The 72,089-nt window shown below is 40.7% G+C and overlaps 2 long non-coding RNA genes across 2 annotated transcripts; one reads left to right on the top strand and one right to left on the bottom strand.

Annotated features, from left to right (window-relative positions):
* Positions 1-960: 960 nt before the first annotated feature.
* LOC111824949 lies at positions 961-18,530 on the bottom strand. Its single transcript, XR_002828031.1, has 3 exons — positions 18,458-18,530; positions 13,145-13,205; positions 961-1,003 (listed from the first exon to the last, which is right to left on the bottom strand). It is a non-coding gene; the product is annotated as an uncharacterized LOC111824949 (long non-coding RNA).
* A 2,013-nt stretch (positions 18,531-20,543) lies between these two features.
* Positions 20,544-64,306, top strand: LOC111824954. Its single transcript, XR_002828038.1, has 3 exons — positions 20,544-20,803; positions 38,934-38,987; positions 63,438-64,306. It is a non-coding gene; the product is annotated as an uncharacterized LOC111824954 (long non-coding RNA).
* Positions 64,307-72,089: the final 7,783 nt, after the last annotated feature.

The raw sequence follows: 72,089 nt of genomic DNA, 5'->3' as shown, positions 1-72,089 counted from the left end.
CAAGTAATGACAAAGCTACAAGGTAATTGTCATAATGGAGGTACATACACCGTGCAGCCTTGAGCTTGAATTTTTAAGGAATGGTGCTGCTGCATCATTCTCCTGATTGGCATGGTAAGGACAATTATGCAGAAACAAATCTTTTGTGAACGGTGATTACTTCCTATGGAAAAGCTTGAAGACATGTGAGCAAGATGATACTTACATTTCCTCAATGCATAAGCTCAAAACCTCTTCTATGACTAATTTAGACCTTCCGATTTACATTTCAGAAAAATGTTAACCTTAAAAGAGATTCATTGTGTAATTGCTAAGGATGTAAGTTTAAGGCTTATATATAAATTAGTCTCTAAGCATTTCAAAGAGTTAGGTTTATATCACAGTGCACTAATGTTTTCCACCAGGAAAGCCAAGATATCCTTTCATGTTATTAAGTACATCTGAGCAAGATTAGGCTGGATGATTAAAAATTCATAAACACTTTTAATGGCATTAATGTAACTAATAATACAAGTAAGAAAATACTATTCATAATTATTCTGCCTTGGTAAATTAAGCTCTTGTAATTGTTCCTTTAACTCATATGCAAAATGTTTTAACACTGTTAAAATCATAGTTTATGTTGTTTATGTTTAAGCAAGATATTTTCCATCAAACTATACATTTTTGTATTTATAATTTTAATACTTGAAATTTATTGATTTTTCAAAAAAAATATTTATTGAGAACCTATTATATGCCACGTTCTGTCCATACAGGAGATATGATAGTTAACAGAATATATAGGGTCCTTGATCTCATGGAGGCTACATCCTGATTGGCAAAGACAGACAATAAACATAGAGATAAATTCCAAAAATATGTAGTTAAGTGGGGAAATAGCTATAATAAAAATAAAACATAAAAATACAAGATAATGAGAAACTGTTGGAGGACGGTGGTAGGTAGTAATCCCTGAAGGTCTTTTTGAAGAGCATTGAGAAAGAGCCAGCCATGTGGAAACCTAGTAGGGAATAGTAATTAGCATTTAGAATTTATTTAAATTTCCCTTATGGTTGAGGAATTAAGTTGTTCACAAAATTTTATTATCAACAATATTGCAAAAAAAAATTCAGTTATATGTATTCGTCACCCTCTTTGTGCTTACCTATAATGGGAAAGATATCTTTTTATAAATCATCATTATGTCATGTGGAATAACTATATTTGCATGGAGTCAGTTTGGATTACTTGTAGATGCTTTACTATGAAGTCCTATGCCTGTTTCTTTAGAAGACTACACATGGTTTTGCTTCTTTTCTCCCAGGATGGAGCTTGAGACAGAGGGCTGCATGGCCTTGAATTCCTAGAGTGCCAACTGATTGGAGTAGGAACTGTGGGATGTATGTGGAGGGTTTGCAGGGTGGTTTAAGGGTGAAAAAAAGAAAGAAGGAGGCAGATTGGGAGGAATGGGGCTCCCACTCATTCATTAGAAGCTGACTATTGACTGAAGGACGATGCAATATAAAAAGTTGATATTAGAGGTTGCCCTGTACTCTCACTACAGGTAGGTTCATGATCAGCTAACAGAGAATGAGAATGTTCTCTTTCTGGCAATAGACTAAACGTGTATGGCTATCCAGATACTGCAGTGTGTAGTAGAGAGTTAAAAATTAAAATGCCTTTAAATGTTCTGTCTTAGAATAAATTAACAAAATTGGGATTTCTAGGTCAATCACTGTAATTCTATTTGTGGTTTATGATATATCACCACATTGTTCCCATGTTATTTAACCCTTCTGTGTTTTAGTTTTATAATCTTTAAAGTGGGAGAAATAGATTATTTGTACCAATTTACTTAATGCTCCATGAGCACCATCTAAGGCAGTGATGGTGAACCTATGACACACACGAACTCATTTTTTTTTGGTTGATTTTTCTTTGTTAAATGACATTTAAATATATAACATAAATATCAAAAATATACATCTTTGTTTTACTATGGTTGCAAATATCAAAAATTTTCTATATGTGACACAGCACCAGAGTTAAGTTAGGGTTTTTCAAAATGCTGACACGCCGAGCTCAAAAGGTTCGCCATCACTGATCTAAGGCATATTTTGCCAGACTGTTTGATATTTAAAATGCAATTTAAATTTTTGCCTATAAGCATTGAATGGGAGACTGATTATTTAACTGGCCATCTGTTAAGTCTGGATAAAAGCACAGGCTAAATACTCTAATGGATGATCCAATCTAAAACCCACAATAGAGCATGCAGCTTCCTTCCTTGGGGTGGCCTTTCCTTCCCACGAGGCTCGTCAACCAGCCTGTGGATTCTGTATCTACGATGTAGTCAGATCCTTGGCTTCTAGGTACCACTGGTGGCAACTCTCCGGACAGCTCCTCTCTACCATCACTCCCACTCATTAACCACGTTCTTTGATTATTTCTGTGATGACTACAGAAGGAAATAATGACTTAAGAGAGTATCAATTATCTATTGCTATGAATTATCCAAAATCTCAGTGGCTTACAACGGTAACCATTTACTTAACTCATGCATTTGTGGGCCAGTGATTTAATCTGAATGGTTGTCCTAGTCTCTGTTAAACTTGCTCGCATGTGGCAGTTGGTTGCCTGTTAGCTGGGGGTGATTGGGTAACTGGGCCACTTTCATTCTCTAGCAGGCTATTCTAGCTCTGCTTTCATTGTGTGAGAAATGTATAGAAAGTAAGTGGAACTTCACAAGAATTTTGATGGCTGGGATAGTTGTATCCAGACATTGAGGCCTTTGTGTGGTTGATAAACAATGTCTATTTTTTTTAAGAGGATATTTTAAGTGTAGTCAATAAAAACCAAGACCTTGGAGCTGGAGTCCCTGGGTTCAAATCACAGCTCTACCTCATTGCTATCTGAGTGTCCTGGGCCATGTTATTTAACCCTTCTGTGCTTTAGTTTTATAATCTTTAATGTGGGAGTAATAATAGACTCTACCAGGTTGGGTTGTTATGAAGACTAAATTAATGCATATATGTAACATGTTCAGAACAGTGGTTGACACACAAAATGCTAAGAAAAATGTTACCTATAAAATATTTTTCTTGTGGGTCACTTTTATTGGTTTCTTCAGGGAACTTATTGCTGGGAAAATCAATTCTGTTTCTGTTGATTTAGACACGGCCCTTCAGCTGGCTGCTTTTGACATCCCCTTAGGGCTGCAGCTTCCTGCAGGTCACCACCCTGCTGGGTGCTGCACTCACTAGGCATCCTTTAAGTGTGGGGTCTATTCAGGATGCTGGTGGCCATGTCCCCCTCACAGGGCCCACATTTGTGCCCTGCCCCAGTGCTTCTCTTGTTCTATCACCAAACAGGTCATTCTAGCCAACCTTTTCTTTAAAAAAATTTTCAGGAGAGGTTCCAAGCCACCTAAGACTGTGACTTTTTCTCTTAAATCTTTTTGCTAAGCCTGATCCTGGAGCAGGTCAAAGATATTAGGTAAAAAATAGTGGATGAGGGTGAGTGAGGAGAGAGAAGAACCTGATCAGGCCCCGGTCTCCTCTCAGGTTCCACAGCCTTTTTCAGGGCCACGCTGGGAAAAGGAAGCAAACATTTATTTTGAATAAAAGTTTGGATCTTTGGTATAACACTGGACTAGGCTTTAAAAATCCACTTCAGTTTCTACTATAAACAGGTGTCTAATATAAAAATATGCTTATTTAACAAAATATGCATCACCATATAATAGGAAAAGGACACACTCATGCTTACCAGAACTAATGCCATAGCACGAGAACAACTTTATAACTCCTCTCCAAATTCTCCCTCGCTGATCTCAACCTTTTCCATAGTAATGATGGGTGAACTGGTTTGGGACCACAACCTTTGGAAATCCTTTAGCACGTGTAGTTGTGGTGGTCACTGGAATTGCTCTAACTGAATTGCATTGTACTCTTAGTTAAAACTGAAATTACACAAAAAATTATATTGAAAATTTTTGTTTTCTATGTATGCTAGTGTTCTTTGTTTCATTGATTTGTATGCTGACTATTGTGTCAGTTATGCATAACTGCATTATTTTAATTGTTGTAACTGTATTTTTTCTAAAATCTCTAACTGTTCTGTGTATTTTTGTATATGTACTTTAACATAACTGTGTTTCACCCAGTGTCAAAGTATTATATGTTCATATCAAAAACTTTAAAAACTTACATATTAAAGAAAAAAAGAAACATATTAACTATTTGATTTAAAAAATCTTATGGCATCAGCTGGGCTGGTGTGGCTCAACAGTTGAGTATTAATCCATGAACGAGGAGTTCATGCTTCGATTTCCGGTCAGGCCACATGCCTGGGTTGTAGGCTCAATCCCCAGTGCAGGGCATGCAGGAGGTAGCTGATCAATGATTTTCTCTCACCACTGATGTTCTATATCTCTCTCCCTCATCCCTTCCTCTCTAAAGTCAATAAAAAAATATTTTTTAAAAATCTTATGGCATCTTCACTTCTGACTCCAAACAATTGGTGGGAGAAAAAAATGGCTTCTTATTAAAAGAAACAATAATCCCTGCTATACCCCACCATACATACATAGTTCAATCCTGGAGAGTTATTGTAAACTCTTAAACTAGCCTATTTTAATTGTTTAGGGGTTGGTAGAATATTAACAATTAAAATCATTACATGGCTAGCTTTTGGTTTACCAAATTTTGACATCAATTGCCCAATCTGCTAGGACACTTAAATCAATCTCACTTCTCCTTTCCTCATTCCAAGAGTTAAATTATTATTTTATTTTTTCCCCTTGTGACTTTTATAAATTTAAATAATGTATTTTAACATTTATACCTTATTCTATCAATTCATGATTTTCAAATTTGAAAAGATGAAGGTATTAGCATTTGTACTTTTGCTTTCATTTCACCTCACCCTTCAATGTCTACCTTCAGTCATGGGCAATTTTTATATTGTCAAGGTAACTGACAATATCGTTAAGAAATATTTATAATATTGTTATTATTTTGCAATCATAATAGAATCTTTAGTGCTATGTATATAGGAGGTGTTGAAACTTCAAAAACTATAGAGACCAGAGAGGCATGCATTAAAGAGACTGACACGTTCCTTTGGTAACCTGGCGATTGTATACTGAATGTTGCCTGCATTAATGTAGACCCAGTAATGCAACATATGCTAGTATTTTAAGAGAAGTCTGATAGTCTAGATTTTCATGTGAAATCTTTTGATTTAAAAAAGCTTGAAGCAGTACAGAGATTCCACAAAAGATTAGGATAGAATTATCATATGACCCAGCAATTCCTCTTTTGGGTACCTATCCAAAATTTTGAAAACATTTATTTGTAGAGATATATGTACCCCTATATTTATTGGATAAAGAGAATGTGGTACATATACACATTGGAATACTGCTCAGCCATAAGAAAATATTAAATATTTCCACTTGCAACAACATGGACAGATCTTGAGAACATTATGCTAAGTGAAATAAGTCAGGTGGAAAATGTCAAGAGCCAGATGATTACACTCATATGTGGGATATAGAACTGAAAGCTTCAATCCCGCCAAAGAGTAGTTTTTTTGCTGGGTAGTATTCAAATATAGAAGGGAAAGTTCTCTGGCTGAGTATGTGAATGGGAGAGGTGAATCTAGGCAAGGAGTGGGTCTAAATCTTTTGGCTTTTAATATAGAAGTGGTTTTCAAATATGTATCTATTTCAGTCATATCTTTACCTCTCTTTTATAAAATACTAGAGGCCCAGTACACGAACTTCATGCATGGCGCGGGGGGGGGGGGGCATGTCCCTCAGCCGGGCCTGCACCCTCTCCAATCTGGGACCCACAGGGATCGGACATCCCTCTCACAATCGGACTGCTCGTTCCTAACGGCTCGCCTGCCTGCCTGCCTGATTGCCCCCTAACCACTCCCCTGCTGGCCTAATTGATGCCTAACTGCTTTCTTGCCAGCCCGATAGCCCCCAACTGCCCTCCCCTCCCAGCCTGATCACCCCCAACTGCCCTACCCTGCAGGCCTGATTTCACCCCCAACTGCCCTACCCTGCAGGCCTGATTTCACCCCTAACTGCCCTCCCCTGCAGGCCTGGTCCCCCCCAACTTCCCTCCCTTGCTGGCCTGGTCACCCCTAACTGCCCTTCCCTGCAGGCCTGGTCACCCCCAACTGCCCTCCCTGCAGGCCTGGTTGCTCCCATCTTGTGATGGCCATCTTGTGGTGACATGAGGGTGGCCATCTTGTGGCGGCCATCTTGTGATGACATCATGTGAAGGCGTTGCGCGAGGGTGTGATGCCACTGTTTTAGTTATTTTAGAAAGAGAGGAAGGGGAAGGAAGAGGGGCAGAGAGAGAGAGAGAGAGACATCAATGTGAGAGAGAAACACTGATCAGTTGCCTCCTGCATGCACCCCAGCTGAGATTGAACCTGCAACCTGGGCATGTGCCCTGAACTGGGGAATCCAACTTGCGACCTTTTGGTGCACAGGATGATGCTCAACCAACTGAGCCACCCTGGCAGGGCTTTACCTCTCTTTAGAGGTAAAAGATCTTTCATTTTGGAACGTTCAAGGGTTCTTTGACATAAATAAGCTTATTCCTAATCTTACTATATTGTTGGTGTATTTTTAACTTTCTCCCATTTTAATCAGTCATCCTCATTTGTTGGTTTATAGGCTCCAAATTTTTGATGCTGTCATTTTCTTCTCTGTCCTCATTCCTTTTTTCATATCTCTTGTGTCATTTTAATGAAATATGGGGAAGGAATGAAGACAAAAACATATGTTCAAAGTATCATGTTTAAACAGAAGTCTCTGCTTTATTTTCAGTTCCAGTTGTGGGAGAGATTTTAAATAACACAATGACACTAAGTCTGTTAGTTTAGTACAAATATTTTTTAAATTATTATTCAAATGTTTATCTATTTTGTCATAATTTTACGAGATGAGAACCTGTGAAGCTCATTCTATGGACTCTGGTTAAGACCCAAATCTCTAGAGACAGCATCTCCCAGAGCTTTGAGCACCAAATTCCTTTGTTGTTGAGAAATTCAAACTGAGATAAAATGGAATTACAGAATTGCTGAGAATCCCAGAGTTAGGATTCATGCTGCTCTTTCCCTGACTGCTATGGTTATAGGGCTAAATATAGGGCCATGGGGAGTGATGAGGACTTGATTCTTTTAATCTTTGCTCAAGTCCTGTCTCTAAACTTTGCTCCAATACCTTGAATTTATTGGCTATAAACACAAGGACTATATAGGTTGGGCACACAAACTTTAGTAAAAAAAAAAAAAAAAAAAGAACAAAACAGGAAGCTTAAATAGGGACCGGGTGTGAGAAACTTGGGGAGAAATAATAGAAAGAGCATGTGGAACTAAGAGTGGCCTATTCTGAAGCATTGTACAATCTTACATGTTAAAATGCTTATTGAGGAACTGAAATTAGAACTCTTGGTAACCATGGGAACAGCACTGTTATGGCTCAATTGTTAGCAAAATAGTCCTGAGATTTCTGTGAAATGGAAATGATTGTTTAGATAATGATACATTTCCAGTGTCAGGACTGATAATGAAGTTCCAGCATAATTGGAACTAGTTAGGCCAAAATGTGAGGAACTTCTCAAACCCAGCTTTCCAAACTATTTCTTCTTGAAATAAATATAATTAAGCTTTATAGGAAATTCCAGCATTTGGCATTTTTCAATGTGATTTTGAAATTTTATAGCCATAATTTTCCTATATGTCCATACTTTTCCAATTTTCTTTTCTTTTCAGAATCTATATTTAGCAGTTTTTCAGTATCTTGCTCCTGGAAAAATATCATGTGAGATTTCTATTATTCTAGTCTCAAGATCCCAGAGTTAATTTTAGAAAGAGAATTTAGAAGTTAGATGCAGAGTAAGGAAGTACTTAGGCCTTTGCTATGGAGAAACTTTGTAATAAAACTAGAGGCCTGATGCATGAAGATTTGTGCAAGAATGGGATGCATGAAGATTTGTGCAAGAATGGGCCTTCCTTCCCCTGGCTGCCGGCACTGCCTTCGCTCTGGCCGGAGCTGCCTTTCTGCCTTAGTTCAGGACCGGAGCTGCTTTTCTGCCTTCCCACACTGCCCAGAGGCCCAGAGCGACTGGGGCGGTGCAGAACGCCTATGTCCCGCCCCGCCCCGCCCCCAGCCGCTCAGCACCTGAGTATGCAAATTAACCAGCCATCTTTATTGGGTTAATTTGCATACTCACTCCTGATTGGCTGGTGGGCATCGTGAAGGTATGGTCAATTTGCATCTTTCTCTTTTATTAATGTAGATAACTAACATTTATTTCAAATATAACATTGCACTAGGAGCTATGCTTTTTGCTTACAAATACAACAACATTGCCAACTTTTTATTACTCTTGATGCTTACAGAGTGTTAAACTGAGGCTTAGAAAGGTAATCCTATATAATAAAAGGGTAATATGCAAATTGACCCTAACGGCAGAACGACCACTGGACCAGTCACTATGAGGCACACTGACCACCTCTTGGTCCCTTTCCCTGTCCAGCAAGCTCTGATTGCCTGATGGCCACCCGCTGCGGGGGCGGGGCCGGTGAGTGGGCAGGAACAGCTGACCTCTTGGTCCCTTCTCCCGGCCATCAGGCACAGATCACCTAATGGCGAATGGGGAAATGGGGGTGGGTGGCAGCAGGGAGCGGGGCTGGCTGAGGGCAGCTGGGGAAGATGGCCCTGATCACAAGCCAGGCCTAGGGACTGTACCTAAGCATGAATTTCATGCACCAGGCCTCTAGTAAAATTATAAGTGACCACATAGTGACTGGACCTTACTTCTTAGTCCTGATGCCTTTTTATGTCTAAACCTGTGCTCTTTCCACTATTCCACATGGCCATTAAGATCTGTGTCTGTTACATTTTGCTAAGGATAGGGACCTGTGTGTTGTTTCTGATTCTCTGCAAAATTAGGAGTTCATATTGCTGTTCCTGATGACTGTAACCCTTCCCCTCAATCATTGTAGCCTCCCAACTGTTCATAACTCAGCCCAAACACCACATCCTTACATTTAACTTTTCTTTACTGACCCAGTTGAACCATCTTTCCTTCCTTGACATTTGCACATTTAATTTTACATTCCTTATGTTCCTTTATAACCTTCCTCTTTTATTGTGTCCATGTTTGGTTTAGCTGCTTACAGGTGTCTTATGTACAACTAGAGGCCTGGTGCACAAAATTCATGCGGGGGGGTTCCCCTCAGCCCAGCCTGTACCCTCTCCAATCCAGGACCCCTCAAGGGATGTCCGACTGCCAGTTTAGGCCCGATCCTGGGAATCAGGCCTAAACTGGCAGTTGGACATCCCTTTCACAATCCGAGACCACTGGCTCCTAACTGCTCACCTGCCTGCCCACATGATCGCCCTTAACTGCCCCCTTGGCTGGCCTGGTGACCCCCAACTCCCCCCCCGCTGTCCTAGTCGCCCCCAACTGCCCCCCACCGGCCTGGTTGCCCCTTACTGCCCCCCCGCCAACCTGGTCACCCTCACTGCCTTCTCCTGGTGGCCTGGTTGCCCCCACTGCCCCCTCCTGCCAGCCTGATCACCCCACACAGCCTACTGCTTGGTCGTTTGGTCGCCCCTCACTAACCCCCTGCCGGCCTGGTTGCCCCACGCAGCCTGTTCGGTTGTCCATTTGGTTGCGATGGTTGCTTAAGTTTTTATATATATACTAGAGGCCTGGTGCACAAAAATTTGTGCACTTGGGGGGGAGGGGGGGTCCCTCAGCCCGGCTTGTGCCCTCTCGCAGTCTGGGACCCCTCGGGAGATAACGACCTGCTGGCTTAGGCCTGCTCCTGGGTGGCAGAGGGCAGGCCCAATCCCTAGGTGCAGCCGCTGGTCGGGCTCAGAGCAGGGCCGATTGGGGAGTTGGGGCGCTGCCCCGTCATGCACAGAGCAGGGCGGATCGGGAGGTTGCGATGCCACCCCTAGTCATGCTCAGGGTAGGGCCGATTGGGGGGTTGGGGCATCGCCCCCTGTCACACTCAAGGCAGGGTCGATAGGGAGGTTGCAGTGCCACCACCTGTCACGCACAGAGCAGGGCCGATCAGGGGGTTGGGGAGCTCCCCCCCATCACGCAGAGAGCAGGGCCCATCAGGGGGTTGGGGAGCTCCCCCCTGTCACGCACAGAGCAGGGCCTATCAGGGGGTTGGGGCGCTGCCCCCTGTCACGCACAGAGCAGGGCCCATCAGGGGGGTTGGGGCTCCGTACCCTGTCACGCACAGAGAAGGGTCGGTCAGGGGGTTGGGGAGCTCCCCCCTGTCATGCACAGAGCAGGGCCAATCAGGGGGTTGAGGAGCTCCCCCCTGTCACGCACAGAGCAGGGCCCATCAGGGGGTTGGGAGCTCCCCCCTGTCATGCACAGAGCAGGGCCGATCAGGGGGCTGAGGAGCTCCTCCCTGTCACTCACAGAGTAGGGCCTATAGAGGAGTTGGGACACCGCCCCCTGTTACACACAGAGCAGGGCGGATCAGGGGGTTGGGGCGCCGCCCTCTATCACCAACAGAGCAGGGCCGATCAGGGGGGTGGGGCGCCACCACTATGACACTCAGGGCAGGGCCGATGGGGAGGTTATGGCTCTACCCCATCACACACAGAGCAGGGCCCGTGGTGGTGGGGGGGGGGCGGTTGGGGCGCTGCACCCTGTCACATATAGAGCCGCAGGGCGATCGGGGGTTGGGGAGCTACCCCCTATCAGGCACAGAGCAGGGCTGATCAGGGGGTTGGGGCGCCTTCCCCTGTCACGAACAGAGCAGGGCGGATAGGGAGGTTGTGGCCCGGCCCCCTGTCACACACAGAGCCGCAGGGTGATCAGGGGGTTTGGTTGCTGCCCTGTGTCACACTGATCCTGGTGCTGGGAGGCCTTGCTGCTCCGCTGATCCTGGTGCTGGGAGGCATATTACCCTTTTACTATATAGGATAGAGGCCTGGTGCACGGGTGGAGGCCAGCTGGTTTGCCCTGAAGGGTGTTCTGGATCAGGGTGGGGGTCCCCACTGGGGTGCCTGGCCAGCCTGGATGAGGGGATGATGGCTGTTTGCAGCTGGTCACACCCCCTTCAGGGTGGGGGTCCCCACTGGGGTGCCTGGCCAGTCTGGGTGAGGGGCTGAGGGCCGTTTTCAGGCTGGCGGGTGACTGAAGCTCCCAACCTGTCCTTTTTTTCTTTTTTTTTTTTAATTCTGGGCCAGCTTTAGCTCTGAGGCTTGGCTCCAGCTCTTAGGCCTCGGCTGCTGAAAGCAGGTATCTGGTTTGTTTGGGTTCTATAATTGTAACACTGTTGCGGTCCTGCTCACTCCAGCTCTGAGATCTGGCTGGCTGAAAGCAGGGATCTGCGTTTGTTCTATAATTGAAACAATGTTGCAGTCCTACTGGCTGAAGCCCAGCTGGCTGAAAGCAGGTTTCTGGGGTTTTGTTTAGCTTCTATATTTGCAACAATGTTTCAAACTGCAAGCTCAGAGGCCGGCAAGGCAGGCGGGGAATGTTGACTTCCTCCGTCACTGAAGCAAGCAAGCCTCCTGTTCGCTTCAAGCTGCCTGGCTGCCGGCCGCCATCTTGGTTGGCAGTTAATTTGCATATTGCCCTGATTAGCCAATGGGAAGGGTAGCGGAGGTACGGCTAATTACCATGTTTCTCTATTATTAGATAGGATAGATAAGTACCCACACAATGCTGCCTCATTGATCATAGGTGGCTGGGTTTTTTCAAATGACCTGATAGTGTTGTTAACTGTCTGTCCTCAGGTGACCGAGCAAAAGAGAAGATGAAAAGTTGCAGAAATGTATGTAACAATTAAGAAGTATAATGTTTTAGTACTTTTGCTCTTCTGAGAGAAGTTTCTGTAGATATGTAGTTTCTGTAGAATGAATAAAAGTTTGCCTACAAAGAAAACTTTATAAAAAAACTGAAGAGAATTCCTCTTAGTCCTCAAGAAAACATGAAACCTAGGCCTTCATACAATTTCATTAGGCTGACTATTTTATAATGAAAATGAGCTTATTTTCAGTGGCTACAAAAATCTCAGAAAAATGCAACTCTATCCCTGTATATGGTCTATGACATCACTGACAACCATCACCACTGTAAAACCCAAACACTTAATTTCTCCAAAGGAATTTCTAAATTTGTTTATTGCCAGATATGTTGTTTCCTTTTGTGGAAGTGGTCTAACTTATGGTAAATAGTATATTTAAAAATGTATTTGAGATAAGGCAGTCATATACAGCCTAGATGTATTTTCTTTTAATCAATAATTGATTATTGAAAATCTTTGCTAAAAATTATAGTAATGAAAGATGGCTGGAAAGAATAACTATGATAGTTCTCAAATATAGCTTTAATTTAAATATTCTTTATCTGAAAACAAACAAAACAAAACAAAAAGCCCCACAAACAAGAAACAAGCACTCAAAACAGAGCTAACACAAAACTCTCAACCAATATTCATGCTTTAATATTTGTAAGAATGATATTGTTAGTTCATTTAGAGTGCACATCATTTATAGCAAGTGTTACTCTTGACACCAAGTGTTATTCTGGCAGGAGTCTCCTCTATGATTTACATGGTTGGTGCCATTCAATAATTAATTAGGTTGCCTAATTTAACGGCGGAGTATGCTGGTTTGTTAGATTTTAATTGAAGTAAACCAGTGCTTCAGGGAGTTTTTAAAACCCTTTCACTGAAGAGTCTTATCTATTTCTTGCTGTTTACACAGGGTTCATACCCTGCTGTTTGGAATTCTACACTGAAATGTGCTTTTGGTAAAGTGAATGTTTGCAAGAGCCCTTGGTGATTTTTTGAGTGAGGTTGCTGCCTCCAATAGACATAGTTTATGCTTTAAAAAGTTTAATTCAAGGTTAGTTGAAAAGTTTAAGGAATTAGCCAGTAATGTAGAAGGTAAGTATTTTGAAGGTTAATAAATTATAAGATGTGCAGAATATAAATTATACTTAAATATTGGGTATTCTTATTATCAGGGCCCCAAATTTACTGACAGTATAAATTGAAATTGAATATAATTTCCTTATTTCCATAGTTGTATAGACAGAATATTGCATCCTTGCCCCTGCAAACGCCCAGATGTAACCTATGCATATGTTACCTTACATGGCCAGTGGGTCCAGTTAAATCACACGAATCCTCAAAAGTGGAGAACTTTTCTCCTGGGTGTGAGAAAGAGATGGGACCATGGATACATGGTCAGAGAGGTGCTGCATTGCTGGCTCTGAGGAAGGGAAAGGGACCAGGAGCTCAGGAACACAAGCTGTTTCTAGAAGCTGGAAAATGAAAGGAAAGGGATTCTCTTTTAGAGCCTCCGAAAGGAAGTAGCCTTTGCCACCGTGATTATAGCCCCGTAAACCCGTGTTGGATTTCTGAGCCACAGAACTTTAAGATAACAAATTTGTGCTGTTTGTGGTAATTGGTTGTGGTAGCAACAGAAAACTAGTATGATAGGTGAGATAAACTTTCTCATGAGCCCCCATCCTCTGTCTAGCAGGGAAAACAGTGGAAACTTATCAAGTAAAAGTACTTCAACCTCTTCTGATTTAAACAGTTATGTATTGAGGTCGCTCAATCTCTTTTGGGTTAATGTTTGCTCTCCCAGATTTCCTCTCCCTTTCTCTGTTCTTTCCCAGGTGGCCCATTGGCCTATGAGGTAGAGGAGCTCACATATCTTCTCGGGAATGGGGGAGAGGTGGCTAGTCTGTGAGAAGCTTCTGGGCATGAATCTGTTTCCACTCATCTTTGCTTGTTGGCCTCTGCTGAAGGTCCTGGTATTAGAGCTGGTCCCCCGACCTTTGGGCATGTCCTATAGAATGGTGCTTTGGGGAAAAGAAATATTAATGATTCAAAGAGTATCCTTTCCAGAGAGGAAATTGATTCTCTTCCCTTGCTGCCTTCTCTAGACCCTGCCATTTCCTCTGGTCATTGAGGTCCCATCCTTAGGCAGCTCTGACTCTTTTGACTAAATGGTCTTCTTAATACTTCTGTGGGGACCATGTGAGAACTTCTGTGTCCTCTGAAGGCTGTGCCTAATCTGTGGGAGGCTATAAACCTTATTTCAGGCTCCATTAACCAATGTTGTGCTATCAATCATGTGCCATTTTTGTCCAAATGACTCAGGGATTCTCCTAGAGTAGCGGTTCTCAACCTGTGGGTCGCGACCCCTTTGGGGGTCAAACGACCCTTTTACAGGGGTCGCTTAAGACCATCGGAAAACACATATATAATTACATATTGTTTTTGTGATTAATCACTATGCTTTAATTATGTTCAATTCGTAACAATGAAAATACATCCTGCATATCAGATATTTACATTATGATTCATAACAGTAGCAAAATTACAGTTATGAAGTAGCAACAAAAATAATTTTATGGTTAGGGGGTCACCACAACATGAGGAACTGTATTAAAGGGTCGCGGCATTAGGAAGGTTGAGAACCACTGCTCTAGAGGCTTTGAGCCTTCAACTACCCACAGAATTGGGTGACCACTTCTGAAGCTTTTAGGACTCTTGTGCCTATCTAGATGTATCTAAAGCATTCACCCAGGCTCTGTGTCAGTGTTTGGCTAAGGTTCGGATATCTGATCTCCTCACCAGCTTCTCTTTATTCTTCTAAACTCTCCTGGCATTAGAAAAAGAGGAAAAGGTCTGGATTTTTATTTCTTCTCCAACTCTGGAAGGGACTTTCCTTATACCTTATTTTCCTTCTTTCAGAGCTCCAACCTCACTTTTTAATAGTAATTAAATCTAATCATGGGGGAGGGTGTCCCCTTCACACTACACAACAAACTCAATGACCGAATTTAACATGCTTGTCCCCCGATAGGATGTAGCTGAAGAACAATGAGACATTAGAAATCATAAAGACTGAAAATACATTGGTTTGGTGTAGAGCTTGGCACATTATGGACCATAAGCTGGATGAATGTTTTTGTAAATTAAATTATATAGGAGTAGAGCCGTATGCTTTCAGTTACTCATTGTCTCTGACTGCTTTGGGGCTACAATTGCAGAACTGAGGAGTACAATAGACATTGTATGGCTTGCAAATACCCAAATATTTACTATCTGGCCCTTTAAGAAAGTATTTGCTGACCCTAATTTAATGTATTAGTAATCTATTGCTATGTAATAATCATAACATCTGATAGTTTAAAACAACAAACATTTACTAGTTCATAGTTTCTGTGGGTCAGAGCTCTGGGCTGCCTTAGTTGAGTGATTATGGCTCAGGGTCTCTCATGAGGCTGCAGTCAAGTTGTTGGCCAGCACTGCAGTCATCGCAAGGCTGGATGGGCTGGAGCATCCACTTCCAAGCGCACACAGGTGGCTGGCGGCAGACCTCAGTTCCTCACTGGCTGTCCGCTCAGAGGCCTCAATGCTTTGCCACACGGGCTTCTCCCTGGGGCTGCTCCACTTGGTAACTGGCTTCCCTTAGATCAGGGGTGGGGAACATCTGGCCCCACAGGCGGTCTACGGCCTGTGAAATCATTTGGTCTGACCCTGTCAAGGCATTAGGGGTGAGTTAATGAAATGTTTGACCATATAGAGCAGGCTAATTTTTAAGTTGATACTTTTGTATGGCCTGTGAATGTTGTTATAAATATCCAAATGGCCCTTGGCAAAAAAAGGTTCCCCACCCCTACCTTAAAGCAGAGAGAGAGAGAGAGAGAGAGAGAGAGAGAGAGAGAGAGAGAGATTACAAGATGGAATCAGCAGTCATTTATAACCAGATCTTGGAAGTAATATACTATCACTTATTCTACGGTGTTCAATTTGGCAGAAGCAAGCTCTAAGCCCAGTCTACCCTCCAGAAGAGGAGATCAAATGAGAGTGGAGACTGGGAGGCAGAGTCACTAAGGCTGCCTTGGAAGGTGGCTATGACATGTAGTAACTCCCCACATTTTTACTCTTTTATACCATCGTGTTATAATGGATTTCTATCACAGTCTCTGGAATCTGGGACTGTGAGAACCAAGAAGAACCAAGTAGTCTAATTTCAAAATAGCCATAAAAGTTGCTAGTCCAGTTGCTGCCTGTGGGCCAAATCCAGGCTAAAACTCAAAATGGTGGAAATACTTGGGAGCCTAAAAGGAAGCATATGGCAAGAATTCAGAGACTGGAGATTGGTGGTTACAGCAAGGCTGATTTTTGGTAAGGTGAGCAGTTAAGAGAACACTTCACCAACATTGAGCACTTTTTACTTGTTGATTCATGGAGTATTTACTAAGCTTCAGGTGCCATGGCAAGCTTTGTGGACAAGCAGCAAACTTGGAAGCAAAGATGGCCGCAGGCAGGAAACATCTTCCAGCAGGTGCTTCCTTTGTATGTTGACAGAGACAACAAGTGACTTCCCAGGATTTGACCTTTTCAGGGTTTGCGGGAAGATAATAGGTAGAATAGAGCTTGTGTTCAGGGATGTGGAGGCAAGTCCTAGAAACTTTTTAATGCATTTCTAGTCCTTCCTAGTTTAACTGAAAACTTTGAAAATACTTGTTGCCCCAAAATTTGTGAGTCCGGACACAGGCATGGAGTGGCAGAGTCTATACAAACTTTAGACTGCTGGAAGCATCCACACACTGCCTTGTTTTCTTTTACCTTCGTTATTTAGCCATTCTTCACAGTCATATCCTTCACTAGGCTCAAACTCTGTATACCATACCAGTGCATATTTAACAAGCAGATCTGGAATTCTGCTTTAGAAACCTCTATCAAAAACTAAACCATTTTTCTTCCTACTGAGATGGATGAAGAGAGGAGAGATTAGGGGAGAAAGGAAAGTTTCCTTGGCTGATCCAAGGGAAGTCAGGTTGATTTACAAAGTCAGGATAAAATATAAAGACCCAATGTCTGTGCTAGCTGGGTGGAATAAGTAACCATGGTGGCCCTGCCTCCAAGACACCGTAAAAGCTTTTGACCTACAAATGCAGTTAATTTCCTCTATCTGTGTGATTAAAAGTCAATTTTAGGATCCCATTAGACTCACATATTCCATAGCCTGTACTTGTACTAATGGTTTATTAGTGTGGAATATTTTTATGGGTCTCTGGAGAGACTGACACTAGGAACTCTGTGAATGTTCATTTCAGCCATCTGTATTTCAAAAGGGAGGGACTTGGAGGAAAAGACAGCCACAAAAATTTATTGTTTGGATCTGAATCTGTGAGACAAATTAAAATAAAATTTTAAAATGAAATAATGGCAAAGCAAAATATGAAGACATAATAGGTAGCCACAGCCATCTTGGTGACTATGAGCCCTTTTTCTTGGAGACTATGGTATCTGATGCCAGATACACAGTGTTTTGAACTTACTCAGCAGTTAGAGGTAAGAGATTGTGAAACTCTAAATGAGCCAGGAGAAAAAAAAAAGGCAAAGGGCTGAGTTTGAGTGAGTGAAGGAAGATAAATTAGATGAGATTGCATGTTGATGACACCAGGGTTGCTCAACTGCAATATCTGACAAACAGCAAGAGAAAAAGGAAACATTTTGGCAGAGTCAGCCACCCTCAGCATCTCTCTTCAAAACCCTACTAAGAAATCCCCACTGCTGGATGAGTTATTTCCTCTTTCTGCAGTCTGAGTACAATGGGAAAATAACAGACCCCAGAGCTGAAATATTGAAGTTAGGAAACAGTGGCATGAGTGAAAACATAACGATGAATCAGACCAAAAGGCCCAGGGGTATGGATCTTCCACCTAGAGGGCTTGAGTTTAGTGAAGTCGATTTTGGTATAGCTGATAGCTGAACTGTCTTTGTAGGTTGTTAGGTATGGTCTCTTGTTCATAACTGTCCTCATTATGGTTTTGTTCATTCATTCTCCTTGCCTGGATGGCAATGGAGCTGCGCCTCCCCTCAGCCCCTCTTGGGCCCTGCCTTGGAAACTCTTATGCTTTCTTCAAAGCCAACTTAAATTCATCTTTTCTCCAAGAAAAGTCAGCTCTCCTAGTCCAGAAGTAACCTCTTTCTCTTTTCTCCTCTTAATATCTGTAGCTCTTTATTAAATTGGTCAATGTCGTTTATACACATGTTATTTATACATTTTCTGTTGTCTCTATTGAGTTGATTCCTCTGGAGGGCAAAGGGCCTGTCATGAACATCTTTATATTTCCTATAACAATTTCTCAGTGATGTGAGGGATATAAAAAGCCGATATAATGAGTCAATGTTTATTGATAAAGTATAAACTAACTCTTAATAATATTAACAGAGATTAGCAAGATCCTAGTCAAAAGTACCTTAAGTTTCTTGCAGATAAAAGGAATTAACCTCTATCTTGTTGTGCCTTAAATGTAGAATTCTGATGAAATACACAAGGCTATTTTTTTTCTTTTGAAAAATCCTGGGAAGCTAGTTTATTTTAGAATTTTTTTATTAAATAGGAAAAAAAGGAATTAACTCCACCTACCTTTGAGTTTCTTGGAGATACAAGGCCATATGGTTGGCTGTTGGCTTCCGAATAGAGCTGTGTATGGTTCTAGAATATATTCTTCCCCCCTTTCTAGAGAAAACTTTTAAACAGAGCTCCATGTGTACAAAGGAAAACAACTGCTATCACTAGATCCTGTGGTTTTCTCTCTTCCTTAGCCCTCCCAAGCCTCTCAAAATATGTTGTTTACACCTGTTGGCTACACTTCCTGAATATGCCTTTTTGTCCTAACTCCTTATAATTAACTGAATTTGATCTTCATCACACTCCAGAAACAGTACTCTAAAGGGTCAGTGACTTCCTCTTGGTCAAAGTCTCTCAGCAGCATTTGCTATTGATAACCTTCTCCTTGTGACTCCCTGCTCCCTTGCTTTGACACTGCTCTGACTTAGATTTCTCCTGGGGAGAGGGGACATTGATTTGTTAAACACACATGTTCCAGGTAGGAGCTTTCTGTGCATCATTGTTTTTGAGCTTCATGACAACATTCTGAGCCAGGAAGTGTTCCTATGCACTCTCATTTGAATAGAGATGTTTTTGTGTTGCCCCATTGGCCAGTTATTTCACACGGAGTTTGTGTGCCTTAGCTGGTTGCAAGTTCCTTGGGAATGGAATCTACACCCTCCACCTCTTCTCAGTTCTTCGCAGTACCTGGCACAACAAACATTCTCAGTGCTTAAGAAATATTTGTGGACTGTTTGTCAATGAAAGTGCTCAGACCTTGAAGATAAAGACTAACAGGAACTTGACCAGTTTTTGTTGAATATCTGTTTTCCAAGTGATGGAAGAGAACTCCTTTCATATATCATTAAAAACAAAACAAAACAAAACAAAAAACAACAACAAAAAAACTCCCAAAACCCTCATTCATGAAAAAAATTACATTAAAGCTATGATTAGATAACTATCAGCAACTGTCACATGTAGGCCAGAGTGGATTTCCTTCCAAAAAACAGCGGTTCTCAACCTATGGGTCACGAACAATGAAAATACATCCTGCATATCAGATATTTACATTATGATTCATAACAGTGGAAAAATTACAGTTATGAAGTAGCAACGAAAATAATTTTATGGTTGGGGGTCACCACAACATGAGGAACTGTATTAAAGCGTCGCGGCATTAGGAAGGTTGAGAACCACCGCTAAGAGAACCTCTCAGCTGGGAGTGACTAAACCCGGAGGCCTCTGAATTAGATCAGGTGATTCTATTTATTATCTCCTCTGGGCCACTTTGTGTAGTTTCTGAGTCAGATGCAGTGGATTTGTACTTTCTGTCTGAAACACAGATACCTTCTCCTTCATTTTCATGTGCGATTAGGACCAGTCCTGGGTGAAACGGGAGAGTGGGGGCAGTGCTGGGGAAGTTAGTCTGTGTCACCCTCTCCATTTCCTCTTACACTCCCTTTATCGCCTTTCACTTCCTCCTTTCCCACCAGGTGCCAGAGGGCTTATGCTTCCCCATAATCTTTCTTGACATGGGGGAAGTGGTGGGAACTGGCATTCTTGTTCACAGTGTGACTACTGTAAAGCTTGTACACTATTGGGCATTCAGAGCCATTGTTTCATTTGTAGTCTCTGTGCAACTCCATGGGGTAGATTTATTATTTCTGTGTCACAGAGGTTGAAACTGAAGCTTCGAGAGGATAAGAAACTTGTCCAAATAACACAGCTTACAAACACAAAAGCTGAATTTGAAGCTCAGCCCACCTGACTTCAAAACTTCTGGGTTCCAAATTGTACAAGGTCACCTGTGCAGAAGAAAAAGAATGATATAAAATTGTGTGCCATTGAGGGCTTCACAATGTATGGTAGAGAGCAGTGCTTTTCCAATAGAGCCCCAGCCAACTTGCCGTGGTCAGAGGGCCAGGGCCTGTGGGGTGGAGGAAGCTGTATGTTGTGATCTGGGACAGGATCCTCTCCTCCCTGCGTGTGCTTCCTGGCATTGTACCTGACCTCTCCAACTAAGCATTCTTAGTCACCTGAGTTGCATAAGCTAGAATTCAGCATTTAGAGTTGTTTTTCTTTGGTGGATGTTCTTTCATTAGTCCTGAGGAAATGAATTTATTGTGCTAGGTCTTTCCTTTTAATTGAAGAAAATACCCAGGTTAAAATAAGGAGCAAAATCCTTTCACCAGCCCTAAGTTAATTGGCCATGGGTATGTGTGTACAATATTCAGGTGATTCTCTTTGCCCAGGTGGATGTCATAAATGCTCACCTGTGACCTGATGGGTGCTATAGCCTGGCAGGATTTTAGAAGCTTCTTCAACACAAGCTCCATGGCTGGAACAGTGATTTGAATTCTCGTTATTCAAGGAAAATTAGTAAGTGCATGTAGATTTAAAAGCTCCTGAAAATCAATCCACTTGAAATATTTTTAAAAATAATTAAAAGAACTGTGATTGAGTCTTTGCTTATTCTTACATTTAAATACATTTAAGTTATACTTAGCACTTTGATAAAACAAAGGTAAATGCTGATTTTTGGGGGGTCTATATTTTACAATATAATTGTATGATAGCAATATTAAAATCTCCACTTAATGTATATATAACTTTTGCAATGTTATCACCATAAAGGTTATTTTTGCCTTAAGTGAGGGCCTTGCCAATTTTCCTAAAACACTCTTTTAATCCTTTTTATTCAGATAGGGGTTTTTTTGGGCCATGCTTATTACATCAGTATCCTTGTTGGTTTTCTATTTATTAATTTTTAGTAAGTCCTTCTCTGCTAGCTTGTGTGTGTGTGTGTGTGTGTGTGTGTGTGATCCAAGAAGTTTTCCAACATCACTTTAATCAATCTTATGAAATCCCACAACTTTTGCAATGTTTGACATTTTGCTTGACAATTTATTGCATTGCATCTGCATTGTTTGATTAAATGTCTACAACATCTGCACTATCAGTCAGAGCGAAGTATTGATGTGATGGGTGGAGAGACAAGCTAGGCTTAAGTGGGGTGGGATACATGGTGACAAGTATTATAAGAGATCTGTCAGCCCCTTTGTGAATATTTTTGTGTTATGATGACTTTTTGCTTCCCTAAACAAATATGTAATTGTGGGATGGGGTATAATGCATGTTCAAATAATGAGAACTTCCTGGGCTCAAATAATTGCTGAATGAAATGGAAATGACCTTGGCTAGATCTGCTCTCAACCTATAAATGCAGCAGATGTGAGGAGCCTACAGGCTAGGGTTGCACATAGGTAAACTAAAACTTCCTTACAAGCATTTTGGTGTGCATACATATAGCTGAAAGCATGCTGGCACTACTGGGATGTTAAATCTCAAATCCAGAGATATGCTTGAAGGCTCATAATTATATCTATGCAATGCCTTTCAACAGATCTAAGTGTCTAGTTTTGATTTAAGGTGAGTTAAGGGGATGGCAAAACTGAATAAGATGGGTTTCAGGCCTATTCTATTATTACTATACTAGAGGCCCGGTGCACAAAAATTTGTGCACTCGGGGGGGAAGGGGGGGTCCCTCAGCCCGGCCTGTAACCCTCATTTATCATTATACTCGGGAGATAACGACCTGCTGGATTATACTAGAGGCCTGGTGCATGGGATCATGAACTGGTGGGGGTGTGTGGCCTATGGGGATTGGTTCACTGTGGGAGCACCGCTCATCCGGTCAGCTGAGCGGCTGTGGACCTGCCCTCTGAGTGGCTGCTCCCTGATCTGGCATCTTCCATGGAGCCAGAGCACTCACCTCTCCAGGGGACCCAGTCAGGGCCAGGCCCAGGGACAATAGCACTGAGAGGCAGCGGAGTAGGCCTCAATCCTGTGGTGGCCACAAACCTGCCTCCCAGCATCGGGGTCAGCTCTGCGAGCCCAGCGGTGGCACTGCGTGGCCTGCGGGTGTCTGGAAGAGGTGGCAGGGAGCGAGGAGGAGGAGTCTGGGGCGAGGAGGCAACGATCGCAGCCCAGGTTTCTGCCTGTCGGCCCGCGATTTACAGCGGGAGCAGCCACTCATACTGGTCAGCCAAGCGGTGCTCCCACAGTGGTAGCGCACTGACCACCAGGGGGCAGCTCCTGTGTTAAGTGTCTGCCCCTGGTGGTCAGTGTGCGTGATAGCGACTGGTTGGCCAGTCGTTCTGGTCATTCTACCATTCAGTCGCTTGGCTTTTATTATGTAGGATTATGTGTGTATAGAGCTTAATAAATATCAGTTTTCATTTCATAAAGTATTTTAGATATAACATGTCAGTAGCAGAGGATGAACATGCTTGCTAACCATCCTCCTCTAACTACATATCTGTGACCACATGTTTGAATAGTATTACTTGCAAAATATAAAAGCATTTCAAAGTACAGTGGGGCCTTGACTTACGAGTGTCCCGACTAACGAGTTTTTTGAGATACCAGCTGTCTCTCGGCTGATTTTTTGCATTGAGTTGACAGAGTAATTTGAGTTAACGAGCTCCTTAACGAGCTCGGTCTCGGAATGAATTAAACTCGTAAATCAAGGCCCCACTGTAATAAACATTTTTTAATAGGCGGCATAATGACGGTTTGCTTTTTCTTTGCTTCTTTAACATGCTATTTATATATAACTTGTTTGTTTTGTTTAATCCTCACCTGAGGATATTATTTTCCATTGATTTTTAGAGAGTGGAAGGGAGGGGGAGAGACAGAGAAACATTGATATGAGAGAGACACATCGATTGCTTGCCTCCTGCATATGCCTGGGATCAAGCCTGTAACTGAGGCACATGCCCCTGAGTGGAATAGAACCCACAACCCTTCAGTCGTTGGGCCAATGCTCTAACCACGGAGCAAAACTGACTAGAGCCGTGGTCCGCAAACTGCGGCTCGCGAGCCACATGTGGTTCTTTGGCCCCTTGAGTGTGGCTCTTCCTAAGCCTTAGGAGTACCCTAATTAAGTTAATAATAATGTACCTACCTATATAGTTTAAGTTTAAAAAATTTGGCTCTCAAAAGAAATTTCAATCGTTGTACTGTTGATATTTGGCTCTGTTGACTAATGAGTTTGCCAACCACTGGACTAGGGCATAACTTAGTTTTGTTTTGTTTTTTCTTTTTGCTCCAATTGTAGTTGGATGTAGGGTTTGGGGTTAATTCTGTTTTTTTGTTTGTTTGTTTGTTTTTGTTTTTCTGTTTTTGTTTTTCCCCTGCTGGATAGCAAGCTCCTTGAGGGAAAATACCCTTGTCTTGTTTTGTTTCATATCTCCAGGATCTAGTATAGGACTTTATAGATGTCTGTTATATTGTTCTTCAATTGAGATAGAAATGACAAACCTAGTTTAGAAGGAAGGAAATGATCAGTTTTGGAGTGGAAGTTAAGTGGGTTGAACTAACTATATAAGGATAGGAAATAAAGCAAGGTTGATCAGTTTAAAGTAGGACAGGGAAGGTTCTCTGTGGTGTACTATGAAAGGGGCAGAGGCCAATGTATATGACCATTCCACTGGAAAAACAAATAAACAAGCTGGAACAAGGTTGCCTGAGAACATATAAACTTGGAGTCTGTGAGCAGTTAGATGCTCTATGTTAGTAACAAGGCTTAAAGCCATTTCTATAGTCTCTTAGGCCTTTTAATTTATGCTCTTTCAAAACTACTTCCCAGTAGGATATGACATCCTCTAAGAAGGTGGCAATGAAGTTCAGCCACTGATTAATGTAAGATGATGAAACCCCTAAAAATGGAGATTTAATTTCCAAAAGTCTGCATTTTAAGGAGATTCCATCACATCAGAAATTTCCAATGACCAACAGATAAAGGGCAAGAAGGTTTTCTGGAAGCCAAGGCATGCATGTACAAAGCTGAATGGATCCGCAGACCTGTGAAGAAATAAGAGCTTAATTAGACAGATGAGCAATTTCCTGAAAAGGCATCTGCAGGCATTGGATGACATCTCATTTCCTCTACAAGAGGCATGAAAACCGTGATGGTTATCAACTCACTGTTTTGGAGCTTAGCCATTCTCCAGTTTATTTTCACTTGGTGGGAGTGAAGGAAGGTGCTGCTTTTGCTTTTGAGCTGGGTTCTCTTAGTCATGAATGTTGCATTTCTTCTATTCAGGGTGTGTGTTAAACTGAGTTCCAGATTATCTGAATGTGAGATTTGCTTTGTGGTTTGCCCTGGGTTTAGCTGCAATCGCTTTATTCAGAAGAATGTCATAAACCATCCTCCCACCCCTACCCCCCTGTTTTCAGTGGCTCAGGAAACAGAAACTAATTTTGATTTCAACTAATCCAAACTTGATTAGAAAAGGAAATATAATGCTACTACATGAAAACATGAAGTTCCTGCCTAAGCCAGGCATGAACTTTTAAAAGTATTCCACTGATTCTTTCCCGTTTGATTTATCATGTCGCCTCCATCTTTCCATTTTAGAGCATGTGACTGAGAGTTTGTTTGCTATACTAGAAATTAACAAGTAATTTCATCAATATATAAAAGCTAACAGAGGCTTGGAAGATCAGAATGTTGAAAGCCCTCTCTGGATAGTATGGGCCTTAGTCAGCTTCCTTTTCCCAGTACTTCTGCTTCTCTGAAATAAGGAAGTTTGTAATCTTTCTTAGTTGCCTTGTGCTCACTTGTCTTTTTTTTTTTTTTTTTACAAAATTGAGTCATTGAAACCCTTCCCATTTCACCATTGTACAGACATGGGGTAATTATCAGGAAAAGAAACCTTTTTATTCTTTGTAGACTGTCAGAAATTCTAGTTTTTAAGCCTCATTACAAGTCATTGATTTGAGATACTTGGAAAAATTTTTAAACAGTTGGCCAGTGATTAGAAATGGCTATTCTTGTTAGAGCTATTCTTTCAGAAGTCAAGTGTAGGTAACTATTGGACCAACTGAAGTTTAAAACAGGGTGTTTTCTTATCATATGAAAAGGATAAGATTTTATTTGGAATTGGCTCACAGGGTTACCTAGCCCCGCTGGTGAGGGTGAACTACTTTACTCAGTCTACTAATTCATATGCTAATCTCTCCTATAGACACTTTCACAGACACACACAGAAATTATGTTTTACCAATTATCTGGGCATCCCTTAGCCCAGTCAAGTTGACACATACAATTAACTGTCAAAAGACCCTTTCTACCATGTAAGCAATTAAGCTTGATACTAGAATTGGAGTAATGGAAGCTATTTTTTTTTTTTTTTGCAATGTTCTGGTGGTTTTAAGAAGTTTAGATAAACCAAAATGATGTTCTAAATAATGTAATAAATTAATATAAAATTCACCATGATAGATTTCACAAAGAGGAAAGTTACTATAAGAGTTCTAAATGATCTCAATTAATTTATAATGAGAGGTTAAAAATTCTTCCAATTAATAAAAAGAGGCAAGGAATGTGTAAGTTCAAGTGTTAGTAGAACTAAAATTTAACATTCTTTTCTACTTCTTCACTCCACATGACATTATGTCATTGATTTGCTCACCACCACCACCTCCATACATATATACATATAAAATTATTTTAGAGTAGATATTCAATGGGGTTCTAAGCAAGGCCATAAGATGTATTTTGTGCACCTTTACAGAATGTTTAAATTTTTTTTAAAAATTATCTTCAGCACTAAAATAAGTAGAACTCTAATTTTCTGACCTTTCCTGAAAAATGGAGCAATTTGGTATTGCTGTACCTATTAATATCCATGTGATTCCAAGAGATTGGAGCTGAGTAGTGGCCCTCCTACCCCATTTCCAAGAGAGATGACAAAGTTCACACCATTCTAATTTCTCCTTGATGTCGGAGGTGAGTTGCCACTTATGATCAAGGATGGGCGGTTGGTTTTCGTATTGTTAAGTTAGAATAAAATTACAATATTTTAAAAACTTGTACTTTTTCAAAATCAGGCAAGTAGCAGATAGATTGAGAAGTTTGCTTCAGTAAAAAAGGTGTGAGCATACTATTTATAGATACAAAGATATCCTAAATGTTTGTTTTAATGAAATTGTGTCTGATTCACCTGACTAATGTTACCTGTCTGTTCTACCTTGACTTAAATACAGATTTTAGGGTACTTGCATGTTCCCATGAGGAATTTGAGCATAATGTAAAGTAATACTTTTGCTAATGAAAAACATTCATTTCAGGGATCTGTTTTGTGGCATTAAACTTTGTCATCAAAAGGAGACAATGATGTAGGAGGCACAAAACTGTGTCCTTTTCCTTTCTTGACAAGCCCTCTATATGGAGCTCCCGACTCTGCATGCATGTTTCCATTTTCATGTGGGTAATTCTCTACCCACTGACACAAGGACTCCTGTTTCTAGGACCTGGGCTTTGATTTTCTAATTTTTGGTTGTGTGTGTGCATGCCTGTGTGTATTTCTGTGTAAGTGTAAGTAGGGTAAGGGGCAGGGAGGGTGAGTGGTGGCTTTGGTAGCTGTGAGACTCAGCCCATTACTCAGAAGGATTCAAGTTCAGACTGATCTGTCAAAGACATGAGACAGAACTATGGCTACTTTCTCAGATGCCACTGCTACTCTTGGCATTGAGAAGACTGAATTAGCAGTTTCCTTTATGCCCATGTTACTATATTTAGACAAAGAATGCTTTGTTCACTGAAGATTTATTAAGCAGTATATAGTTGTGAATTCATGTTTAAGATTTTTTTTTCTTGATACCTGGATCAAATTCTAGATCCAGAGTCTTAGTATTTTTTAAAGTGAATTAAAGCTGTAAAATTAGGTTAAGGAGACTCAGTCCAGGCTCTTCAGGACCCAAGTCTGAAATTTTGACAAGACTTGGTGAATGATCTCATTGCTTTGGAATAATGATCACATAGACATTGGTATACATCTTGCTATTATTTAGATGTCCACATGTCCATGAACTGAGGTTTCACCTGGTTAATTCATTTGCCTGGTACTATGCACTGGGAGAGAACAGAAAACCCAGAAGCTGATTCTTGGCAGATGCAAAATACAAATGAAGAAGCAAGACATACAAACATAAGATGGTTTGATAAAACAAATACTTTATCGAGTGGTTATTCTACCTAAGGGGGAGTGGCAGGAAATAACAGACTCTATTGCAACAGTAGAAAAAACTACTGAAGATAATTTCTTTCACATCATGTCAACTTGAATTAATTGACTTGAACTTGCATTTTAGCAAATGTAGTCATCGTTGGAAGGATAAAAGGGCATAGATCACACCGACTGCTCATGCAGATCAAAGCAATCACTGAAAACCGAGAAAAATAATATTTGATTTTACATTGTCCAAATAAATTTTTTCTGCCCAAGTCAGAGAGAGAGAGAAAGAGAGAGAGAGAATTTCTCTCTCTTTCTCTCTCTCTCTCTCTCTCTCTCTCTCTCTCTCTCTATATATATATATATATAATAGTGTATGCACATTATAACAATTCAAGGAATATAACCTAAAACATGCTTTTTTCTTCCTCAACCCCCAATGCTCATCATCAACTACTCCTTACAATAAATTACTATCCATAAGTTACTTAATATCTTCTAACCTTTCTTTCTAGACATATGGCAAAGATATCAACACACATGCATATATATTTTTTGCAAAAATTGGAATAAAATATACAATTTGTTTTATAATTTACTTTTTATTCATACTAGTAATATATTTTGTGACATGTTTTCTTGTCATACACATGTATCCACATTATTTTAAGAAATTCTTACATGATATTATATTTCATCTTCTAGATTAATCATGATTTTAAGACTATTTCCCTATATAAGAACATTTAAAATGTTTCCAACTTTTTGCTATTAAAAAAGTGCTATAAGAAACTGTTATTTATAGTTTATGTATTTGTGTATGTACATTCACAGGATAAATTCTCAGAAGTGGAATTGCTTGGCCAGAGTACATGCATGTTAAATATTTATAGACTTTGTTAACTTGCACCCCATAAATTTTACATGAATTTACATCCCCAAATATACCCTAAGAGAATTTACATTTTTAAACATCCTTAGCAAAAGTGGATATTATTAATCTAATAGGGGTGAATATTATCTTAATGTTTTAAAGTATTAATTATTAGTGAGATTTAATAGTTTGATCATATATAGTTATGCTGTGACTTGCTTCTTAGAGTTTCTTGTCTTTTTGTTTTCTTTTGTGTTGTTTCCCTTTTATGCCTTTAACTCTTCATATATTATGAATGTTCATATTTTCTATATTTGGTAAATATTTTTTCCAATTTGTCATTGTATTACTTGTTAGTACACTTTTATCATTCCCCAAACATCTGCATATATTTCCCTTTGATTATGTCAAGCTACAGAGAGGAACTTGTTTTCATTAACATTTGTGTTAAATAAATACTAAAAACAATAAAAGTAGCACCAAATGAGTCAAGTCAGTTAAAAAAATAGTTGTTATAAAACCTTGACTTTAATATTGATTCCACTGAATTTTAGATTAACTCTATTCTTTTATACTGTTACATAAGTAATCCAAGGTTAGTATGAGGTACTACTCTTTGTCTCTTCTTCCTCTTTCATGTCAGCCCTCCTTCCCCAAACTTTTTTGTTTTTCTTGAACATCCAGAGGACTCTGTGGCATTTAAAAAAATATTTATTGTTGAGATTATTACAGATATCCCTCTTTATTCCCCCCATTGCCCGCCTCCACCCAGTTCCTGCCCCTCCCCAGGCCTTTGCCACCTTATTGTCTGTGTCCATAGGTAATGCATATATGTATATAAGATTTTTGTTTAATCTCTTTCAACCCCCCACCACCCTTCCCTCTGAGAATCATCTTGTCTGTTCCATTTCCACGCCTCTGATTCTATTTTATTCATCAGTTTATTCTGATCACTAGATTTCTTATTTATTTTGATTTTTAGATTCAATTGTTGATAGAAAATGTATTTGCTGTCATTTTTTTGTTCATATTTTTTATCTTTTTCTTCTTCTTCCTCTTCTTCAAGAATACCCTTCAGCATTTAATATAATACTGGTTTGGTGGTGATGAACTCCATTAGCTTCTTCTTGTCTGTGAATGTCTTTATCTGACCTTCAATTCTAAATGATAGCTGTGCTGGGTAATCTTGGTTGTAGGTCCTTGCTATTCATCACTTTGAATATTTCTTGCCACTCCCTTCTGGCCTGCATAGTTTCTGTTGAGAAATCAGCTGACAGTCGTATGGGTACTCCCTTGTAGGTAACTAACTGCTTTTCTCTTGCTACTTTTAAGATTCTCTCTTTGTCTTTAGCCCTTGGCATTTTAATTATGATGTGTCTTGGTGTGGTCCTCTTTGGGCTCCTCTTGTTTGGGGCTCTCTGTGCTTCTTGCACTTGTAAGTCTATTTCTTTCACCAGGTAGGGGATGTTTTCTGTCATTATTTCTTCAAATAGGTTTTCAATATCTTGCTCTCTCTCTCCTTCTTGCACCCCCATAATGCAAATGTTGGTATGCTTGAAGTTGTACCAGAGGCTCCTTACACTATCTTCATATTTTTGGATTCTTTTTTTCTTTTTTCTCTTCTGGTTGGGTGTTTTCTGCTTCCTCAGATTTCAAATCGTTGCTTTGATTCTCAGAATCCTCTACTCTACTGTTGAATCCCTGTATATTATTCTTTATTTCAGTCAGTGTATGTTTAATTTCTGACTGGTCCTTTTCTATTTTTTGAAGGTTTCTAGAAAATTCTTGAATAATCTTATAACCGTGATTTTTGAATTCTATACCCAGTAGTTTGCTTTCTTCCATTTCTTTCATTTGTGACGTGTTTCTTTGTCTCTGCATTTTGGCTGCTTCCCTGTGTTTGTTTCCATGTATTGGGTAGAGCTGCTATGTCTCCTTGAGTTGATAGAGTGGCCTTGTGTAATAGGTGTTTTATAGGGCCCAGTGGCTCAGCCTCCCCAGTCACCTGAGCTGGGCACTCTAGGTGCACCCTTTGTGGGCTGTGAGCACAATCTTCTTGTAGTTGAGACTTGATTGCTGTTGGTGTCATTGGAAGGAATTGACCTCCAGGCCAATTGGCTGTGAGGACCAGCTGCGACTACAGTGGGAGAGCTGCTATGCAGGAGATACCCCTATGGAACAGGACTTGCTTCACTGGGCTTTGGTTGCTCACTGAATCTGCCCTTTGAGTGTGTTGCTTATAGATGTGTAGAGTTGTAATCTGGTATGGTCTCACAATGACCACTGGGTACACTGGCTCTTCAATCTCCAGGGAGGTGCAAAGTCAACCACTGCCTAGTGCCACCCAGCAGGAGCTACAGAGAGATCTGCAGATTCCTCCTCTTTTTATCAGGTTTAGAAGTGCCTAGATGAGGCCCAGCTGTGAAGCAAGGCAGGCTGGTGTTGGTGCAGGTTCTTGGGCCTTTTATTGATAGGTTTGGGGCTTCCTGACCCAGCTTCAGCTTGAGAAATTTTAGCCTGAGCAAGGACAAAGGACAGGCCATTCTATGCAAAAGCTGCTGTGCACAGCTTGGGTGGGGTTGTGAACTGGAGGAGGTGAGGTCTTAGGGAATCACCATGGCATAGCAAACAGCAATGGCTGCCAGTTAGGCCTGTGACCTGGGAGGTCCCAGCATAAGAACAATGATCCCTGTGAGAACCTCCATCTGGAAGAAAGCCATCCCGGTTCATGCCCCAATACCAGGCAATCCAGTTCCTCCTCGTATGTGTCTGTGTCTTCCAGAGCCTCACCCTGGTGCTGGAGCTCGGAGGAAGCAGGACCTTGTAAGTTCAGTTCATGGTGCTGGCATTTTAAGAGGTCTCCAGAAGCCTCTGTGTCACTGAGCCCTAATCTGCACTGGTTTTTATAGCTCATAGTTCTTATTGCCCGTAGGGACTTCTTTTCCCAGCTCTGGGACCCTGGGCTGGAGGTCTGATGTGGGGCTGCGACCCCTTGCTCCTCTGGATGGCCTCTGCAGAGATGATCTCCCTCGAGATTAAAAAAGCAGCACATGTGGGTACTGGACCAGCCCGTTCCATGCCTCTGCACCTTCTACTAGTCTCAGTGTGCTTTCTTCTTTACTTCTCTAGTTGTAGGACTCTCATTCAGCCAGCTTTCCAGCGGTTCTGGATGATGGTTGTTCTGTATTTTAGTTGTAATTTTTTAAATTAAATCTTTATTGTTCAGATTATTACAGTTGTTCCTCTTTTTTCCCCTCCATAGCTCCCCTCCACCCGGTTCCCACCCCACCCTCTGCCCTTACCCCTCCCCCACTGTCCTCATCCATAGGTGTACGATTTTTGTCCAGTCTCTTCCCACACCCCCCACACCCCTTTTCCCTCCGAGAATAGTCAGTCCACTCCAGGGGTGGGCAAACTTTTTGACTCGAGGGCCACAATGGGTTCTTAAACTGGACCGGAGGGCCGGAACAAAAGCATGGCTGGAGTGTTTGTGTGAACTAATATAAATTCAAAGTAAACATCATTACATAAAAGGGTACGGTCTTTTTTTTTTTTAGTTTTATTCATTTCAAACGGGCCGTAGTTTGCCCATGGCTGGTCCACTCCCTTTCTATGCCCCTGATTCTATTATATTCACCAGTTTATTCTGTTCATCAGATTACTTATTCACTTGATTTTTAGATTCACTTGTTGATAGATGTGTATTTGTTGTTCATAATTTTTATCTTTACCTTTTTCTTCTTCCTCTTCTTAAAGGATACCTTTCAGCATTTCATATAATACTGGTTTGGTGGTGATGAACTCCTTTAGCTTTTTCTTATCTGTGAAGCTCTTTATCTGGCCTTCACTTCTGAATGATAGCTTTGCTGGATAAAGTCATCTTGGTTGTAGGTTCTTGCTATTCATCACTTTGAATATTTCTTGCCACTCCCTTCTGGCCTGCAAAGTTTCTGTTGAGAAATTTTAGTTAATTTTGATGTGGTTGTGGGAGGTGGCGAGTACAGGCATTTACCTATGCTGCCATCTTCGTTCTCTGTGACATTTTTATGTCACTCCCAAGCTGACACTTAGTGGTAAAGAAATCATTATGGGCAATTTAGTAAACAAAACATAGAAGGAGAAATCTGAACACACAGGTATTAGATCTAATAGTATAAGTCCAGTTCCTCTACTAAAAAGTGTAGATTATGACACCTGTCCCTGCTTTAGAGGGATCTCGCAGACTAAATTATACCATGACTATATACATATCTTGACCTTTCTCAAGATGGCTGGTTGTTTACAGGAGAAGGAGGAGCTGATGAGAGGAGCTAATTGATGTTAAGGTCTACTGTGCTTTAGTTACTGTATATGAACTGCCATATTTCATCCTTCTAGCAACCAATTGAGAGCTAGGTTAAAAACTCCCTAATTTATTTAGGTGAGAAAGTTGAGGACTTGGTACCTTAAATAATTAATACAGTCATATAAGTGGTAAAAATGAGATTTGAACAAAGGCCTAAAAATAATACCCCAAAACAAACATAAGATTGGCAAGGGCTGTTTTTTGTTTGCCTGTTTTATTTGGTCTATTTTTTGACACAGTGCCTGACCTAGCTTCTCAATAGATATTTGTTGAGTGAATATGAATGGAGTCCATGTTCTTTTCATTATACTATGCTGGATTTGGAGAAGTGAGCTAAATTTTCCATTAATGTTATTATAAATGCATTTTTGCCCTTATGTAAACTAGAGAGACAGGGTTTTAGTTATTATTTTCCTACTTTAACATGTACTGATTGGCTTGTTGAAGATTTTGCTGGTTGTTGGAGAGAAAAAACATGAGGGATTCTCCTGTTCTGCTTTTAGCCCATTTTGGATACAAAACTTTAACCTGTCTAAATTGGAAGTTGTATATACTTTTATTTAAAATCAATTAGTATACAATAGTTTTCAAATTAAACCTTCAAAATGAAGTAAATTTTAGGCCACAGAAAGTTTTTACTGATTTATTCAACAAATATATGAGTGTTTACTAAGTACTTACCCCTGTGCTAGATACTAGGGATATTATATTAAATACAATGTCTCAGTTGTAAGATGCATTTCAATAGAAAGAAAATATTTTAATGTATTGTGATATAAAATTGAGTAAAACTTTCCTTCCCAGGAATGTTTGCAAAAAATCTTGCATCAGTTACCCTTTCAGGACAATTGCCCTGTGCAGTCCTCTCTGACAAAGAGTAATATGTTAACATACCTGAGGCCATTCTACTTCTTTAATATGCTTCTTGAAGATTTACCTATGTCCATGTCCAGATGAAACAACCGTTCTGACTGAATTTATCAATTTGGGTAAACAATTGGTTTTATTTTTATCTGAGTGACAATTGGTTAGCTATTTCTGCATCATATTTCACACAAGTTATTTTTCCTTCATATATTGACTTTAGTACTCCCTGGTAAGTCTTTTATTCACTCTGAAAAGGACAGGGAAAAAAAGGCAAATAAACAAAAAGCCCAGGAAGATGAGTGTCTTTGAAGAATTTCTTTGCTGTTTGTGCAATTATTCATTTTGAATAGGCTTATACTTATATATAATTATGTACTTTAGAAGCATATTTATTTTGTAAATAGGTCTTGGGAATTTTTTTTCACAAAAGAGAAAAAACTAGAAAATGCATGTACATTCATGCAATTTGAAAAAGAAATAAAAACAAAGTTTCATTTAAGTTCATGTTCACCAAAATTAGCAGTTTAAAATGTCCTTTTTAAACTATTTTCTAGAGCAATCAGGGCCATCTTCCCCTTGCTGAAAAGATTTTCTTTTTGACTTACAATACAAAAACAACGAAAACAGGTAGATTAGGACAATAAACCAAATGATTTAAGAGGATTAAAAGATTAACACTGGGCACAGTGGGGCTCTCTGTGCTGCACAGCCAAGGTCATGCAGAGCTGGCTACATTCCTGCAAGATAGAGACTCTTTCAGAAAATGCTCTTTATCAGGGAGAGTGTAGCTTGCCCCTGACCTTGGGGGCCCGTGAGGTAAATAGTTAATGAATGCCTCTATAAGAAACACAATAGCATATTACATCTTTCTTACTCAGAAATTATGGGGCTCTTTCAGTTAGAAGAAGAGAGAATCCTAGTGTTACCCTAAGTATCAAAGTCTGTAACACCACTTAGAAAATAGAAACCAATTCCATCAGCTACTATCATAATGCTCTGCATTGATGGGTCTTAAGGCCTCAGTTTTTGCACTACACAGGCTTCTTTATGTGGCAGAAAGAGTTCAAGTTTCATCTTTTATCCTGGTACCACTTCACCATGATTAGCTTAGGACTAGATGTAGGCTGGGCTGTAAAAAACTTTCTTTATAACATCAAGCAGTAGATATAATAAAAAAGCATTCCATCCTTTGCAGGCTGTTTCAACTACTGGTGAGAACTGAAGCACAGTTGATATATAGTTTTATAATCACATAAATGATATTATTCCAAGTTGACCGGAAAATGATTAGGCTTCTTGCTGCATATGAATGTGGCATACAAAAAATGTGGTGAGATGATTATAAAATTAAGACAAGACACGATGGAGGTCAGTAAACAGAAATAGGTGCTCAATTTCATTAGCAATTAGAAAAATTAAAATGACAATGACACACTGAGCTAAAACCTCTCTATATAAAAGGCTAATATGCTAAGTGTTCCTTTGACCAGTCGCTATGACACACACTGATCACCAGGGGGCAGATGCTCAATTCACGAGCTGCTGTGACGTGCACTGACCATTTACAAAGAAATGGCACTGCGGACCTGGTGCCAACAAAGCAATACTCGGCTTCCCTCAAGAGGGACACAGGCCCTACCACCACCCTGGAGCGATACCCCACCAAATATCAGCCAATGCTGCTCAGACCCCATGGCACAAAATGCGGCCCACAGCCCAGCCCAGCCTGGAAATGGTCGCTGTGAGCACCAGGTAATGATGTCACATAACAACACCCAGCTTCCTATCCCTAGTGACAACTATCCTCCTTGCAGTTTCTTCAGCCCAGGAACATGACTTGCTTTATAGCCAGGTGGAAACATTTTATACTTTAACCAAATGTCTGTGAAGCATTTTCCTGTGCCTCATCTCATTTGATCCTCACAGAAGTCCTGGAGTAGGTAGATAGGGGACTCGGTAGCATCCTATTTTCTTTTCATTAGCCAGAAAATGGAGATTTAGAAAGTTTAGAAACTTGACCTGACTGAAAAGAAGTAAGAAATGGTGGACTTTGAAAATGACTTCAGGTTTTCTCACTGTGCAGAATATAGTCAAATGCTGCTGGAGTTAAATATTTTACCCTTTGTTCTCCCTGTGTGATCTACAATAATAATCTGCTTCATGTTGATATTTACTGCTGTGTTGCTGACAATTACCTGAAAGAGAAGTTGGGGTGCTTCACTGGGCTGGAAAAAGTTTAGCTACATCAGAAAGCAGGTATAATTAAGAAAGTTTATTCTATATACTAGAGGCCCAATGCATGAAATTCGTGTTTGGGTATGGTCCCTAGGCCTGGCCTGCAATCAGGGCCATCTTCCCCTGCTGCCGACAGCTGACCCTGCCACTTACCGCTATCCACCCCCAGTTCCCTGTTCACCATCAGGCAATCAGGGCCTGCTGGCCAGGGGGAGGGACCAAGAGGTCGGCTCTTCATGCCCACTCGCCAGCCCCACCCCTGCCGCGGGTCACCCTCTGTGTGTGGGGCAACCAATGGGGCGGGGGCCTTGGCCTGGTGCCACCACCCACCCCTGGTTCCCTGTTCTCCATCAGGTGATGGAAGCCTGCTGGCTGGGGAAAGAGACGGAGAGGTGGTCAGTGTGCCTCATAGTGATTGGTCGAGTGGTCATTCTGGTTGTTCTGCCATTAGGGTCAATTTGCATGTTACCCTTTTATTATATATAATTTTATTATATATTATATATAATAAAAGGGTAATCTGCTAATTAGACTGGGCCTCCTTCTGGATGACCCTCTGGATGAAACCGGGGTTGCGAGGGAAGTCTGGGTCCCAGGTGCCTGCCGGCGGCTGGAGGGAAGCCCAGGTCCCGGATGCTGGAGGGAAGCCCAGGTCCCAGGTACCAGAGGAAAGCTGGTGCCAGTAGCAGGGGGAAGGAAGGCCTACTCTTGCATGAATTTCATGCATCAGGCCTCTAGTATATAGGATATAAAAGGCTAAGTTGACTTGCGCATGTGCGATACATATAAAGCTCTCACTGGCACCAATCGCACATGTGTGCTTTGATCTTTCACTGTCGATTGTGAATTTGGTTGACACTTCTATTATAGAGAAAGGGCGAATAGCGATATTAAAATACTTCTTCTAATTAATTTCCTTTCAATATGCACGAATCTGTGCACTGGGCCACTAGTTAGGATATAAAATTGCATTGAAAGAAAGCTTGGCATTATTGAAGAAAACTGCATATATATACATACCATAACACCCAGCACTTCCAGGAATATACACTAAAGAAATGCTTGCCTATAGGCCCCAGGACAATGGAAAATAAATTGGAATACTAAAACAGTAATGTAAATGAACAAGTGACAATTACAGAGAACATCATGGAAAGTGTCATGATCATAAAGTTAATAAAGGAATCATGGCATAAAAATTCTCACATCATGATTCTGCTCTTGTAAAATTAAAATACAGATAAAACCAAACTCCATTGTTTAATAATGTGCATTATGTAGTAGCAATATAAAGAAAAGCAAGAAAATGATTAACATAGGTAAAGATGGTGGTTATCTCTCTGGGAGAAGTACACAATAGAGGGCTGATGGTATTCTACTTCTTGACTTGGATTGGACTGTTTGTATAAATAATTGTCAAAGAGTACATGTATAGTTTATGCATTTTTCTATATGCATGTTATATGTTGCAAAGTAAAACACACATGCATCCGAGACCACTGTCCATGGCATGTGACGATATAATGCCTAATATGCTAACGTGGGTCTGGCTGTTTGCAGCTATGAGCAAAGTGTGTGCTGGATTCCAAGAGCCACTAACTTCATGCAACATCATTGATTGACTGTGTTCTAGGATTTGGTTGTTATCACACAAAAAACCCTTCAAGAAAATATCCTGTTTGATTAAACTAACTTTATTCATTCTTATAACTAGCCACTTAATCTTACTGCAGCTTGGTTTAAAGATAAAAACCATTTGATGTTAATACAACTAACATGAGGATAGGTGAGGTGCCTGAGAATTTGTCTGGGCTCCTTTATTTTCATTCCAGCCGTGCTCTCTTTTTAAATGACCTGCAAATTTATTTTTTGTCAGCCTCCTTTCACCTCAAGTGACACAGCCTGTGTTCCATAGATAACAAAGGAGAAATATATTCAATGTTTTTTTAATAATCATCTCCAAACACATGAGCAAAGCAATATCTGAAAGATGTTTTCATCTCACTAATTAGGTTAGACATCTCAGGAGAACAGTCCTATTTGCTATATTTTTAATGGAAATGTTTCTGTTTTGGTTGAGAATCTTGCAAGAACAGATTTCTCCTTTTATACTTCCTGTTGGAACTTCCATGTAGAAAAAGAAAAGCAACATTTTCTCTCTGATAAGTTGGAGAGCATGGATTGTGAGTGACTTACGTAGAAAGACCATGACTCTTAAATTTTAAGGTGCATATTATGTCACACGGAGTTGTGTAGAGTGCCAGGAAATACATACTTAGTGGTGGTAATTGACATGCCACCCCCCACCCAAGAATTTTGCTATTTAAGTGCAGCATTCATAAAGTTCTTAGGTTTTAGTATAGGCCACTCAGATGGTAGAACACAGAACACTTCTGTCTTTATTTGAAACATTTTTCTTTCTATGGGTTATGATTGTAAATGTGTCGGTTATCAGCTCTGACTCCTGGCGAATAAGTGGTGTCCACAATGTCCTGTCCTCGACAGCCCTGCTCAGCTCCTGTAGACTCAGGCCTGTGGCTTCTTTTATGGAGTCTCATATTTGGTTTTCCTCTTTTCTTGCTGCCTTCTCTTTTCCCTAGCAGTATTGTCTTTTCCAAAGGAACCTGCCTTCTTATGATGTCCCCTAAGTAGGACAACTTCAGTTTTGTCATTTTTGCCTCCATGTTTCAAGCTTAATTTGCTCTAGGACCCACTTGTTTGTTTTTCCTGTGTCTAGGGCAGTGGTTGGCAAACTGTGGCTCGGCAAACCGTGGCTTGCAAGCCACATGCGGCTCTTTGGCCCCTTGAGTGTGGCTCTTCCACAAAATACTGACTTCTGCGCATGGGCCACGAAGTTTCAAGCGCACTGTATGTGCACGCCTGCACGTGGTATTTTGTGGAAGAGCCACACTCAAGGGGCCAAAGAGCCACATGTGGCTCGTGAGCCGCGGTTTGCTGACCACGGGTCTAGGGTACCCATAGACTCTTCTCTAACACTGTATTTCAAGAGAGTCAATATTTTTTTCTGTCAATTTTCTTCTCTGTTCTACTATTCATAGTAATTGGAAATACAAGGGTGTGGATGACCTTAGCCTTGGTATCTAATGACACATCTTTGCTATTGAAGATCTGTCCTAATTTTTCTATTGCTGCCCTTCTTATTCTCAGCCTTCTCTTGATTTCCCGGCTGCAGTGCCCATTTGAGTTGATAACTGAACCAAGGTAAGTAACATTTCAACACTTTTAATATATTCATCGTATATGTTAAAGTCAGGTATTTCTTTTGTAGTCATGATTTTTGTCTTTTTGATGTTCAAATCCAGCCCTGCGTTGAAGGTGAATACTTAGTACTAATTGTTCTTCCATTTTCTCATTGCCGTATATTTGTCAGTCTTGTTTTCTCCACTGATAGTGAGCTCTTTGAAGGTATTGGGGTAAAATGCAATGCCAAAGAAGCATTGAGAATTAAATAATATCATATGTGACAAGTGAAAAAAACAGAGAAGCAAAAGGCAATCTTATATAATAAAAGCCTAATTGCTAAGTGTCGGGTCATCTGGTCATCCATTCAACCAATCAAAGCATAATATGCTAATGATTTGGTAAGGGCGCTCAACCACTCGCTACAACGTGCACTGACCACTAGGGGGAAGATGCTCTGACCAGTAGGTTAGCTTGCTGCTAGGGTCCGGCTGATCAGGACTGGGCAAGACAGGCCAGACATGCCCTGAAGCCCTCCCGCAGTCCCTCCCCGGCTGGCCAACCTCCCGCTTCCCTCCCTGGCCCCGATCGTGCACCAGTGGGGTCCCTAGTTCTGGCCTGCACCCTCTTGCAATCCGGGATCCCTCAGTGGATGTCAGAGAGCCAGTTCCAGCCCAATCCCGCAGGCCAGGCTGAGGGACCCCACTGGTGCACTAATCTGTGCACTGGGCCTCTAGTTAAAACATAAAATAATTATAATTATTGGGTTCTTTCTCCTATTGTCTGGCACATTTGCATCCTCTTAACATCTGTTGTAGGTTCTAGTCAAGAAATTAAAGTATTTGTTAAAGTAAATAAAAGGGATGACCTCTTTAGAGGTTTCTAAGATTCTAGTATTTATTTTTCAATCTTAAGTTTTATTAAAATACTCGAATAGAATGCAATGCAGACATGCTATACAGAACATAGACCAAGGATTTCTGATAGGGAGTCCATGGAAGGGATTCAAGGCTCTTATGTCCTTGATGTTTTATGTTAAATTGAGTCTGTGTATCTGTACATTTTCCTGAGTGTTTGGCCTTTCATCTGGGATTCTTGACCTTTCCTCCTCCCAGTTCAAGAATCATGGCTAATAGGTAACTCTCTACATTTATTCTATGTCCTAGAGCCAGCTATATGAGATTCACTGGACAAGTGGATTTGAGAAAGATCCTTCCTACAAAGACTGAAATGACATTTTGCAAAGACAACAGTACCCACTATGCTTTAATTTAGGAATGTTCAGGGGATCCCTTTCCAGAATTCAAGAATCGTGCTGAAAATACCAGAGGCTATTAATACTGCATGTATATTTACTTTCATGACTTGGCAAGGGCGTGAGCTGCAACATGCAATCTTCTCAAAGATGGTACTGTGAAGGTTGGCTAGCAATCAGGCAGATGTCTGAGGTTTGGCAGTAATGCACCCCTCCTCTTCCTCCGCCTCCTCCTCCTCCTCCTCTGAGCTTCAGAATGATCCACATAGTGCACTTGTATTTTCACTCTCTGTAGCTCTAGTCTTTTCTAGTTTTAAAAGCATCTTTATTGGGATACTAGAGGCCTGGTGCACGAAATTCATGCACAAGTAGGGTCCCTAGGCCTGGCCGGCGATCAGGGCTGATTGGGGCCTTCCTTCCCCCCGCTGCCGGTTGCTGGCCAGAGCCTTCCTTCCAGGCCGGGGCCTTCCTGCATTCCATGATGCCCCCTGGTGGTCAGCGCACGTCACAGCAAGCGGTTGAACACCCAGTTGGTCAAACTCCTGAGGGGACAATTTGCATGTTAGCCTTCTATTATATAGGATAATAGATACATTATAAAATTCACCTTTTTAAAGTGTACAATTTAGTGTTTTTTAGTACATTTACTGAGTTGTGCAACCATGACCACTATCTAATTTTAAAACTTATTTTAAGACTCTTTTCTAATGTTTTCTTCTAATAGCTCTGGAACAACACTGTTTAATTTATCTATACTAATAAACGGGTAATGTGCTAATTAGACCGGATAGACTGGACATCTTCCGGACGTCTTTCCAGACAAATCCACGGTTGCGGGGGCTGAGGCAGAGGTGGTTAGGGGTGATCAGGCAGGCAGGCAGAGCAGTTAGGGGTGATCAGGCAGGCAGGCAGGTGAGCGGTTAGGAGCTAGTGGTCCCGGATTGCGAGAGGGATGTCCAACTGCTGGTTTCGGACATTCCCCAAGGGGTCCCGGATTGGAAAGGGTGCAGGCCGGGCTGAGGAACCCCCTCTCAACCCCCTGTGCAGGAATTTCATGCACCGGGCCTCTAATTTTTTAATAAGAAGTTTTATACTCTAAAATAATTCCTATAGATAATGGGCAGTCACAAGTCTTCATAACATATACTGGCTCTATATCTTCAAATGCCAGGATTAACTCTTTGTGACTCAGTGTTTACAAAGATAGTGCTAGTCCGTGTTTTAAATGTGGATAATGTCTGCTAGACAAAATAATGATAATAATAATAATAATTAGGTCAGACCATTTGAATTTGACATTTTTCTAGGCCAAAACCAGTGAATCTCTATACCAGGGGTCCTCAAACTTTTTAAACAGGGGGACAGTTCACTGTCCCTCAGACCGTTGGAGGGCCGGACTATAGTTTAAAAAAAAAAACTATGAACAAATTCCTATGCACACTGCACGTATCTTATTTTGAAGTAAAAAAACAAAACGGGAACAAATACAATATTTGTATTTGCATGTGGCCTGCGGGCCGTAGTTTGAGGACCCCTGCTTTATACTTTCATAAGGTTCAACATAATAAAGATTGCATGAATATTCATTCCCACTCCCTTTGCCTTGCAAAACTTTGAAAGAAGATACTATGTTTTAGGGTCATTAAAAATAAAACAACTTGTTTCTGCTTGAAACACACAGCTAAATTTTGTGGATTTTTTGTGATTATGTACAAATTAAAATATTCTCATTCACAATCTTTATTCATTCATTCAATCTCAAATATCTACTAAGTACCTCCTATCTGCCAAGATAGATGGTAGGAAGAAAGATATAGTCTCAGCCTTAAGGGACACATTTTTGCTGTACTTCCTTCTGGCATTCTATATTAATTTATTGCTTTATAGCCTTGTGATGTGTTTGCATTGTCATCTTTAGCAAATATATTAACCAATTAGTTCTTGGCCTCTGTTGCTGCATAGGTAAGCCCATCCCTCCTTTCCTTCACGCATATAAATTTCATTACACAGATGACTTTTTTCCTCTCTAGTTCCCACATTCACAAAGTAGACAATCTCCTCTCAATGTTTCTAGATTGTTAAGAGGTGTCGTTTTGTGGTTTTCCCAAGTATAATCACTACCTGCCTGAGTCTTGGCTAAATGCCAGTGAGTGTCAATTCTTCAATTTTGGATGTAGATTTAATTAACACACAGTGTCCAGGATTAATATTCAAATTTCATATGTGATAAAAAATCATCAATAATATACAAGACACATATAAGTAATTTGCACATATTTTTAGTATATTGGTAAATTCCCAATACATTTTAAATATTACATTGGCCTTTCAGCTATCCAGGGGATTTTACCTGTTTTGAATTAAGCTGGAGTGTACTCCTGGACTTTTCACTTGGGGTAGAGAACGACATGTATCTTTTAGTAATTTTCTTCCAGTTACTGCTCCTGAGTAGAAAAACAGAATGTTGGAAAATTAGGTTTCTGGGTTTACCCAGAAAGAACATGATACTCAGGAAACAATATGATGCTAACAAGGATAATAGTGTTAAGTTTGTCCAGAACTGATAGAAAACAGAATTGTGACTTTTGGAGAACATGTTATCCCATTTCTTCATTTTACAAACGAGAGAATGGAATCCCCCCCAAATTAAGTGATTAGTTCAAAGTTACTTAATTATTTGTTAAAAATTCAAATCTAATGATTTAGATTCTCAGGACAATGCTCTTTTTACTAATGCTTTTTCCATTTTATATGGGAAAAGATTTACATTCTACTTCTAACATGCACTTCCTTTTAAATCAAAGACCTGTTTTTTTCAATTGTCTTTTCTTGCCCTAACTTAAACTCCATTTAACCTCAACTGGGGTGAACAACCTACAGCAGTGGTCCTCAAACCTGAGCTACTATCAGAATTGCCTGGTGGTTTTTCTAAAACAGATGCTGGGGCTGACCCTGAGTTTCTGATTCAGTAGGTCTGGCATGTGAGTACATGTGCAAAAATTTGTATTTTTCAAGAAGTTTCCAGGTGATGCTGATATTCTTGTTTTGGGACCACACGCTGAGAACCATAAACCTACATGAAGCAGGTTTAACAATTCCTCTATCAACAGGGTTTCCAATGACTGTGGCCCCTGTTGCTTAATCCTTTAACCTCTAGAAGTTTAATACATGATCAAAATACCCACCTTAAGCTCAGTTGCACTCAGTAGTCTCCCAGCATTGACGTTCACATTGAGACCAGTGTGAAAATGACTACTTATCTTCGCAGATGGATTGTTGAGTCAGTCTGGAATAAGAAGGTAGCTGTTTAACACTTCTGATTAGCACTCACAGCTCCCAAGCCCTAGCCTCCAGACTGGTGCCTCCTTCTCTTTCCCTTAACAAAATAATTAATGTTAAAAATTCCAATGATAAGAAGGTAGCCAAAAAATATATTTTTTTATGAAGCTCCTCATATCTTCACTCCTTAAAGAGGCAGATAATTAAATATCACTGTAGCAGTCAGAATTCTTAGTTGCAGAAATAGATGGAGATTAGCCAGTGTAAAGAGAAAGAGATTGAATATAAGGTATCAGGTAGTTTATAGAATGTGAGTGGTCTTAGAAGAAACTGGGTCCCATGCAGAACCCTCTGCGAAATGTGAGTTCTAACTTTCCAACCTTTATTCTACAAGAAGAAATGCTAGAAGGAGATTTGAAGGGGTGTTGAGAGAACCAGTCTGCAGTATCTGGCACTATTACTGTGACTGAATTGTGGCTTGTTTTTTATTCTCAAGGTAGTTGCTGGTTCAATATCAGTCCTTGGTTTTACATACAGACACAATGATTTATGAATTAGCCCAGTGTTGAAGTCGAGATGTGGCAGTAAATGACCAGTAAAGGGAAAATTTTGTAAATAATCTTCTAGTACACTAGCAGAAAGGTTAGTGACATCTAGTCCTTGGGTTCCTGAGATTTCAGGATTCACAATCATCTTTTATTTGAAGAAAAATTTTTCTAAAGACAGTTTGGTGGCTATTATAACCCAACCCAATACTGATTACTTCATTCCTGATGGCAGTAGTGTTTATATTTTATAGTATGTTTATACTATGTTTCTGTAGTGTGAGACTATTTATTGAACTTGGAATTTTGAAAAGTATATTGACTACCATATAATATGTTAAGGATAAAGATTCCTTTTATCATTATCTCATAGGAAATGTTATATTAAAACATCATCGGCCTTAGTAATCAACAGGTCTTATAAACTATGAAACTTGAGATGTCTTAGTTTATAATTACAACTATGTTTAATTTTTAACTTTTGTAAATGGAACCATAATGTATAAGCTAGGTTATTATGGCATGGGATCCAAAGCTGAAGCATCCTGCTAGTGATATCATTATAATAACCGGTTATGATTTAACAGTAAAGGAGTATAGGGAAGACTAATAACATAGGCATGCTATTTGTACAGCTTTGCTAGAAAGCTGTAATTTAACACTCTCTGTTTCCCACTGATGGACGGGGGAAGGGACTGGACAACAGACATGTGCCCAGTAAGGTCTGAGTGATGTGGAAAGATGCTTATCTGTCAGTCACACATGGAAGCGATCAGTGGCCAGAATAGTTGTGGCCACTGCAAGAACGCGGAGCCTGAGTATTTAAACTAGACAAAGGGAGTTCCTCTCGGCTCTCTTGCTTGCTGTTTGCACCTGACTCCTGTTGCAGAGGGTGCATTCCCCTGCATTTGCCCATGTGGCTCTCAGCCATATGGGCTCCACACAGTGAACTTTAATTAGTCTGATGCTGGACTGGCCCTGGTTGCAACATGGAATGGAAGCTCTGGACCCTGGCCCTGCTTTTGGCTCTACTGGAACCCCAGCTGCACCTTCTTCAGGACTGGGGTAGGGGTAAGGGACTTTGCAACCTGGGAACTATAACTCCACCCGTATAAAGTCTTCTACCACATCTCATTCTCCTGTGGGGGCTTCTGAAAATGCTTATTTCAGTGGTTTCCCAAGAACCCCACTCCCACGAGCATTGGGAAAATCTGCCCCTCTACTTTCTCCAGTAATACTAGGATTCTTCATTTTATTCCATGACAGCATTCACTGGTGGCTATTAAAACAAAGATACTCACAGTGCAGTGAGAATTTACTTTTCAATTATCTGCCTCTCTGGAAGTAGGCAATGCAGGGCTGGTGTATTAACCCTGGTATATTTAACATACAGCTTCCGTCTCTGTATCCAACATGGGTTAGTTATAACCACTCTCTCCAGACAATGAAACAGGGCAAAGAGGAAGTGGGGGGCACATCCCTCCTAGTTAAGGGTGAAACCTGGAAATTATACACACCATTTCTGGCTCACATGTCATTAGTCAGAGCTTAGTCACAGAGCCTAGTTGCAAAAGAGGCCAGGAATTGTCTTAAACCCTGTGAAAATCTGGGTGGGGTATTTTAATACCAGAAAGAAGTAGCAAGTGGACATTAGTGGATGGCTAACAGCCTTTGCTACATGGCTTACCAGAAATCAGAGCTACTTTGTAGGTAAACTCTGCTGTGGCCATCTGTGATTCTTGAAAGGGTCAGTCAGAAGAGTATATTATACTAATTTCTGGTAAACAGATTAGGAAATAAAAGAATCTCAGTGTTGAAAGGTATCTCAATCATCACCTAGTCTAACCACTCAACTGAGAATCTCAAATTAAGCACCTATCTTTTAGACTTGCCCAAAGTCACAAAATTATTGGTGATAATCAGGACTAGAATCCAGAGAACCTGGAAAATTTCATTTTCTTTCTACTGCTCCTGGATGAACCCTTCTGAGCTTTGTTTTTATCATGTTATGGTCGGAGAAGAGATATGTGTGCGTACTAAGCTGTAACTATCTATGTATTTTTAGAAAACTATTAAATGCTGTAGAATAATTGAGCTTGTATACTGAACTGGAAGGCTGCTTTCAGTTATCAAAACAGTGAAGTATTGTTAGAATACGGTTCATTATTATATATAGACTAGAGGCCCAGTGCACCAAAATTTGTGCACTTGGGGAGGGGGTTGTCCCTCAGCCTAGCCTGCACCCTCTCCAATCTGGGAGCCCTGTGGGATAGGGCCTAAACCAGTAGTCGGACATCCCTCTCACAATCTGGGACTGCTGGCTCCCAATGGCTCGCCTGCCTGTCTGCCTGATTGCCCCTAACCACTTCTGCCTGCCAGCCTGATCACCCCTAACCACTCCCTTGCCAGCCTGATTGACATCTAACTGCTCCCCTGACAGCCCGATTGCCCCCAACTGCCCTCCCCTGCCGGCCTGGTTGCCCCTAACTGCCTTCCCCTGCAGGCCTGGTACCCCTGCAACTGCCCTCCCCTGCTATCCTGGTTGCCCCCAACTGCCCTCCCCTGAAGGCCTGGTCACCCCTAACTGCCCTCTTCTGCAGGCCTGGTCACCCCCAACTGCCCTCCCCTGCTGGCCATCTTGTGGTGGCCATCTTTGACCACATGGGGGCAGCCATCTTGTGCAAGGGCGTGATGGTCAATTTGTATATTACCTCTTTATTATATAGGATGACCACATAAGTTAGCGAAAGGGTATTAAAGTGGAATTCAAATGACATAACATAATCTTCATTGAGATCTGACTTATTTTTAAAATAAGGAATTGGACTAGATGGTAATCTATTTAAGCAGTGGCATAGCATAGGTTCCAACAAATCCAAAGAGATGCCAGTCATGAAAGACTTGACTGGGCCCTGGCTGGTGTTTCTCAGTGGTTAGAGCATGGCCCATAGACCAAAAGGTCGTGTGTTCGAATCCGGGTCAAGGGCACAAACCTAGGTTTCAGATTTGATCCCTGGACCCAGTCACTCGTGTGGGAGGCAACTAATTGATGTATCTCTCTCATATTGATATTTATCTCTCTCTGTCCCCCTCCCTCCCTCCCTTTTGCTCTCTCTGAAAATCAGTGGAAAAAATATCCTGGGATGAGGATTAACAAAAGACAAAAAAAAAAAAAAAAAAGGACAAATAAAACAAACTTGTTGGGGGAACTGGTACATACTGGAAGAATGTCACCCAGCTTTTGGCCATGTAAATTTTCTTGAAACTGAATTGCACAGTAAAAAGCTGTCACAGCCTGCAGCGTTAGTCTTCATCATCACCCTTGGTACTTGTATGATAAAGGGCTAAATGGAAGCTTCCATCTGATGACTGGTTGTTAGTTTTAGACCTCAAGTTTCAAATAAATATTTTAAGAAGCAACAAATCTCCGTAAGTCTGTCCTGGAACAATGTGAAAGTATCGTCTGTTTAGAAAACCCTGAGTTTCTCAGGTCCTTCTATAAAACAATGTAGAGACTGGCTTCTAAAATGGCAAGGAATCCACTTGGCCATAAAAGACACAGTTTCTAGAGCCCAATTCAAAAGCCTGTCACATTTCATTATGTTTCTAAAGAGCTCAGCTCCTAAGAGAGCACAATTGTGGGCCTGTAGGTGAGTCTGAATATAATCTTCAGTAAGGTCTAGAGATAAAAATTTCAATGAGAACAGAATCCATTTAGGATAAAGTGGACAGAATAATTCTAAATTATGGCTTTGAAATTCCCCCTTCTCTTCTAGGAAAAAGATAAGGTAAAACACTCCAGCTCATGGAACATGAGCTACTAATTTCCTAAAAAAGACAAAAGGAGGGGAGAATATTGCTCTTATGTGGAAAGAACAATTTTCTTTAGCCTCTATGTTGACAATGAGAGACTGTGTCAAGGGAGAAAGTGATAGGAGAGGCAGCCTTAGATCAAAACAAAGAATAAAGGAAAGCTAAACAATGACTCTTATCAGTTCTGAAGGTGAGTTCACCTTCCTGGCTTTCAGTTCTTGTTCATTGACAGGACGCCATGACCACAGGGCTGAGTCTGCTCTCTGCATCTCTGCATGTGCGCGTGCGCATGCATTTTCATCATTTATAAATAGTGTTTCCCCTATGGTATTTTTTTCCTGGCTCCTGGAAAATGCATAAACATAGAACTATCATCACAGGCTCACCTTATTTACACAAGAATGTGGAAAATGAATTTATGAAGAGTACTCACTATTTTGGAACGGAAAACAAGTTTTCTTCTAGGCTATGAAAGCATTTGCTAGTAAAGGTCAAATGATCTGCAGAGCTGGAAAAGGCGCTCAGATCACAAAATCCCACTGAGAGGGTAGTGCTTCTGGGAGATGGGACCCTTGTCACCCAGCTCACCTTCTGTATGTCTGAGACCTGTGGGAGAAGTGGAAACTTTTGTGTTGGACAAAGGAGAAGGAGATGGTGTTGCACTATGGCCTCTGTTGCACTATTACCTATCTTTCTTCTACAGCAAACATGTCAAACTCAAAGGCTAACACGGGCCAAATAAACAAGGTTTAAGTTTATGTTGGCCGCCAAAAAACAATTTTTATAGAAACATAGCTTCAATTTTTGTAGGTTTATTTCGATAGAGACATGCTGAATACAAAGGGCTGAAATAAATGAGTAATCGTTAACATAAAATAATAGGACATTTTAATAAAATTAATATTTTTTCCTGAACATTAACTTACCAGACACTGAGTAACTACACCAATTAATAAGCGTAACACAAATAAACCTATTTTTCTTGATCTCCGAAAGTGAAATATTTCCTGTTGTGCACACCAAACAAGTCAGTCCAAGACTAATGATGTGGCCATCGGCTGCTAGAATATTCGCTGCTAGTATTAGTGGAGAGAAATGGTGCGCCCGTGCATAAGGCGCATAAGGGAAATGAATGCAACACGATTATAGTAATCAGTCATTAGCGAACATTGTAGTTCATTATTAATAATTATGTATAACAGGATATTGTAAAAATTAAGTTACAAAATTTTTATTAAAATGTTTCTTACATACCGTTATGTTGGCTGGGCCGCAAAAAATATTCGTTGTGGGCCACATGCGGCCACGGGCCGAGAGTTTGACATGCTTGTTCTACAGCATCTAGAAAACAGCCTCTCAGTTCCTCCCCTCAGAGGCCTGATTTTTGAGGCTGTGTCACTCTGGGCTGGATAAGTAGAACAGGAGAAAGAAGGAGGTTTTGCTAAATGTGTTAGCAAGGTATCTGACCTTGTCCACATCCAGCTTCCTGAAACCATCATTTCAGGGTTCATAGATATGCGGGGTCTTATGTTTCCCTTGCAATTCTTTTGAGTTGAAATGAATCTTCTTTTACATTCTCTTTCCCTCTCCTTCTCTGTTTTCCTTCCTTCTTCTCTTTCTGTGCATTTTTCTCTCAGATTTTCTTTTGTCTTTCTCTTGTACATGCCACCAGGAGAAAGTCGTGATTGTCTTGTTGAGTTCCATCCACATTTCAGAACAGTCTTGGAAAGGTGTGTTTTTTACAGGAACTTAACCTGTCTGCAACTTAAGGCTCTAGAATGGGCCTTAAATTCCATAATCAAGATGGCTCTGGGTTCATTTTTCAGATCACTCTGAAACTGCATGGTTCCCTACCGTACTCAGTCAACTTGTTAGGAGTAGATTAGTAGCCTGACCTACAGGATAAAATTATGTAGGTTAATGAGAAAAGGCTTTCAAAATGTGAAATGTAGTGGTGGGGTAGAAAAAAAAAAGAGCTTTGGGATATTCCACCCCTGGTAAGTAGTGTGGGAATCTGCCTATGTGTATTGTGGGTGTGCATATGTGTGTTAGTGTGTATATTTGTGATGTGTGTGTATATTTGCACTTAGGGTATGTATTTGCATTTGATGTATTTGCATTTGATATATTTGCATGTATGTGCATGGTGAATTTATACTTAGTGTGTATGTATGTACTTGGTGTGTGTTTGCAAGTGTTATGTGTTCATGTGCATTGTGTGTGTTATAGGTGTGTGGAATGTATGGTGTATGTGTCTCCATTTGTATATGATATGCTTGTAGTATATATTAACATGTGACTTGTGTATGTTAGTGGGTGTGTGTGCATGTGAGTGGGGTATGTGTATATAATGTGTGTGTGGGGTGCATGTGGTATACATATGTGTGGTGTCTCTTGGTGTGTGTGGTGTGTATGTGTGTATAATGTGTTTGTATGTGTGTGTTGTGTGTCTGATGTATGTGTGTGTGGTGATGTCAGAGCCAGCAGGAGCACTGCTCAGAACTACTGAGTTGCTCTGAGTCCATGTGTTCTAAATTCTTCCCGATTACGCCAGGGCAGTTCCCTTCTCCAACCCTGCGTGCTGTACTCACTGTTGGGAACTTAGCCCAAGTTCCTCCTTTATCCTCTGCTCACTAGTTACAGGTGTTGGGTCCTAGCCCATCTGCCTGGGGCCGGACCTCTTAGGACGCTGGGTCTTAGATGGAGAACCCATGAAAACTTGTGGGTGTATAAGAGTGAGTCTTTATTGCAGAAGCCAGTGGCACAACAGTCCTATACAGGCAAAGCAGTCCTTCACAGCAAAGTCCATACAGGCCGGCAGTGGATACCGGCTGGTGAACAGATACATTTTTCCCACAAAAGCAGCATTAGTCTCTCTACCCATAGCTCTTATCTGAGCAGCCGCACGCTGCCCCCTAGACTCACTGCCTCACATCGCAGCGGTACCTAAGCTCTCTGGCTCAGCAGCTTCTCCTGTCTCCCCTGCCCAGCACACTGGCTGGTTAACATGGTAGCTCTATCTGAGCTCTCTATGAGCTCTTAGCCTTACATCGTAGCAGTACCAGCTCTCAACTCCATCTCTCTAGCTTCGTCTTCTTCACACTCCTTCTGCCCAGCTGCTCTCTGCTTCTTACACTAGCTGGTCAGTAACCTATATATTACTCCAGAGATAAAGAAGGCTAGTTGCCAACAGTGACATCAATCATTTGGGTTACAGAAGGGCACAGCGTACCGTGAGATCTGTGTATGGTATCTTAGCCTAGGTGCGGAGTGGCCTTGGACAGTCCGGTGTATTGACAACAAGGCCTCTGTGCTTTAATTGGCCTTGACTACTAGGCTTCTCTGACGTGGTTCCCACAGGCGGCATGCATACATTGTAGCTGTTTGTGTGTATGAGAGAGGGGTGCAATGCGATATAGCTATAGGTAGACATTTATCCTTTAGTAGTTCCAGATTCATTGAAGGATTATTCGAAACCATTACTGCAATTTGTTCTGTCTTGAAATAAGCTAGATATAACAGTATCCTATAAATAACTGCTCATTTTTCTTAGTTCTTCCAAAGTCATACTAGTAAGTTGAAGTCAAGAATGCCTAACCAGTTCTTTCTAATAGATTTCCTGGACCCCTGGGAGCTGTTTTTTTGTTGTAAGGCAGTGGGGGGTGGGGAGAACAGTGTTGAATGTTAAAAAATAGACTTATTCATGGACGTATATATGTGTTTCATTGCAAGGCAGAGATATTATTAGATTTGCATTGGCAATAGCCCTTCTCATACTTCAGGTTGATTTTGTTTGGCTCAAATTGAGTCTTCAAAATTGGATAGGGTTTTATTTCTCAATTTGAAAATAATCTTACCCATTCTCAAATGGCATGACAAAGAACCACGAGCGCCTCTAAAAATAAAAATCACATCTTCTGGCAGCAAAAACTCCACTTTCAATTTTTAATATCTCTTTTTATTAGGCTTCTGAAAAATAAACCTGCCATGGACAGAGACAGGATGTGAATACAAACTACGCTTGCTAAACACTCAAACCATTTGTCCCTACGTGCACTCTGAAGAGTTGGTCTAAAATGCAATTTTCAAACTGAAACAACAAACCTTTTCTCAGAATCCGGGGCAGAGAAGCTGAGGTAAGGCCAGTAAGAAGTGCGCCAAATTCTAATTACTCCTCCGGGAGCCAGCCATCGGGCGAAAACCCGCCTAATGTTCCGTCTCCTGCACCATGCAGACGCACACGCTGACATATTTCTCGTTCTGTTGTTTCCTGCCATTTGGAAATGTTGCTATTTGTCACACACTAAACAGAGGAGGAGAGGACAGCAAAGTGCATTTCAGTTTCTTAGGCAATCTTTGTAAATAACCAATAAAGTGGCTGTTTTGAAAGGCTTTCTTTTCTTGTGTGGGTGCACTGTCAGGCTGTCTGAGAGTCTCTGTCTTGGAACCTCAATGGCAGTAGCTGCTCACAGGGGCCTCAGGGGCCATGCCCGCCATAAGGGAGCTGAGTGCTCAGGGCTGGACCTCGACCCCTCAAAGCCCCATTACATTAAGTAGAACAGCTTCACTTGAAAAATATTTTTGTAGAGCGGTTTTCTATAACATTTAATTCAAGGTAAAAGGTGTAGATAAGCAACTGCGCTGTAACCTTACAAGGCATAGGCACTCTGTGAGTGATGCATGACAACTTAGGGACCATCTCATGCAAAAGAGTAGCAGGTGGCCAACTCTCACAGTGACCATGCTCCCCGGATCCAGCAGCATCAGCCATTGATCAAAGGAGTCATCCCTGATTCGAAATCTCTTTGTTGCCCCAGTTCTTCCCTATCAGAAGCAGCATTAATTGACTGTGAAGCTGGAAAGATATGCAAGAGGTAGACAATGACAGGACTTATAAGTCAGGTTAAAAGGTGGACTTTATCTTCAACATCATGAAGTTCCATAGTTGCAGTTTCAGCAGGTTTGAGTTTCAGGGAAAGCATTGTTAACTGCTGGAGCTAAAGAGACCAAAGAGAATGCTTTTTTTTTCTTCTTTCCATTTATATATATAAATAAATAAATGTATCTTTGTGATGGATAAGAGTAAGTAAGAACAGAGCACTTGCGAAATAAATATTTATTTTTTCAGGTATCTAAGTTATTTGTGTGTGTGTGTTTTTTTTTCCAATTTATCCAATAAATATATGAACGCCTACTCTATGCCTGCTGGCATCGTTCTAGGTACCGGGACAAAGTCATTTCCCTCATGGAGCTTACATTCTAGAATGGGAGAGATAGACAATGAGCAAATAAGTAAAATGTATAATCTGTTAAATGGTAATAGTAGTTAAGAAAGCAAGAGGAAGAGAGAGAGAGAGAGAAAGAGAGAGAGAGAAGAGAAGAGATATGGGACATGCAAAGAGTGGCAGGGGAGGTGGGAGTTTTTTAAAAAGATATGATGGCCATGGAAGACCTCTCAGCAAAGACCCAGTAGGGGTGAGGTGCGGGTTCCTTGTGTGGTTATGTAGCGAACATTCAGGCAGTGGGAACAGCGGGGTTAGACTCTAAGGGAGCATCAGAACTGAGTGCTCAAGGAAGAGGAATAGGCCAGTAAGGCTGGAGTTACGTGAGCATGGGAAGCAGAGTAGAAGATGAACTCCAAGGGGTTGGGGATGGGGCACAGAGCAATGTAAACTTTTGACTTTACTATGAGTGAGATGGGAGTCGTTTCTGAGTGGAGGAGAGACATGAGCTAACTAATGATTTCACATGACCTTTCTGGCTGCTGTGCTGATAGGGACTTTTGAGGGTAAGAGTAAGGCAGGGTGACCAGTTAGGAGTAAGTTGCAGTAATATAGCTAAGAGGTCATGGTGTCATGAACTAGAGAAAATGAGAAATGAAAGTACAATTCTGGCTGTAATGCAAAGGTATTGCAAACAATGCCTTACCCTGCTAGAACAATGCCAGCAGGCACAGAGTAAGAGTTCATATATTAGCTGAGTAAATTGAAAAAACAAATAACTTGAATACCTGAAAGAATAAATACTTATTTCACAAATGCTCTGTTCTTACTTACTCTTATCATCCATCACAGAGACACGTGTTTTTTTTTTAATGGAAAGAAAAAAAACAGCCCAAAGTATTCTGTCTGGTCTCTATCTCCAGCAGTTAACAATGCTTTCCCTGCAACTCAAACCTGCTGAAACTGCAACTATGGAACTTCATGACTTTGAAGATAAAGTCCACCTTTTAACCTGACTTATAAGTCCTGTCATTATCTACCTCTTGCATATCTTTCCAGCTTCACAGTCAATTAATGCTGCTTCTGATAGGGAAGAACTGGGGCAATAAAGAGGATATACTAAAGGATTGGATTTAGGTAATGAGAGAAAAGAGGAGGGAGAAATGGAAGAATAAAGTTGCCATTAACTGAGATGAGGAAAATGGAGGGTGGGTCAGGTTTGGTGGTGGGGTGGGGTAGGGGGATCAGAAATCCAGTTTGGGACATGTTAAGTTTAAGGTCAAGAAAGCATTGAGTATACTTGACAGCAGTTGAGCAGAGAGGTCTAAGCTAGAGTTATAAAGTTGGAAAATCTTAGAATAAACTAGATGTGATCACTAAGGAAACTGATGTTGGCTAGAGAAGAAAGTGAAAGTGGACCTAAATAATAATCTGGTACAATCAAATTCTAAATTCTTTGATACCTCCCAGAAGCCCTTTATCAGGAGTTCCATACAATTATTTCCCTAATTTTTCATCTCTCAGTAACCAATTCTGTTCTAATGCAACAGTTTTATTTTCTACTAATTCAAAATATAAATATTACTTTGCTACATATTTGGTTTAAATCAAATTCACAGGTAACCAAGGAACCTAATTTAGAGTTTTCAATGTTTCCATGGCAACATATATTCTACACTCCAAATAAGCACCTTTCAAATTACCTTTGGAACATTATCTAGTTTCAATTTGGAAACTGCCTGTAATTCCAACTTCAAAACAAAACAAAAAACAACACCACATAAATTTTTATCATCCATTTTATCTTTCCATTTGAACAAATATTCTTCATATTCATCATTTAAATTTATAATACAATCAACATATTTATTTCTTTGAACTTTAATATATTACTTATATTTTCATTATCAGGGCTTTTTCTTTCTCACTTGATTATCTTCCTTTCCTTTGGCCTTTGTCTGACCTTCCATTCAACCCCATAATGTACATTAAGTGTTTTCTAATTTTGCTGATAAAATCATCTCTATTTTAAGTGATGACTGCGAATTTTGAATGTTAGGGAAGTATATCCACTTCCTCCCATGCATGCCTTATTGACCTGAAATTAATTCCAGGCCAGGCTTGACTGGTACAGTCTTTGGGGTGATTACTCTGTTTTCTCTTCTGTTGTGGGTTCCAGATTGTTCATGACTGTGAGGAGTAGGAAAGAGGATGAGTAGCCATTGAAGTGATGAAAATTGAATGAAGCAGCAACATAGTCTGTTTCTCATTTTTGTTCAATTTTTTGGAACCCCTCGAAGACACACCATCATTTCCTCTGGCTGCACCTTTTTACACAAGGACTAAATTGTATTGTTCCCTAGTTTCTAGGTAAACCAATTTCTTTTAAAACCTTTCATTGTGTATTTCAAGGATGCCTTTCTGATGGTCATTGTGGCAGTTTGCATGGAATGGCCTATCTAATCAAGAGGATCTCCCAGATGAAGCTTTTTTCCCTGTTAATCACAAGCAGGTTTTACCCTCATGCTATTAACATTAATCTCTTTGAAAAACATTGAGTTTCAGTATTTGCAAGGAATGTCTTTAAATCGCATTCTTTCAGTTACACCATTCACTGAGTTAATCTTTGGATAAGGTGAAATGTCACCGATTTCACCAGAGCATTTCTCAATCTCTTTCATTTGTTTCAGTCCAACAGTTTCCTCCTGACTGGGGTAATGATCACTATGTCCTGCAGTAAAATTCTTTGGCTCTACTGGACTGGAAAGCTGAGATTACTATTTGCACTTCTGGTTCACGTTTTCTTTGCCATTATTCTTTTATATGCTCTGAGGTAATTGGAAAGTAATGCATGAAGGTATTATCCTTTTGCAATAGAAAGAACATAGGAAAGGGCATCTGGAGATCTGGACTGTGGGCCCATAAATCAACGGACAAATACCCTCTTTATGTTTCAGTTTAAGTGGGGTTACAGTGCCTTCTCTACAACCATTATGGTGTAGATTACATGAAGCTCTCAAACTTGGAAAAGATTCACTCTGCACTATTTGTGGAATCAGGACTTCTCAGCTTTTAAAAAATTATTATTTGACACATTTATACAGAGTGGGGCAAAAGTAGGTCTACAGTTGTGAGTACCCTGAAACACAATTTAACAGGTAAGAAAAATTGCTGGTGAAATTTTAAAAGTGGGGGGCGGGTGGGGAACAAAGGAGGGAAAAAAGAATAACAACAGAGGAGATGAAGAGAAAAAAATGAGAAGAGAAATATATGCAAAGGAAAATGAGGGAAAGAAAACAAGAAATAGAAAAATAAAGCAAGAAGGCTTCTATATACCAAGTTGGTCCCTTCCCTCAGTGTGCAATGAGAAGCCCACGGAGGTGCAGTTCTCTATCTGACCCTCCAGTTTGAGCGGCCATGCCTCTTTGTTCAGATCTACAAAAACTTTTTTTCCTGGTGACTAAACCTTGGTATTCATAAATGCTCATCTCTTCTCCTTTTGGTTAACAGGAAGGAAGCTGAGGGATTCTATCCATACTTTTCTCAGTCTTCCACTTTAAAGATGTTAACCTTGCATGAGCATGTAGCATGAAAGATGGCTGCAATGAACACTGGTAACATTTCTATGTGTTGATCCATTATGAATTGACATCAAAAATTCTGTAAGAAACAGCAAATCCATTAACAGTTCTGAAGAAGGCAGCACCACAAAGGTTTATGTCATAAATTTAGTACTTTAGAAGCTAACGATAAGTAGAATGAATGCCTATTTAAAGAAATGAGGTTAGGCATACAAACTTTATTTTTATTTCAACATTATAAAACCATGAATTTATAAATAGATATAGAAACATAGTCCTTTGGATATATGTCAGGACATTTATAAATGAGAGCTTAATATTTTTACAGAACAGTAATAATAAGAATTCTATTCAGGTGTTTGCTAGAACAGTCTCTCATGGCAAGTTGCTTCTGGGTAAAAATTTTTATGCTAATTCTAGTTTATGTTGTGACTGGCCACAAGTTTTAATATGGACATTTGATTTTAACTACCATATACATTTAGTGGTTATAATTGAATAGCTCTTAAATAAAAATTTCATTTTGAACAAGAAAAAAACAAACCTGGTAACATTATGTGATTAAAATGACAAGGCACTTATTTGAAAATATAATACATAAGCTCTGAGAAATTCTACACATTTTTAGTGACTCCATTGTTAGCTAGAATTATGAAGCTTTGCAGTCCCCCTGTTATTAAAGGAACTGGCTATTTTTTGACAGTGTTGATAAGCATCTTTCTGATACCGGTAATTTCTAAGTTACTGGCCACTTCTCTTTTCTGTGAATCTTTGTGGGTGGATGGCTGCTACACAATTCATGTGGCTTACTTATCTGGGCAAGTCTCAGGTAGAGAAGTTACTTTTTCTTAAGTAGAATCACTTAGTTATGGCTTACATTATCTAGTGTTACATCCTTCAGTCCATCCATCCATCCATCCATCCATCCATCCATCCATCCATCCTATTTCTCTCTTATTTCTTTTCACAAAAGACTACGATTTCTTCAATATCCTAAGCTTGTTGAAATCTGGCCCTTGTATGTTTTATCTAATTATCCAACAAGGATAGTTTGTTTTGCTTCTTCTTTCTTCTATCATAAATGATCACGATATAGGTCAAACTTCTTTGAGAAAGCGTGGTTCTTCATGATTAGTTTTTAAAAAGCAGTCCTACACAGAGGATCACTCTGAAAAATATATATAATGAGAAAATATGTTTTAATCTATATTATTGAGTCCATTAGATATGATACATCTTAAGGTTGTATGTCATAAGACTTCAAGAAGGAATGAAGAAACTAGAGTTCATGTAACCACTATAGGAGGTGCTAGGTACCTATAAAAGTAATCACAATTCATATTCATCATAGTCTCCTGAGGTCCTGAGGTATACTTATTCTTTGTTGTTGTTGTTAATCCTTACCCAAGGATATTTTCCCATTGATTTTTTAGAGAGAGTGGACGAGATGGGGAGAGACAGAGAGAGAAACATCAATGCAAGAGAGACACATCGATTGGTTGCTTCCCACACTCGCCCCGCATGCAGGATCAAGCCTGCAACCAAGGTATGTGGCCTCAACCGGAATCAAACCCAGGACTCTTTACTTTGCAGGCCGATGCTCTATCCACTGAGCCAAAGTGGCTAGGATGAGGTATACTTATTCTTTCACTTTTATGTATTTGGTCAGGGTGATACCAAATCAAATGTAGAATTAGAAATTGATTTCATGAACACTTGATTCCAAGGAGGCCTGTGACCTCTCCTCCCTACCATCATGTCTCTGGTGATTCACTCCCATGTTCCCTTTCTTTGCAGATATTATACCTTTACTCAAATATTTCCTCTAATACATTAAAAAATAGACTAGAATGGATAAGAAAATTTAATGTGGTTTTAGTAATGGAGGTCATTATTATATCTTAGTAATAAATGAGAAGGAAAAACAAGTAAAATATATTAGGGTATACTGGAAGGAACAACAAATGAGCCAGGGTTAGAAGCCCTATCTATTGTGTGACAGAGGAAGAAGTTGACCTCTCTGAAGTATATTTTCTTGACTGAAAATTAACAACACCTGAAGTATATGTTTGACATGAACACTAAATGTGATATATATGTGAATGTGGCTGGATCAATAAATTGTTTCTTTCCTTCTTCTCTGTGCTTTGCCTTCCTTATCTGAAAATTGATATTATTGGAATAAATATGCTCTAAATCCCTTTTTGGGTGTCCCTCTGGAATGGCACCATAAACATTAACTGCATAATAAAATTAATTATTTGGGTATAGATCAGTGAAAGTCATAAGGAAGTATAAAGTTGTGCAAGCTTAAAAAATACTAATTCGAATTCAGTCATTCATTAGTTTAAAACATATTATTTATTGATTGTATTTTCTGTGCCAATCACAGGTGAGATGTCAAAATGGACAAGGTCATGATTTTTATGCTTAAGGAATTTACAGGTTTTATGGTATAGTGGTATGGAAATTGTTAATTATGAAATAACTAGAGGCCCGGTGCACAGATTCATGCACCGATGGGGTCCCTCAGCTTGGCCTGCACCCTCTCACAATCTGGGATTCTGGGGGATGTCGGATAGCTGATTTTGGCCCAATCTCTGCATGCCTGATCTAGACAGGAGGGAGCCCAATCCTGTGTGTTGAGCATCTGTCCCCTGGTGGTCAGTGCCTGTCATAGCGACCTGCGACTGGTCGTTCAGGCATTTGGTTGCTTAGGTTTTTATATATATAGACTAGAGACCCAGTGCACGAAATTCATGCATGAGAGGGGTTTTCCCTCAGCCCAGCCTGTACCCTGTCCATCTGGAACCCCTCAAGAGCAGTCAGATAGCCCTTTCACAATCCAGGACTGCTGGCTCCCAACCGCTCGCCTGCCTGCTTGATTGCCCCTAACCACCTCTGCCTGCCAGCCTGATCACCCCTAACCACTCCCCTGCCAGCCTAATTGACACCTAACTGCTCCCCTGATGGCCCGATTGCCCCAAACTGCCCTGCCCTGCCAGCCTGGTCGCCCCCAACTGCCCTCCTCTGCTGGCCCGGTCACCCCTAACTGCCCTCCCTTGCCAGTCTGGTTACCCCCAACTGCCCTCCTTTGCCAGCCTGGTCCCCCCCAACTGCCCTCCCTTGTAGGCCTGGTCCCTTCCAACTGCCCTCCCCTGCTGGCCTGATTACCCACAACTGCCCTCCCCTGATGGCCATCTTGTGTCCACATGGGGGTGACCATCTTTGACCACATGGGAACTGCCATCTTGTGTGTTGGAGTGATGGTCAATTTGCATATTACCTCTTTATTATATAGGATAGGACTAGAGGCCCGATGCATGAAAATTTGTGCAAGAATAGGCCTTCCTTCCCCTGGAACTTGGAACCCAGGCTGGCTTCCCTCTGGCCCCGGCTTCATCAGAAAGAACATCTGGAATGATGTCTGGAAGATGTCCAGTCTAATTAGCATGTTACCCTTTTATTATTATAGATATGGTGTGAATTCTTTTAAAAAGTGGGTAGAAGATGCTATGAATGAAGAGTGAAGATTTTACAATAGAGGTGACGTTGAAGCTGGGATTTGAAAATGGAGGATTTGAGCTGATGATCCAGGGTAAAGGACTTTTCAGGAAGAAAAACCATTCTCAAAGTTACAGAGGCAAGAGAGAACACAGTGTGTTCGCAGAAAGGCAAGAAGGATGGAGTGGTTGGAGTGTTGGGTGCACATGTGGATGAAAAATGAAACCTGACCTTTCATGTCCTGCTGAAAACTAGAATCTTCATCCTATAAGTAATGCCATTAGAGTAATAAGAAAACACTGTTTTACCCAAGACAATGTCCTTATTAAATCTGCTTTAGAAAGGTAATAATTGACCATTTGGAAGATGAAATGATAAGAGGAGAGACAAGATAATCAGTTACTGTGAATGGGAGATGTTGAAGATTGAATTAAGGCAGAAGCAATAGGGAAAGAGAGGAAGAGATAAATTCGGGACATATTTAGGAGGTGGACTTCTACTTAATTGAACATAGCTAGTGGAAGAGATGGAGAGGATATCACTTGGTTATCAGATTTCTGATTTGAGCAATAGGAGTAGGTGCTGGGTGGGGAAATAAAAATAGGAAATACAAGGGGGAAGAGTTGAAGAAGGATAGAGTTGAGTTCAGCCTTGGATATATTGAGTTCAAGGTATTGATTGGATATCTAGGGAAAGATGCCCAGAAGTCAATAGTTTTATATATTGCTTGATTACCCAACCACGCTCTCTGTCCATCTTCTCAGCCAGACCACCTCTACATCATCACAAATAATAGCAAATGGTTTCTTAAAATTTAATTATCCCTATTTACCATCTGTGGGCACAAATAGGAGGACTTCTTCCTCTATTTCCCTCCCAAAACTTTATCTATGGTCCAGCCTCTTCTTCAGCAAAGAGGCTTAGCAGGGCCATCACCCCTATGAAAGGGGCCATGCTTAGAGAGCCTGGCAGCATCAGGGTCAGAGGCCTATGCAAGTACACTCTAGGTAGCTAAAGAGCTGTAAGTAAAACATGTGTATAGTGGTTTTAAAGCATGTACACAAATTATTTGGGGCTTTTCCCACCTGTGAAGTCTAATCCTCTTCCCTTTGAATATAGGCTGGCTTTAGTGACTAACTTCTAGTAAATAGAAAGCAGCAGAAGTTATGTTGCACGCCTTCTGAGACTAGATCATAAATGGTGATTCAGCGTCTACCAGGCTTCCTCTGTCTCTCAGGACATTCACCATGGGAGTCCCAAGCTAATGTGTGAGAAGTCAGTAACCCTGAAACTGCCATGCTGGAGAGACCATGTACAGAGTCCAGTGGACATATAAAAGCTAAGATTCTGATCACCATTTCCAAAGTGTGTGGAGTTTTTTCCACACCCAGCAATTCTGCAACAACAACTGGGTGTGCCACAATTCAACTCAATGCCAACGGTGTCTACCCAGAGATGCTATCAGATTTCACCAGTTAAGGGTTCAGTTCTACAAGATTGCCCCAACTTTGATGCTAATTACAAGCCCAGGTTGTCACCTCTGCTTCAGACTGACCTGCTGTAAACTGGAGGTTCTAATGACCCCCTTACATCACTTAAGAAAACATTTTATTTACTAGATTACTGGTTTATTGTAAAAGGATGTATAACTCAGAAATAATCAGATGACAGAGATGCATAGGGCAGGTATATAGGAAGGAGCTAAGAGCTTCCCTACACTCTACTTTCCCCGAATCTCCATGTGTTCACTACCAGGAGTTCTCAAAACCTGTCCTTTCAGTTTTTTATGGATGCTTTATTACATAGGCATGACTGAATGAAAATGAGCAATAGTGACTGAACTCAATCTCTAGCCCCTCTCCCCTCCCTGGAAGTCGTGGGCTGGACTGGAAGTTCCAGTCCTCTAATCAAGGTTGCTTTGCTTAAGTACTTTACAAAAATCACCTCATTAACATGACAAAAGACCCCCCCCCCCCATTGCTCTGAGCAAAGGAAAATATAGTACAATAAACACAACATCACTCAAGTCCGGTGGTGCTAACCCTCTGACTCTTCCAGCATCAACCCTATCAGACATGTGGGGAAGAAAGACTGCAATGATTCCAGCCCTTAGTCTTCGGATTTTCACAGCTGACACTGTTCTTGCTGAGCCCTGTCCAAATTGCAGTTTCATGAACAAAATTAATTTTGTTATTATTTTAAACTACTAATTTTGGGGTGATTATATTACATTTAATAATTGAACACCCCACAAATCCATGAACCATCATAATCTAACCTAAAAAGTATTTTACTTATTGATGCAAAGTCAACCTTTATTCATTTTGCTCTCAGACTTGTAAACTTGTGCAAGATCTATGCCAATTTATTAAAATCTCAGATTCTCTTCTATTCTACAGCATCAGCAAACTCTCCACTGCCTTTTATTCTTATACTCCAATTGACATTGCTTCTCTACACTGGCCTTTCTTCATCCTTTGGCCATTTCAAGATCTTTTTAGATATTAGGCATAATGCCCTCAAAGTCCAACTATCTGGTCCCAAATTTTAAGATTTACTTCTCCTTTTTCATGGCTGAATGATACTCCATTTTGTGTGTTGTATGTGTGTGTGTGCATCCTATATATATCTCACATTTTTTATCCATTCATTTGCCAATGAACCCTTAGGTTGTTTCTATGTCTATTTTTTTACACTTATGTAGCACAAATATTTATTAAGACATAAAATAGTGTAATCATCCAGAAAGTTTCCTTATGCCCTTTTCTAGTGAATTCTTTTTTTTAAATTTAATTTAAAATTTTTCATCACCATTTATCCTCCTATGTTCTCTTCCATCTCCACTTGACTGTTGAGAATAATGCTGCAATAAACACAGGGTTTCAGATATCTCATTGAGATAATGATTGCATGTCCTTTGGCTTCCTGCCTTCATGCATTCTGATACAGCCACATTGGCCTCTGAGAGGGTTCTCAGGCACTATGGCGTGCTTTTGCTTCTGCTTTAGCCTCCCCCTAAAACTATTCCCCCCGCAAATTTTGGGTGGTGAATTCTCAGACTTCCTTGAAAACTTTACTCCGCCTTTCCTAAAGACCTATTTAAATGCAAGTCCCCTTTCCCTGGCTCTCTGCATTCACTTTCTCTGCTTTAGTTTTCTCCATAACAGTCACCATTTCTAATACGTAATATGTATGCTTTCTGTTTCCCTCTCATGCATCACTATGTGAACTCCTTGGTGATAGGAAATTTTGTCTCCTGTGTTCATTTTTAGATCCCCAGCATCTGGAACAGTCACTGGCACTTGGGAGGCACTGTGAATGAATGAATGATATGACAGTTAGGTTGTGTTGCAGTTGACTAGTTGACATAATGTGAAGTTTCATAGGCTTTTATATGTTTATTGATTACAATTTTATTTTCATATTTGAAAATCATTAAATTTTTACCTTTCAGACATTTTCATTAGCCCTTGGAAAGTTCATGGGCCCGAGGTTCAGTGCTTCTAGTATCTAGTGAGTAGGAAACAGAGCGCAGAGAACACTTAGGTTGTTTCTATGTCTATTTTTTTACACTTACGTAGCACAAATATTTATTAAGACATAAAATAGTGTAATCATCCAGAAAGTTTCCTTATTCCCTTTTCCAGTCAATTTTTTTTAATTTAATTTAAAATTTTTCATCACCATTTATCCTCTGCACTCTGTTTCCTCTCTCTTTTGTGCTGTTCCAAGTCCCAGAACATTACTTTAATCTCCTAAATCAAGTCAGTGGAGAAAACAGTTCTTTCCCCACCCCCCCATTCAGGTTTACTGAAGGAAATCAGTTATGTATTCTTCGTCTTCCCACTTACCCTCTTCCTTTCCATGAGGGGGTATTGTGGGCTGAATTGTGCTACTCATAAATTCACATCTTAAAATCCTAATCCCCAGAAACTCAGAAAGTGACTGTATTTGGAGGTAGGTCTTCAAAGAGGTAATTAAGCTTAAATAAGGTCATTAGTGTCACTCCTCATCCAATATGACAAGGTGTCCTTATCAGAAGAGGAAGTTTGGAGCACACACACAGAAGACCATGTGAAGAACATGCAAAAGAGATGCCCTAAGAAGGAACCGACCAGGCTGACATCTTGATCTTGGACTTCCAGACTCCAAATGTGAGGAAATAAATGCTGTTTAAGTCACCAAGTTTGTGGTACTTTTTTTTTTGTTTTTGTTGTTAATTCTCACCTGAGGATATTTTTTCCATTGATCTTTAGAGAGAGTGGAGGGAGGCATAGAGACACAGAGAGAGAAACATCGATATGAGAGGATCGAGCCTGCAACCGAGGTACAGGCCTTTGAATGAAATTGAACCTGTAACCCTTCAGTCCTCTAACCACTGAGTCAAACCAGCTAGGACCATGGTACTTTCTTATGGCAGCCCTGGCAAACTAATACAGGAGGAAGACTCGGGAAGTGCTAAGGGCACTTATATGTTAATGAATTTGACATAAGCAGGGAGAATGAAGGGTGTGTTGATGACAGCTGGGAGAGAAGGTGCTTTCTTGAACCTCCTGACAAGATCTCCTGAGCTGTGATTTGGGCTAACAGTTCTGTAGGGGCCTATCTGTAAGAAGAGTGAGGTGAAATGAAGGAAAGAAGCCATTGAGTGCCCTTAGGAGAAAAAAAGGACTGTGTGTATGTGTGTGTGTGTGTGTGTGTGTGTGTGTGTGTGTGTGAGAAAGAGAGAGAGAGAGAGAGAGAGAGAGAGAGAGAGAGAGAGAGAGATCTTATGTTACTTTAAGTTAACCGCCTTTTAATATTTTTTAACATTTTATTTGACTAGGTCAGAAAGACTAGGTTGAAAAGAAAAATTTTAAATACTCATAAGTTTTTATAGTTAATAGAAATGTTTTAAAATTTTATTTAGAGGAGAATATAACTTTAATACTTAGGTGACAGGGAAAACTGACCAGACAAAGGTATCTTTAGTTCACAGTAAATGACAACTAGTTCACCCCTTCTTATAATCAGATACACATATGAATTCAAAACAAAATTGCCTGTGCAATAGAGGGTGCGCACGAATAATGAAGAAGGAACAGAATGCATAATATATTGCCTGTACCTAGTTCCAATTATCTCAGGATTGTCATGTTCTTTATAAGCTGTAGTGCTTATACCACACCCAATTTGGTTACAAAATGTCTCTGCCCTTTGCTATCGGGTGGTGGATCTGAAAGATTAATGTCAAATGGCTTGGACTAGAAGGCAAGCTAGAGATTGTCATTAGGAAGAAAATACCTAACTACAAACTCCCCAAGTGTACTGTAGCCTCACTTTTGAGCTGTAAGGTTATCCATCTGGCTGTGAGCTCTGGTAATGAACAGAGAAGGACAGATTCATTTTCCCAACAAGTGAGAGCCAACATAAAGCAGGGCAATAATATTCCACATGGGATGTGATTCCTTAAACATTTGGATTATTTCTGACATGGACAGGTGCTTTGATAATAATACATTAATTTGGGGGCAGATTGTAAAGATGGGAAATATTATTTTAAAATCTGAATGGCTAAAGAGTCTTATCTTAGCCAATTTGGGCTGCTATAATAACAAGATACCATAGATTGGATGGCTTAAACATGAAACATTTCTCACAGTTTTAGAGACTGCAAGTCCAAGACCAAGGTGTCAGTATGGTCAGGTTCTGGTATAGACCCTCTTTCTGGTCTACAAATAGTCATCTTATTGTAGTATCCTTATATGGCAGAGAAGAGAGGAAGAGCTCTGGTTACTCTAAAGACACTAATTCTATTTATAAGGGCTCCATTTTCATAACCTAATCATGTCCCAAAGGTCTCATCTTCAAATACCATCACATTGGGAATTAGGGTTTCAACATATACATTTTTGGGGGGCCAAGAAGGGGCACAAATATTCAGTCCATAGCAAGTCTTCACTAACTGAGACACCTAATAAAAGTGTATATCCTGCCAACCATCTACTATATAGAAATCTATAGATCCTTTATTTTTTTCTGTCTCTGCAGTCATTCATGAGTATTGACTATTTATTGACTGTCCCTCTCTCCCTGGTGTGGGAGAGAGAATTATTTAAAGATGCATAAGACAGTCCTGGCTGGTTTGGCTCAGTGGAGGGTCCCCAGGTTCAATTCCGGTCAGGGGCACATGCCTGGGTTGCGGGCTCAATCCCCAGTAGGAGGCAGCCTATCAATGAATCTCATCATTGATGTTTCTATCTCTCCCTTTACCTTCCTCTCTCTCTAACATCAATAAAATAACATTTAAAAAAAAGGATGCATAGAACAGAACTCTGATCCTTTAAACACTTTAACTTTAATTTGGAAAGAGGTTATATACATCCCAGAAAAAATTTTGTTCCTATTCCTCTCTTTTCTTTTTCCTCCTCCAACTTCATCTCCAGCTTTTTCATTTGAAGCTATCAAAGATTGTAATGTACATTTACCTTAATCATCTGGGTTCAATGACTCATCTGCTTAACCTAGTTAGGTTAGAAAGTGTGCTCCTTTTTTTTCTAGGCCATTTTCAACCACACAGTTTATTGCACCACAGACAAATCCAGCAAGATAAGAGAAACCTGGGACTCACTCTTAATTTGCACTGACATCAGCCAAGAGCCTTAACTTTATGTTCATGGCTTGCTTCAGAATGGCTTTTTTGAGCCCGGTGCTCATTTCTATCTCTCCCTAGAAGCCACATACAGAGTGTTCCAAAAAATATGTACACACTAGTAGATTCCTTTAAATTTTGAAAATGAATTATATGCTAATAAACATTGATTTTATAATCATTCAAAGTGTGTATCCATTGTTTTGGGACACAAGAATTTAACTTCAGGTAAGTAGCTGGAAGAAAAGAACATTTTGGAAGGGTAAGGTGTATGCCTGAAAGAAGCAGGACATGAGAGTAAACCTAGTTGCTATTTTTACCCAGAGGTATGTGTAGACAAACATCTGATATTTTAGGTATTGGAGAGTGGCAACTAGTTGTTTTAGAAGGATTGTGAGCTGGTGGTGCACTCTTCATCTAACAACACAACTCTTTCTGGTGAGTGTGGGGTGAGCTGCCTGCCATTGATCCAAGTTGGGCACTGGAAGGCATATCTGCTAATTACTTTATGGCTTGCTTCTGAGAATAGAGGCCCCAATCAGTACATTTTAGAGCATTAGAAATAAAGTAGAGAAGCTCATTTTTTGAACTTTGATATCCAGTCTCTGTGCAAGATTTTTTTCTTACAGTAATTATCCTATCCTCATAATACTTAAAAATACATATGTTAGATTAAATCATATCTTTACATTTTATATAGGTCAAAAGTGATTGACTATTGGCAATTTCACATGTTTTCACCTAATCTTATCCTCATTTTTAATGATGAAAACACACCAACATACACTTCCTTCTCTACTCCCCCTGCCTCCCATCCAAGCTTCCCACTTCATAGCATTAAGCAATTATTTTCAAATTTCAAAGGGCAGGGCTTGTCAGAAAACAGACTGCTGGTCTCCAGCCTCAGTGTCGCTGATTGAGTAGGTCTGGGGTGGGGCCAGTGATTTTGAATTTCTAACAAATACCCAGGTGCTCGTACAGCTGCTGGTCCAGGTTCACAGCGTGGGCCCTAAGGGTACACAGGGAAGGCGTCCTCAATTATGCACCTTTGAAACTTACTTTTTCTTTCCACCTTTGGGTTCCAAAACAATATTAAAAAACTAGATTTCCTTGAAAAATATCTTGCAAACCTGATGCTATTTTTCACTTACCCTCAATTTATATTTCCTTGTGTATAATGCGTAAAGCAGAAATTGTATCCCCTTAACTTTGAAAGACTACAAAATTTTTCTATTTATACAAACATAATTCCAGAAAAACTATGTCATAGATTAGTACTAAAAGTCTAAAAGGTAAGGAATTGGACGTTGAGGGAGGAGTGAAGGAGCCAGTCCAGTTTGGCAGTGAGTGGTGAGCGGGATAATGCATCGGGTTGGAGGTTCTCCCGTTCTCCCCTCACTCCTTGCCACCGCTGAGATCCTGTGAGCCAAGATGCAGAGAATAGCCAGCCAGGAGTGATTAGCTCCACGTTATAGATAAGGAAACAGATTCAGAGGAACAAAATGGTTTTCCCATGGCTGGTCTGTGGGAGCACCCAGGTAGGGGGTGTTTCAAGATAAATTGAGGCATATTAAATATTCTAAGAGTTTATTTGAACAAAAATTAATTTCAATCTGGCAGCACTAAACCGGAAGCTGTTGGAAGCCAAGACTATTCTTGAGAAAGTGCAGAAGTAAAGAAAGGATATTATTTGATTAGCTGTAGCTTAAAGCTTGGTTGACTGTGATTGGTTGTTCCTAGCATTTTGATTTTGTAACTGAGGCATTCACAGACTGATGTTGGTTTGCTTACATAGGACACCACGGCATGTGAGACACCTCAGTCCTTGCTTAATTAATTTAACAGGGGCCTGGGCACACCTTGGAGTGGTGCCAGAGGGGAAACAGAGCACAGGACAGGGGGGCACAGTATATACAGTATTTTGGCCTAAGACATTCCTCTAACTTGCTCTTACTTTCACCCATTTTCAAGCACAAATATATTAGGAGCAAATGGAAAATGTTATTTTGAACATGATTCACCAAAATTCTCTACAACCTTGGCATGGACAACCCAGGTGGTCACCAGATGCTCTGGCTACTTGCTACTCAATGCTTGGGTCTTCCGAAACACCACTATTTTTGTTCAAAGCACAAACGGCATTTTTCTTGCTTCTTTCTCTTCTGGACTCTCCCAAGGACTTAAGAGGTCAGTCTGTTTGCCTCTTTGTTTCCCCATGTCCTTATCTCTCCTTCTCTTTCTTCCTTTATCTCATCCATTTTCTTTGTTCCTGACTTTATCACACCAACTTCTTTTTTCTACCTAATTTGCTTTAATCCATCCAGCTTCTTTCTCTGTGTTTTTGCCCTTTCAGTGAATGTAGAATGCTTTTTATGTATCCGGACTTTCCCTAAAGGTTTTAGTGGGCTTTGTTCAAAATGGGAATTGGTAGTAACTAGTTCTGGTCATCCTGAAGAACTCATTTGAAATACCAAAAAGATGTTAATACATTTTAGCTTTTACAAAGGACAAAGAAACTAGAAAAATTTTTAGTAGGCAACTATTTATTCTTTAAAACAGAGTGGCCAGGCCGGCATGGCTAAATGGTTGAGTTTCGACTTATGAACCAGGAGGTCATGGTCTGATTCCTGGTCAGGGCCCATGCCCAGGTTATGGGCTTGATCCCCACTGGGGTGTATGCAGGAGGCAGCTGATCAATGATTCTCTCTTATTGATGTTTCTCTGTCTCTCTCCCTCTCCATTCCTCTTTGAAATCAATAAAGGTATATTTAAAAATAGATAAATTATTTTAAAAAATACTTGGATTGATCCCAATGGTCCTTTATCCTGGAAGAATTGCTCTGTACTGCCTGGACAAGTTACCTTACTCCTGTGAACATTACTTCCTTACCTGTAAAAGGGTGACAATAATAACTTCTCACAGAATTGTTATTGGGATAAAATGAAAAAGTATGCCTCAAGTGTCTATTGTTATTATCCTCTAGAATAGCAGTAATTTGTTCGTGCATTCATTCATTCATTCAAGGATTTGCCTTAGTCACTGTTAACAGAATAGTGAACAAGGTTGATCTTTGACTCAAGGAACTCATAGTCAATCAGAAGTGACAGAACAAAGCAAATGTAAAAATAATAAACTGTAATAGGATTTCAAAGGAAAATACACTATGCTACAAAGTGCAGTGAAGGAAAAGTAAATTGTGGAGGTGTATAGTGGAAGAACCTGACTTGCCTGCAGGAGTGGGTGGTCAAGCCCAGCTTCCCCACTGAAGTGACATTGAAGCTGAGGTCCAAAAGATCAATGTGGGATTAACTGCATGGTAAACGGGGGAGAGAGAGTTATGGACAAAGGGGATGCATTTGCAAAGGCCTAAAAGCTGTGGGCAAGAACTTGGCACATTCAAGGAATTCATGAACGGCCCCTATGTTCAGAGGTTGGAAAGCCAGGGAAAGGAGGCTATGAGATAAAGTTGCAGAAGTGGGTGGGAGCAGAACCACCTAGGGCCTTATGGGCTACAAGGAGGATTTTGTCCTTTCTCCCAAAAGCCTTTGGAAGGCTTTGAAAGGATGCAAGCTGAGAAATGATATAGTCAGATTTTCTTTTTGACTCTGGGGGTTAGAATAGGTTGGAGAAATGAAAGAATGGAAGAGGAATTTCTGTCAGGAGGCTTAGATGAGACAGAGTGGCTTGGATTACAGAGTTGGAGGGAGTTGGAATGAAGCTTTAAGATACTAAACAGAATTGTTGGGTTTTGTGAATCATTGGGTAGGTATAAGACGTGAGGCTGAGGATGATTAACATGATTTCCTGGTTTCTGTTTAGAGTACCTGGTGGTGGTGCTGCCATTTACTCTCAGAAGGAACACATTTGCCCTAACCGGTTTGGTTCAGTGGATAGAGCGTCGGCCTGTGGACTGAAAGTTCCCAGGTTCGATTCCGGTCAAGGGCATGTACCTTAGTTGTGGGCACATTCCCAGTGGGAGGTGTGCAGAAGGCAGCTGATCGATGTTTCTCTCTGATCAATGTTTCTAACTCTCTATCCCTCTCTCTTCCTTTCTGTAAAAAATCAATAAAAAATATGTTTTTTAAAAAAGAAGGAACACATTTGAAGGGGAAGCTCATTTGTTCTGTCTTAGATATATTGACTTTGAGATGCCTGTAAAACATCCACGTAAAAATGTCTAATGAGCAGCCAGTTCAGTATATAGATCTGAACTGGACAGAAAGTATGAGGCTTGATGTTTTAGAGGCGATGGAAACAGGAGTGAATGAGGAAAAAGTACACAGCAAACCAGCTAGACCAGAATGACAGTGTATCCAGGCATAGTTAATGTGTGCTTGGGGGGAGAGGGGAGGGGGGTTATGTAAGTGCATAATACAGGGGGTGGATGTGTCTTTGTTGGCAGAAGTAATTTTTCCTTTAAAGTGGTAGTTTCCAAGCTCAATCAGAATCCCTTGGGTAGCTTATTTAGGGTAGGGTTCAAAACCTCAGCCTTAAAGGACCCAGACCTTAGGCATAGTTAGTCCTCAGAGAAGCTGGGAAAAGAGAAATACAATCCTTTTGTATTCCCCTCCCTCATTACTATACATAACACATAAATGATTGCATAGCTTTAAATACATTTTCCATAGAAAATTTGACACTCTATTTAAAAACAAGGAAAAATATACTGAAATGTTGCAAATAATTGCTGTTTAGATATAGAAAATGCTATATGATAAAGAACTAACATGCTAGTTAGATCAGACAGTGGAAGGCCTTCCTGAACTACCAGTGAGTGAGCCTGCGCCACCAGGTCAGCCATGGTGGTCCCAGCGCGCCCCCCCCCTTCCGCAGAGGCGGCAGGAGAGGAGGTGGGGTGGTCCCGGTGCCTCTGCAGAGGGGGGACAGGGTGCAACCATGACACCTCAACCTCCCATGGCCCCTCCCCTGGCTGGCCTGGCTCCTGATCGCCTCCTCCACCAGTGGGCAGGGGGCGTGGCAAGTGCTAAGGAGCAGTGAGTTCAGTTTCTGGTTGAGTGATGCTCCCCCCCCCCCCGCCCCCTCAGCCAGCAGCCAGGCTCACAACTGGCAAGTGCAGCAGTGATGGCGGGAGCCTCTTCTGCCTCTGGGGCAGACAGGCAGTAAGGAGTGAGGGGTCCTGGACTGTGAGAGCCCCGGACTGCAAGACGGATGTCTGAGTGCCGGCTTTGGCCTGATCTCCACGGGGAAAGGGCTGAAGCTGGCAGGCGGACATCCCCCAAGGGATCCCATACTGCAAGAGGGCACAGGCCAGGCTGAGGGACCCCCCTCCCA

This window comes from Myotis lucifugus, unplaced genomic scaffold (genome assembly GCF_000147115.1).
Source record: "Myotis lucifugus unplaced genomic scaffold, Myoluc2.0 scaffold_9, whole genome shotgun sequence".
Lineage (NCBI taxonomy): Eukaryota > Metazoa > Chordata > Mammalia > Chiroptera > Vespertilionidae > Myotis > Myotis lucifugus.
This window is presented reverse-complemented; position numbering and strand designations above follow the sequence as displayed.